A 71,119-nucleotide genomic window follows, 5' to 3' on the forward strand; every position below is an offset into this window, starting at 1 on the left:
CAAAGAAAATATCTATGATAATTGTAGGGGAAGCTCTTTGTTGTTTGAAGCCAGGACGGGAGTCTTGCGGACTAAGACATATGAAGTCAGGTACCATACGAGATAGACACGTTGTGCGTTGCGTGCGGAGAGGAGGAGGAAACGGCTGAACACTTGATACTTCGCTGTAAAGGGCTTCGCCCTACAGTGGAAAGCCGCGGTGCTGATTTATATAAGTCATTGGGGTTAAGTACAGTGAAGGGGAAGTAGATTTTAAGCGGGTAGAAGTAACCAAGCGAAGGTTATCTGATTGGCGGCTAAAATCAGGAAAAGAGTAAAATTTCATGTCATGGCTAGGTGGCTTGAGCCACCGCCCAATTTAAAGGGTTCAGCCGTATCCATCCGTCCATCCATCCATCTGCTCGAGCCTGTCGAGGAAACAGGTGCCGCGACGAAAGGTGGTCGTGGGTTTGGTTCCGCTCGATTCTGGGATAGAAGCTCGGATAGTAGCGGTCATTGACAGCAACGCTTCGGTGAAAAAGGGAGAGCCGAATGCAGTTCAGGCACATTTGCGGGGAAGATATTGGGGACCCGGCCCACTAGATAGCTGCGGCGCGTCTTCGGTGCTTCTTACCTAACTGTGGACTCCGCATATATATACCTGCGCGGAGCCGTTAATTACCGAGCTGTACTACATATCTGAGCTTGATGTGATGCTTCAGATTTCAATCTTGTGACTGGCGAAATTTTCTGACCAAATGCAGCCTAAACAAATGCAGGACGGTCACTTGAGTTTGCTTCAACTTTGAATGAACAGATGAGACCTCGTGCTTTCTTTGATCTTGAAATAAATTCTTGGGGCATGCGCTTCATTTTTTCGGTGGAATCGTACATGGCCACCCAGGCGGCGTCTTTTTCTTTTTTTAAACGTCTTTATTTCTGCATAAAATAGGCCTAGCCTTGCGGCAGAAATGAGGGGCTTCATGGAGGTGGAGGTGGGGGAGGGGGAGGAGGGCCGGTCTCCACTTCTTCGAAGTGGGGTGGTCCTGTGGTCGGCTCTGCGAAGAAATGGCGAGGCCCTTCTTCTTCCTTGAAGTATAGGAGAAAAGCCCGCCAGAGCCGGAGTGCGTCCGATGATCCGATGTGTAATGGTGAATCGACCCATTTCTGCAAGGTGCCAGGTCGGTGCCCGCCCAGGGACTGAAGTGCTTGCTCCCGCATCACGTCAAAAGCAGGGCAGCGCCACAAAAGGTGTTCAGCCGTGCCTCTGGCCGGGCATGCCTGGCATTGAGGGTTGGGTATGAGTGCGGGTTGATGAGGTTGAGCTTTGCTGGCGACAGAAGCTGGCCAGTCTGGGCGCGGCGGAGGAGTACCGCCTCTACCCTTCGGAAAGTTCTAGGCGGGCGGCGGTATAATTGCTCAGGGTTCGCCACATGCTGGAGGATGCGGCGGCGATAGCATTGTGCGCGATGCCATGTCTCGGCCCTATCCATAGGAGGTGACGACGGATGTGCAACGTCATCACGGGCCCAAGAAGCGGAAACGAGTGTGCATCCAGGCAAAGGTGCGGAAAGAGCTGCAGCGCGCGCTGCCTGGTGTGCCTTTTCGTTTCCAGTGATTCCTTCATGTGCAGGAATCCATCTAATAACAATAGTGTAGCCCTCCTCTCGCAGGCGTCGGGCTTCCGTTCGAATTGCGCTGAGAACGGCATAGTCTGCTCCCCCCGCGCGGCATGCGGTGTACGCTGCTTGTGAATCAGTGTAAAAATGGTAGGTGCATGGAGCCGGATCCTGTCGATCTACTATTCGAGTAATGGCAAGGCGTATGGCAATGAGCTCGAGATTAGTGACAGTGTGTTCCTCGGAGAGCCGTTCAACTATTGTGGTATCTGACTCAGAGTCGTGACAAGCTATTGCGGCGCCAAGTTGAAACTGAGCGGCGTCTGTATATAGTTGGATAGCCCCTTCCTGGGCTAGCTTGTATGACATCTTCTCGTGACGTTTAGCGGCAGCTTTGCGCCTTTGGGGATTAGCTGAACCCATGTTCTTTGGTAGTGGCATACCCTCTACTAAATCGATTAGTTCCCATGGTGGGGCAGGAGACGACAGCATCTCTAATTTGTCAGTGTTGTAGCCTAATGCCCGCAGGATCTGACGGCCAGCCGCCGTTGTGGAGAGACGGACACGCTGGGCTTGCAATTGCTGCTCTGCCACATCCTGTAGGGCATTGATTTTGCTGCATGCGTGTAGGTCCTCTACTGGGCAGAACTGTGGTAGGCCAGTAACAAGGCGCATCGCCTTCCGATTGATTCGCTCAAGCTGAAGGCGTTGGGTCGCGTTAAGCCGCATGTAGGAATATGCATGCAGTATTTTTGATGTTATGAGTGCAAGGGCTATCTGACGGAGTCCCACCTCTTTGATTCCCCACCCACGCGCAGAGACGCGGCGCATAAGATGTAAGGCCTGATGGCAACTAAGCACCGTGTTATGAATCCAGCTTTTGGCTCCTCCATCCTCGCCAATAAGCATTCCGAGTATACGGATTGTTTGTTTCCGGTTATTTGCCGGCGGTGTCTTTATGTCGTGGATGAAGTCAACTCGTCGCTTGAGTCAGGGTGATACTGCAAGCTCGCGCTCTGACGCGGCAACCTCGATCCCTACCAAAACAGCTCGCTAATTTTTGCACCGTGCGTTGTGTTGTCAGATGCCGGCACGAAGAAGAGACACGACACTGACAAAGCGCGGACTATCAAGTGTCAGCTACAGCAGGTACTCTCGTGTCGAATTTTCTCAACATGGCGCGCGCAGTGCAAAAGTGAAAAACTACCAAGCCCAGTTTGCTGCCTTATAAGGGGCCGTTGTGACAATCTATACTACCAATCTAGACTACCAACTTTGTGCAAAACAACGACTGCTCCAGAGTGGTAACAAGGCTTCCTAAGTGCGCTTATGTGTGTGCGTTGTGTGCAGAGTAATCTCACACAAGACACAAGGGGCGCCTTTTGTCAGATATTTACCCGGTGTGCTCACGGACCGCAGACGTTGCAGCGAGAGGCCTGATCAACGATCACTTCCTCACGATTGTGTCTGAACTAAATGCGACTTTCTTGTTTCATGAAAGCGCTCCAGTCATTGACACTATCCTAACTTTTATCACAGAATCGAGAACCAAACCCACAACTTTCGTCGCGGCGTCTGTTTTCTCGGCGGGCTCGAGCAGGGCAAACAAGCGCAGCTGCCCTCTCGAAGTGGCGTTCGTTTACGACGTAGTTACGTGCAATATTGCGCCCTGCGACTATCGGCCTAATCTCCGATGCACGCGGATGCCAAACGGCTGTCTCAATGCGACACCCGGAGAAAACGTGGTTGCGGAGCAGGCGTTCGTCAGCTACTTGCACCTGAATTATAGCGAACTAATATACTGGTCTAGTGGCGCGAACGGAGGCGCGCGGCAGCGGCTCGGCTGAAGCAAAACGCCTCTCCTCGCCGCAGGGGGCGCTGCCGCGCCTTTTACTAGCATGTTTACTAGCATCGCGCCCGTGCCGCCACCCTAGCCAGGCAGTAGGAAAGGCTCTCTGCGTTTTTGCGCTTCACTGCTGGGGTTCTAGGCCCAAGTTCTGCATCTGTTGGCAAGCTTAATTTATTTCTGTCGCACCTGAGTGCGTGAAAAAACCAGACAATTGGAATGAAACTTCACTTCACTTCACTTTATTCACCTTAAAGACCCCCTTCAGAGGGTATTACATAAGGGGTGGGTCAATATGTTGATCAACAAGTACAAGTCATTTCTTTGAAATAATTGTTTAGCGTATCTGAAAATGCAGACAGGTGTGTGATGGCAGCGATATCGGTGGGGAGGCAATTCCAGTCCACAACAGTTCGGAGAAAAAATGAACCTGAAAAAGTTGCAGTACGCGACACAGGGCGGGCGATCTGAAACGGATGGGCAGTGCGGTGAGATATGCGGTTCGGATGAGTAATGTAGGGTGGTTGATTTAGAGAACTATGGAAAAACTTGTGGAGCAAATAGAGGCTGGCAATGCGGCGGCGGTCTGCGAGGCTTTCAAGAGCGGAATTCTTCTTCAGAGCTGAAACGCTGGTAGTATATGAATATGCAGAGTGAGTCCGTTACTGGATGGTCTGAAGCAACTCACTTTCCAGAACTCTACTGACTGCGGCCAGCAATTTCTCTGGTAGCTTGACCTGCAACCGCTTTCTGGCGCCAGGGTGATGCTTGTGTTTGAGCTCAGAAGTCTCAAGAGCCTCGGTGATATTTGGGGGAATCGAGACAGCGCTGTTCACCTTAGTTATTGTCTGCGCAAAAAACAGGGAATAGAACACAACGACTGTTAACGTTTTAGAATGTGGCTGAATTCATCAATACCGTTGCTAAATCGACAATGGGATATAATAGTAACGTTGATGGCGTAGTTACTAGCAACGTTACTCGCTCTCATTCGCTCAAGTCATTCAAAACCTTGCAGTCATAAAGGCACTAAAATATGCAATCAAGAACTTCACGAGTTTTGGTCCATACGACACTTTCCCAACCAATAAACAAAAAAGAGAATACCGAGAGCTTTCGTTCGTCTAACTTTGTGCGCAAAATTGACATTCCACGAATATCGGTGCGCATTTCAGCTAGAAAAAATGAACAGCTCACCCGAACACTACAGATGCAATGTGGTACTCTCAAGCACACAGCCAGTGAGCGTAAATGGCTCATTTTTTGAAGCGCTACCATAAAAGATAGGTGAACACCGGAGCAAGCACGCACATGGCACACACCACCGCAAACAAGCGAGGTTCTTGGATTGACTTCGGATGTCTTCGGCTTCTGCGTTATGTCACCTCGACAAGTTTCGTTTCTTGTGATATCGTTTCGTGTGATATCACAATAGGGACGCACACAGGCAATGATGGTAGGGCGTCTGGATAATGGTGAAATAGAAGAAAATCTACAAGAGGCGATCGACATTGTCGAGGAATACGCGGAATGGGCAGGGTTAAAATGCTCGCCCAGCAAATCCGAACTTCTGGTGATCCGCGGGGCTAGCAAACGCGATACCAACGCAGGAGACATTCTGGTAGAGGTCAATGAGACACCGGTAGCCAGAGTGGACAAAGTCAAGGTCTTGGGACTGATAGTCCAGGACAATAGAAAGAACACAGAGACAATAAACAGACTTAACATGACAACCAGGCTGATAAGGCGAATAGCCAACGAAAGACGATGAGTCCAAGAGAAAGATCTGTGCCAAATGGTTCAGGCTTTTGTTATAAGCAGAATTACATACGCCATCCCCTATCTCAAGCTAAGGCTGGCGGAAAAGAATAAAATAGAGGGGATCATACGACAGGCATATAAAGTAGCCCTGGGACTACCACACTGCACCCCAACGGAAAGACTTCTTAAACTTGGGATCTACAACACCATTGCGGAACTGTGCGAGGCACATCTAAATCACACAATTAAGACGGCTCGCCACCACACATACAGGATGTAAGATCCTGGCCAGCCTATGACTACGTGATAGAATCCCGGAAAAAAAAACGCGCAGACAAAACTACCGACTGAAGTGAGGAACTCACTCACTATTAAACCGCTTCAAAAAAACATGCACCCTGCTTTTCACGAAGGCAGGATGCGAGCAAGAGCAAAGACCCTTGAAGCCAAGTTCGAAGGCTCGGAATACACTGCCTACGTAGACGCGGCGGAATACGAGGACGCGACTCCTTTGTGGTCGTGAGCGTGAACGACTCGGGTGAAAGATTAATGGCCGGTTCGGTTAAAACAAAGATCTCGGTGACAGCGGAGGAGGTGGCTATCGCCATGGCAATGGTTAACACTAAAGCAGTCACCATAATTAGCGACTCCAAAGTCGCTATAAACAATTTCGCGAGGGGTATGATCTCCAAGGAGACAACGAATCCTAAGGCATAAAGACTGGAACCAGAGAGGTGAAACTAATATGGGTGCCGGCACACTCGGGAAACAGGGGAAACGAGTTGGCTCATAGTATAGCTCGAGGTTATGTCAGCCGAGCAGTGAGCCAGGTTGAGTACCCCAATTTCACGAGAGATGCATTCATATCCTTTCACGACTACACTAAGCACTTTAGACTGGAAAAGAGGATATATCCACCACCAGACAAAAAGCTCGACAAAAGGCAGGAGGTAACGTGGCGTCGGCTCCAGCCTTCTTTAGCCCGTCAAAACTAGCTCACATGTACCCGACACAAAACAATCCAACTTGCAAAGAATGCGGCGAGATAGCCGGATACGATCACATTCTATGGGGCTGCAAAAAGGTGCCGCCACCGGCGGACCTACCCTCGATGCCCCATCGCGGCCGTAAGAGCGAGCAGTCACGCCTCGAGGTCTGGGTTCATTACTGCTAACTACAACAGACGACAAGCAAAGAAACCCGACGCGCGCCGCAATCACGCCGCCGACGCAGCGGCTGGGGTGCTGGGAGCGACAACCGGAAGTTGCAAAAGGAACGTCAGCGGATTACGTATTCATGGGCGGGGCCCAGTCTCAGAGCTGTTTTCTTTATTTTTGTCTGGTGCCCCGCGTGTACGAGTTGAGGGGGGAGAGGAGGAGCGTAATATTTAATCGTCTATATCTTCGGTGTTATTGATGCTAGCTTAAAAATTCTTGCGTTGGGGTGACGAGTGATGAAATGCCTATCTCTCGCCTGCTTCACGTAATCTCAAATAATTTATTGCATAGTCCCTTTAACTTCAGCTGAACCCTTTTCATTAGACTTTTCGCACTGGCATGCTTCGAGTACCGATATATACAGTCTTCCCAGATAGCAATTAAGACAATTTAATCTCCGGCTTCTGCAGCTCTTGCCGTTGATAATGTGCACTTCGTAGGTTGGTCTTGGGACGACACACACCGGCGAACCCGTATCAACGTCCATTAACAGCTCGACGCCGTTCCAGTGAAAGTGTCTAATCGGTGGCGCCAGTGATTCCTTCGCCGTTACTGACCATAGCTGGGATGCATTATCCGCGCGGTCGTTACCCGCGTGCGATGTGACGTTCACTAACCTTAGAGCCACAAAATGAAATTTAAAATTTTTATTTAGTGGCTAACTGGCGTTTCTTGGTTTTGAGCACATCAGAGCCAAATGCCCTTCTGCATCACAACTGTAACCGCGTCGATGACGCATTGAACAGGCGGCACCTTTATAACCCCTCTTTCCAGAGCATTCGCAGTGATTTTCACTTTCGTTCCGGTTCGCAGGGCAACGTCGCGGTGTCTTTAGTGATAGAAGATCCGCCAAGTTTCCTTCGCTGCTTATGTTCTGGGAATCAAGCTCTGCATTCTCAGACGCTGAGGCAAGCTTTTCTGCTTCTGCAAGATCCGTTTTTGCCAGCAACTGCTTTTGCAGGTTCTTTGAACGAACGCTACATACGATGCGGTCCCTCAACATCTTGTCTATACCAGCATTGTTCCGAAGTTGCAGTTCGTATCTCGACAATGAACGCCTGTACTCGTTCCCTTCCTGCTGTTGACTGTGAAAGAACGAAGATTTCGAAATCTCGTTCGATGTAGGGTCACAGTACTTGTTTAGCTCGTCCACAACTGACTGATAGCTCAACGGGTTTTGCTTGTTAGGAGCGACTGGTCCGCAAAAGGCGTCAATGGTTCTTGACCCAAGCCTGGCAACTAGCAATGCTCTTTTCTTGGCACCTTCGGTTATTTCGTTAGCTTCGAAATACGCTTCAACTTTTACGAGCTACGGTTGACGCTTATCTTTTCCTTCGTCGAACTCTGGCAGTGGCCCATGGCAGCGGGAGGTACGAGGCCTGGATGCTGTTGTCAGGCCTTTCTGTTCGGTGAATCCTCGTCGCCACTGTAGCAACCGGCCGGCAGCAGCGCGCCTGGCCAATCCAAACCAGGCAAGCAGTCGGCGCAAATGGCTGTAAAATCGCAAGCCACTGAACAAGCGCTGGCCAAGGAAAAGAAAGAAAATGAAAGAAAGGGGGGTTGTCTAGTGGCGCGCGTGGTCTTCGGCGCAAACGATAGCAGAGCGATAGGAGGCACACGTGACCCTGACAGCGCAGTTCGCAGCAACACGCATGGAATTAACCACTCACCCAAAAAGGAAGCGACACTTTCTTGGGTAGTCACTGCCTCCGTGAGGGCGCATAGTTGTCGCAGGGTGGAAATGGCTGCGAGGCCCATCGCGAATTCGTTCTGCCTTAGGGGCATGCCACGGAAATCGGTCGTCGGCTGCCTGAGCCTCGCGTTGTCTTGCAGCAACCGGCTCAGGTTAGCTTGGAAGCTGTCAACTCCTGCTCGAGACTCTTCAGGCTGAACCGCAGATCAGTGACGCGACACTCACGGAGGAAATCCAGCGATGCCATCTGGACTGTGCCATCGAGACTGAGCCGCCAAAGCTTGGTCCTCGCGTGGAGCTCCTTGAAGCATGCTTCCCGGAAGCGGAGCGACACTTTGCAGAATTGGCACACGTAGGCGCCACTCTTGTCACGCTCCGCCCGGACGTCCAGCTGCTCCAGGTTTGTGCATCCCCGGGCCAGGCACGAGAGGGAGTCGGCCTGGTTGACGCCGCAGGGAGCGAGCGCCAGTGCCCGGAGGTGAGGAAGCGTGGAACCTACCACTGCGGACCCATTCGTGCCGCGGTCGCAGTGAAATAACGCTAGGTTCAACTCTGTGATGTTGGAAACGCAGCTCTTTAAAAAGAGCTGCGTTCCCTCCATGTAGCGTTTGCAGGCGGTCACAGTTCTGAGCGGCTGCTCTTCAAACGGGACAAAGTGTGCAAGGCACAGTGACAGTGAAGAGGCATCCTTCCAGCGCTCGGGATCCGCGACGACTTCGGAAAGGCGGCGGCGGTCTATGTCTGCATTGGCTTTCATGACCAACACTGCTTCCTTGCTCCCTCTTAGTTCAAGGTTCAGCAGCCCTTTATCGAACACGGTCACATTACGGGAAACTACCGGCCTCAACCGAAAATTTATGTTGTTGTGAACAATGTCTACGACTTGAACGCGGCGTGGCTCCCGATGGCGGGGTCTTCGTGGTGCTTCGGGGGCGAACACCCATTCGTAAGTCAACTTTAGCTCGTTCAAGTTTTTCAGGGGACGAGCCACTTCCATACTTAAACCTAGGTCGGCGATGTATACACTTGCGCCTTCTTTCCGGATAGAGTGAATGTGCAAGTTTTGCAGCCCGCGACAATGCTTGAGGAGGATCGTTAAAAATTCAACATTCTGTTGCGAAACCACCAGCTCTAAATACATGCTCTCCAGTTGCATGTCTGGCGGCTCGACGTTGGGGGCCAACAACTGCTCGTAGAACCGGCCATCGTGCAGCGTCCATTCGAGCTTTCGCACTTGGCTTAGCTTAGTAGCTAGAAGATCGAACAGATGCCAAGGTTGAACGACGCAGTTAACACAATACAGTTCTTTCAAATAACTGCAGCTGGAGACGCAGTTTAGCAAGACTGCGGACGACAGCGAAAGGCAGTTAATGAATTCTAGCTTTTGCACACGACCCGAAATATTTGCCGCGTGAAATTGTTCCATCGTGCGCTCGTCGGCGTCGGGAGTGAATAGGAGCTTTCGAACGATACGATACGAGGCGACTTCGGCAAGTTGGCAATGTTCTGTGTGCGGTGGCTTTCATGATCACGATCGCTTGCTCGTCCCCTCTTAGCTGATCGTTTCCCAGCCCGTTATCGAAAATGACCCGATTACGCCAAGCCGGCTCCGCCTGATCTCTTTAGCTTCCACAAAGAATGCCTTCGCCTTGAACACGGCGCGGCTGCCGATAGCGGGGCTTTCATGGTGCTTCGGGGTCCATTAACAGTTCGTAGGTGTAATTTAACACGTTCCAGTTTCGTAGCAGACGAACCAAGTAATTTCCTTGTCCATGATATGCTGTATGCTTGCACGTTCTTTCCGGATTAAGTGGATGTGCAAGTTTTTCAGTCGGCGACATTGCTTCAGGAGGAGCATTAAAAAGTCAACATATGCTGTTGCGCGGAGACTAGCTTCATGTAGTACATGCTCTCCAGTTGCACACCTGGCGGCTCGATGTTGGGGACCAAGGACGAGTTGTAGAACAAGCCATCGTGCAGCGTCCATTCGAGCCTTCTCACTTTGGTCAACTTGACAGTGTTCTGCCCGACCACGCATTCCGCTGGCCTCTGTGGAAGCCAGCGCCGTGCGCCCGCCATTGCGCAACGCAAGCCCGGACTCTCGGACATGTCGCGGCTTGGAGCTGATTCATCCAGGCACGCCCGGCGGAATCCTCCCCCCTCGCAAGGGCCGGCTCGAGCCGCAACCGACGCTTCGCTGACGGCCCTTTCCCGGCTGCAAACTTCGAACGGCCGAGCTCCTCTCGTCAAATTCAAACAGTGACCAGTGCCGTGACCTGATTGCAGGGTTTCAACGGCTGGCTGCTCGAAAGGACACCAGAGATTATAAAAGTCGAGCCGCGCGCCGGACAGGAGCAGCAGACGAGCAGACGGAGACATCAAGCGAGAACTCCGGCGCATCGCCCTACCTCTGTGTGAGCCAGTTGTGTTCCCGGCCCCTGTGCCGATAATGTAACGCCCTTGCTTATACTGTACTACATAAATGTTTCGTTGACTCACCATCGCATTTCCATTTCGTCGCTCAGCTCTGCGCAACAGTGGCGGCAGGCTGAGGTGCCCCAGTCCCAACAGGGTGGGAGGCCCAGTCCTAACAACAGCTAGCAGAGCAAATGGATAAAAAGCTTGAACCACGCAGTGCACACAAAACAGTTCTTGCAAATTATTGCAGCTGGCGGCGAAGTTTAGCAGGGCTGCAGGCGAAAGCGGAGTGTTTTAGTGAAGTCTAGTTTTTCCACGTGGTTAGAAATGCTTGCTGCTTGAAAGTCCTGTATGGTGCGCTCATCGGTTTACGACGTAAATTTTAGTGCTCAAACAAGACGAGCCTGAAAGACGACACACTGAGCGTTTACATGAACCCGACCAAAGTCGGGCCGAGTGGCCTCCGGTTCTCGGGTTCAAGTATACGTTAGGGGGCCGAGCTAAATGACCGTCGAGTCGAGATGGGCTAGTCCGACTGCAGCGGGTGGGTTGACTCTTCCCGGCCCGGTCGCGTCGGCTTACCGCCTCCTCTCTGATCTGGCGCCGCTGCGCAAGCCTCGCGTTCCTCCTCTTCTAGCATCCGCGCGTGGTTTGCTTGCTCGATGTTAGGGGTAGCGGCGATCTCTGCCCGACAAAAAACGAGTTAATATAAACGCGGTCGCGTCGGATGGTAAGCCCGACAACTGGCGCAGCCCGACTCAACCCGCCGCTTTCAGGTTCGTGTATACAAGGCCACATTCATGGTTGGAAAAAGCTTCTGCGAACACTATCGGGCGTGATAATATAATCTGCCATACTTCAAGTGGCAGCATGCTGAAGTTTGCTGGAAGGAATCTTTTCTCGGGCCAGTGACACGCACAAATTCTTGAAAAACAGGACCGTAGGCTCGGCGACCAAAGTCCGGCCACAAATATTGAAAACACTCACTTGGAAGAGAACTTTGCATTCCTGACGTATCTTGAAGAACGCAGGCAAAGAACTAACGCGGAGACTTGAGAAAACAAACCACTGCTGCTCAGGATGATGATGATGATGATGATGACGTGTAGTAGTAGTTTGTTAAAAGAAAAAAAAGTAAAGGAAAAGAATGTTGTCGCCGGCCACGGCAATTGCTATGAATATCTTAAGCACCCGAGCTGCAGCCGGCGGAGGTGAAAGGGAAAGGGAGAGGAGAGCGATACCAAGAAAGGACAGGGGAGAGCTTTGTGCACTATTTACAAAATACAAAAAGTAATCAAGCCCGCGCCGCTGTGTTCCTTTTGTGAAGGCGGGTGCAAAAAAGCATGGGCCCAGCCAAAAAATAATCTAACACAACATAAGAAAAAAAATTGGCTGTGGTTTAGCTGAGGTTAACCCAAATTCAATTGCGAAAGCTTCGTTTCCTCGGCACGTCGTATACGCAGCGTCTCATTCCGACGCTCTCGAGAACTCAAACCGGTCTCTTCCGCAGTTGAAGAGTGACTCCGGGCCGTGGCACGACTTCTTTTAGCCGCATCTTCGTTACGACGCTTCTCGAGTCGTGCGGCACGCTCTTCTAGCGTCTCTTGAGCGCGTTGGCTCTTCCTCGCTTCGTTCTGTCATTGGTGCGTCTCTTTCGCGCTCTCCACAACTACAATGCACCGAGGCGAAGAAGCGTGTATATATATATATATATATATATATATATATATATATATATATATATATATATATATATATATATATATATATATATATATTAGTAGACAAGGCAAATGAAGTGAGGGGCTCGTTTAACGAGCATATTAAGGAAGCCAACAGTCACCGAAATCAAGGTGCATAGGGGAATGTTTCTTTTTTTTAATATCTAGTGCCAATGAATTAGTTTTCTTTTTTTTAAAAGGAAATTACTTATAAAGCAGCAGAAAAAACAACCATGCCGCCGGTGGGATCCGAACCCACGACCTCCGAATATCGCGTCCGGTGCTCTTACCAACTGAGCTACGGCGACGGCTGTCCAATCTGCTGCTCTCGTGGGTATTTATGTTTTGCGTGTAAGCTAAGCTTGAGAGTGTTCACCAGCGCCACCCTCGTCCATAGCGGCGGACGTAGCACGTCCTGTAATACCGCAAGTGTGACGTAGAACGTCATCTAACGGCGGGGGCGGAAACTGTGCGAGAGCCCTCTTATGCTACCTATGGCATCAAGACTGCCAGAACCGAGACCCCCGTTAAGCTATTAGTAGACAAGGCAAATGAAGTGAGGGGCTCGTTTGACAAGCATATTAAGGAAGCCAACAGTCACCGAAATCAAGGTGCATAGGGGAATGTTTCTTTTTTTTTAATATCTAGTGCCAATGAATTAGTTTTCTTTTTTTTAAAGGAAATTACTTATAAAGCAGCAGAAAAAACAACCATGCCGCCGGTGGGATCCGAACCCACGACCTCCGAATATCGCGTCCGGTGCTCTTACCAACTGAGCTACGGCGACGGCTCAGTTCCTTTAAAAAAAAGAAAACTAATTAATTGGCACTAGATATTAAAAAAAAAGAAACATTCCCCTATGCACCTTGATTTCGGTGACTGTTGGCTTCCTTAATATATATATATATATATATATATATATATATATATATATATATATATATATATATATATTATCCATTCCCCGCGAGGCGACACCTCCTCTCCCTTTACCCCAGCGGAGCACATCTGGTGTAGGCAACGGCGACTCAAGGTCGTTCGTGGGCCCGCGCATAAGGCATACGGCGCGAAGTGCCGAAATGGCTCGCTGTCTGTAGTAAGGCTTTCGCTTTAAAGGTGCCTGCATGCGCACCCATCACACTCGCCGATCCAACCCCTCGTGGGGGTCCTTACAGTGCGACTGAAAAGCTACTGTGAGAGGAGAGTGAAAGGTCCTGGAATGAAGAAGGGGCGGTCCGACAAAGTGTGCAAAGTAGCCCTGCGAGATGCCCGCACGTGGGAGCTGCCGCCTCAGGGCCGTTTCACATGCATGCGATTTTCGCCTGCGACACTGCGAATCCCGTCGGGCTGCGACTGGGGAGGGCCGTCGGTCTAGTCGCAGACGGCTTGCGATCGAGTTCCGTCCGGTTGGAATTTTTTCGCAGCGTCGGTGTGGTCGGGCTGCGACTAACCAATGGGAAGCATCGTGACGTCACGTCAAGTGTGGTCACGTGTTGGCAGAAGCGGAGGGAGCGGCAAGCACAAAGTGTGTTTTGGTTGCATCGCGCGCACGTGGGCGCACATCGAATCATCGAAAATGTCCGCTCATCACTCTTTTGAAGCCACGCGCGCGTCTTTCAATGAGCATCTGATTGATGAAGTGGCGAGGCGGCCACTCCTGTGGAACGTAAGATCCAATGATTATAGGAAGAATATCAACAAAACTGTGCTTTGGGAAGAAATCAGGGATGCCATGCGATCAATCGACCCCACAGGTGCGTACTAGTTCTTTTCGACCATTGTTATTTTAGTTACTTACTCTACTGCACTTACTTACTCTACGTGAAGTTGTTAATTATAACATCGAAGTGCTGATCACGAGTGATTGTGCCGCCCCTCGTTTGACAATAAACGACCTCGGATGGTCGGCGCGAGCAGCTAGTTCAGTGCACGCTGCATAGGTACGCAGTTGCTTATGCGGATTCTCGGCATTTTAAACAGTGGTACTGCGCATAGCTTTGTTTAATGAGAACATAAAAATGCCAGTAAATCATAGTATACTGACCGGTGCTCAGAAAAAAGGTTTCGACGACGTCTTTTCCGCTGATATTTTTTTCACGCCTTTGTTTACACACTGCGGGGGTCAACCACGTGCAAAATATGTGGGCTGTCATTTCAGTTAAATTTCTATTCCTTAAACAAGAAAATTGAAACACTAAACCTAATGATGACCGGCCTTGTTCACGAATCTGGACCACACGCCTGTACCCGGTTTAGTACGTTATATTTTGCTGCTCAGCGCGAGACAAATGCCTCCGAGTTGGTGTTGCAGTTTCCGATGGCGGCGAAATGGAAAAATAGTCGAGTGCTGTGAAATGTCGGCACGCTATAAAGGCACTCGAGTGACCAGAATTATTTTGGACCTGAAATCATTGCGGCAGCGCCGTTTCATTTCCGACCATTTATGTGCTCAAACAAAATCGTCCTAGTTTTGTCTCGCATGTGCTGTCATTGTTTGTGGTATGCATTTTCACTCACTTACGGGAAGGCACATACGGGGGAATATGACTGAATATTCATTCAAAATACGAAGGATCCCAGTAGTCACCAAAACTAAGAAGCGGATATGGGAATGTTTCTTAGCTATACTTAGTTCATGTCTGTGTTTTTCAGCGCTGGTTGTTAATACGACGGATCACCACCAGCTCGCCCAATCCTCAGTACTTGTTTAGTTCATGTTCCTTGCTTTTAATGGAGTGCAGTTCTGCCCGTTTTGTTTTACACAACCAACTAGGGAACACACTAAACAATTTCTGGCATGTGTTGAAAAGCGTTTATTCTTCATTTCAGATAATTGGCTTCATTTGTAACTAATTTTCATATACTTTCAGCCACAGTAGAATCCGTACAACGCAGATGGCGGAATTTAAAAGATACATACCGCCGAAAACTAAAGGATATAGAAATGGAGAGAAGAAGTGGCGCCGGAGTCCTACCGAAGAGTAGGTGCTGGGTGCACCTAGAAAGAATGTGGTTCTTAAAGGACCAAATGGAAGCTCGCCAGTAAGTATTACTCCAGTGCAACTTTCCCACCGCGTTCCATTTTACGTGTTTGTGAGAGTTTTAAGAAGAAACATTTAGGTACTGTTTTCGCAGCAAAAATGGATGTTGCATGTACTGCTTCTCAGGGTATATTCTTCATCCACTACACTAACTGTTCATTGTGATGCCTCAGTTTAGTTTGTAGTTTCATTGCAGCTTTGATTTCGTGAATGCCAGGTTTGCAGACATGGTTATCAGTAGAGCCACAGTTGTATTTGCAGTGCTGCTGTCAAAGCCTATCACTACATTCTCTCAGTGATTAATGTGACCATACTGCAGTGGACACAGCAGCATGGAGGTGGTGAATGAAGACGTAGACGCCCACGCACGGCCAGGATCACCAGCTGCGGCCGATGACTTCACACCAGACGCTTCTTTTGAGGACATCTTTTTGAGTCCTGACTTGCCGCAGCCCACCAACTCTCAGCCTATGGCTCTTAATGAAGAGCAAGGCTCGGCGAGCCAATCTGTGTGTGTTACTGCACAGAATGGCCCGCCGCAGCCCAAAAAGCGAAAGAGAGTCCAGGAAGAGCTCGACGCTGTAAATGCACGGCTCATATCTGTGCGAAGTGCACTACTGGCACAGAAGCCAGCAGATGCCGACGAGCATTTTTTGCTCTCCTTGAAACCCTGCATGGAAACTGTGCCAAGGAACATGCGCCGTCACCTACAGATTGAAATGCTGAATATTTTAGGCCACTACAGCGAGGGAGAGTATCCTCCACACCTTGTGGTAGCGTCACCATCACAATAAAGAGAAGTGAAAACAGATTTGGTATGTCTGGCACCACGTTTATTTCACTCTGCTGCAGTTGTGAAAACAAAAGACTGAGCAAAGAAGCCATGACAAATTATAACCTTGTAGGGCTCGTAGAACAATGGTACACAATGCCCTGTGTTCAGGGGGAACAGTTGAAACAGGCTTTATTTTTTTCTTACATACTACGCCTGTGTTGCCACCTATTTAAAGACAATGCCATCTGCACTAGAAAAGAGATAAAAACACAGTAGCGCTTGCTGTTTTCGGTACAAAAGAAGAATAAATAACACCTGTTGACCACATGTGGCATGCTGATGACAAAGGTGAGCAAAACTGAGTTGCCAGGACAGTGCAATCACAAATATCTCGTTTCAATCGTTTAAAAAGAGAAAAAACTGCCCACTGCGTTTACGTAGCCTAGCCGTGGTTTCTGAATACCCTATCAAGGGACTAACCGAGGTGTTGCTCAGGCATAACTAGGCCGTGCATTTTACGGTCTTTATTTCAGAGTAAACATGGGGGGGGGGGGGTTGAATGTTCTTCGGCATTTATTTCTTTATGGGAAAAAAAACTTTTTTTGTCTAATTGTACGGTGCAACTTCAATGTCATCTCTTTGTATTTTGCATTGGAGCGCTCGGTGAGAGTGCAGATTATTTATGAAATACTACACAATCCCTTTCATTGCTTTGGTGCTGCCGCGGTGGCTCAGTGGTTATGGGGCCCGGCTGCTGACCCGAAAGACGCGGGTATAGGTAGATGATCTACCTGTACTGCTAGGATTCAGGACATCATTGTTGGCTAGGCAGTGCTCATAAAGCCCCTTTATGGTCTGCTGCCCAAGAGTTTGGTTTTTGGTGGTCAACACGCGTGTTTTGTTAGCACATATGCATCATGCGCTCAAGCACATCATGGGGTGGGGGGGGGGTGAGAAAAACCTGCCTCATGGGTGGCTTGACAAGCTCGCATCTCCTTATAAGAGGATATAAAAGACACAACACAAATGGTACGGGAATGCTAAGGATAGGGAAGCTCTGAATCACAGCAGTTAGCCAGTAAAAATCACTGCACAGAGAATGGATACAACTCCACAAGTGTAATATGTATGTATACATATATTCACAAAGCAAACAAGTAGTCACTCACTTCACAAATATTAAACAAATAATGCAAACATGCATAAGTACACATTATATACACTATATACATACACAACCACATCTACCATACACACACACAGCCAAAAATGCCAGGCCAAGTGAACTATATGACATAACCCGGTCACTCCAAACAAACTCTGTCTGAGGTTTACAGTCACATCATGTTTCAGCATCATGGCTAGTCGCCTAGAGAATCTATGAGGGCTTATGTAAATGGAAATTGCATTTGAGCTGTAACTTCCGGCCTTTTTAAGCAACTACTGCAGAAACCACGGCAGTAGGTATGTTTACAACTACAGCTGCACCAACAACTCTGTTATTACCACTAGACTTGATCCTCTGTCACAGGCTCCTGCCTGGCTACATAATAAAAACCTCCAGCAGTAGCTCTTTGCAAAGCCTGACTCGACATTTCCTAAGGCTTTAGATTTTGTTGCTCGCATGGAAAACATTGTACAGCAGTCGCAAAGAATGAGTACTGAGCATGCAGATGTCGACAAAGCAATCAACACAGGTTCCACATGTGACCGCAAGGCTCAGACAAAAAGGCTGCCATGATCGACATGCAATGACATGAAATAAGTATACTTCACAGGAAGTGTCAGTATGCTTGTTCCATATATGTGTGTGTGTGTGCGCACGCGCCATAAAGTATACAGCAAGTCAAAAGCAGTCACCACCTAGGTGAAGCCCGGATGCTGAACTGGACATGCTCTTAACAGGGGCCTTATTATCAATCATGACCTATGGTCGCAGTCCTGCAGACGCACGTTGCCATGGTACAGCACCCCGACTGCTTACAAAATAGGTTGAAAAAATATCCCTGGCTTCAGCAGCTGCCCTGGAAAAATTGTGGCCAGCAGGAGGCTGCAGGTCGAGCATGGCTGAGCCCCCATCAGCGTCTAGGGTGGCACGCCACTGGCCCTGGGCAACATTCCCAAAGCTGTCCTCTTGATCGCCATATGTGGCATCCATGTAGAACGCATCGTCCATCAAAAAGTTGTGTAGGACACAGGCAGCCATCACCACAAAGTCGACATTTTCAGGCTTCAGGTTAATTACTCGCCTGAAGATCCGAAACCTCGAGGCCATAACGCCAAAAGCGCTTTCCACGCACCTCCTGCAAATAAATAGCGTTGAGTAATACATGTTGTGAAGGGAGTATTTTATAGCTTCGATTACCTAGCCCGGCTTAGGCGGTAGTTGAAGATCCGTTTGTGGTCTTCGTGGCACCTTCCTGAGTATGGGCGCAGGAAATCGGGACGAAGCTGAAAGGCCTCGTCGCCGATGAAAACGTGTGGCGCCACTACTGTTGATCCCGGCAGCTGTGTGGGGGCTGGCAGCCTGAGAAGACCTCCCTCCAGGCACTTACCAAACCTGGAGGCACTCAGGGTTCCCCCATCACTTTGACGACCATAGCCGCCAACATCAACTGTCACAAACTTTAGGTTGCTATCCGCCACTGCCATCAATACGATGGAGTATGTGCCCTGCAAGTGACCGCAACCATGAGCATTGATTCTGAAGCATGACAAAGCAAAATTAGTACCTTGTAGTTGTAGTACAGGCTGCCAGAATTTGATGGGGCCTGTATCTGTACATGTTTCCCGTCGACTGCACCCACACAGTGCGGGAAATTCCACCTGTGGCGGAAGCCAGCAGCCACCTCTAACCACTTTTCAGTGGTTGGCATCTGAAATAAAAATTGGTGAATGGGTAAAATTTGGGTAAACAGAGCTCAGCGTGTACTGATAGCAGTGATGACATCTCTAAATTGAAATAGTAATGATCATTCTTGGGCTATACTGCACTCAACACCTAGTCAACACGGCCAGTACTAGACCCATTTCTCACACAAGCATCACTACTAGGTACCATTTATCTGCAACACACAACTTCATCACCAACAATGCTATTTCGTAATCATCACTGATTACTGTCAGTGACCCAACTAAGCTCTTCATTTTTTCTTGATATGCAACCTGTTTTTTAATGCGAGTCGCAGTGCAATGTATAAGCTCCTCTGTTTGTGCTGGATGGATGCCAGGCACTTTGTAGAGTAGCATTAAAGAATCAAAAACAAATGCCAGCATACAGAGATGACGCACTGAGACAGGCTTTCAGCTCGAGTTTCTTTGTTGAAAGCCTTCACAAGCCCTCTGTACTTTTCGTGTCTTGCAGACAAAAATTTGTAATCTCTTGAACTATGCGATACCAACTGACTCATCACACACTCCTGAGAACCTTCTATGACTCGAACTACTCAACCACATCTACGGTCAGTGCATGCAAATTTCCATACTGAATGAGGCAACAAAGCACAGCATGGCAAGCACAGCCTTGAGTTAATACTGCCATGCAGCATAACTTTAAACAGATTGGCTGCAACACTCTCCACAGCAGCCTACAGGTGTAGTGCACTACTTCTGACACTGTGGAGATTCCCACCCTGAATCCCATGGCCACATCCTGCATATGCATTCCAGAGCACAGATATCTGAAACAAAAATTTCAGAGAAGGTTACTGTAAATTTGTCAATCCGAAATCAACAAACGGAAGCAGGCGCACAGACATCCAGCAAATTTTCACGCAGCCAAGCCACTGACCTGAGGGTGATTGCGAGCCGCATGCGAGAAGGAAGCGGCTCACGTATGGTGTGGTCCTTTGTTAGTGGTTCCTCCACTAGGGCGTGCAGCTCCTCGAATTTCTCTGGAGTCATCTTAAAGTATTTTTTAAAATACTCCTTGTCTCCTGAGATGAGAAGTGGCATCTGCAAAGCGCGAGTATGTCTTAGCAAGAAGCACATCAAGCGCACATGCAAAAAAGCGGTCAAGCGAAAAATCGAACATCTCAACTCACGGCAGTGTAAAATTCTGACTCCGACTTCCTGTTCTGCAAAATTGGCCGCACCCACCACCGCCTCGAGTTCGGTAGGCTCATGAGGAGCTTTGTTTTCTCAAGGAGAAAATACTCCTCGAGAAGCAGCAGCCGGCGATGTTCTGGCTCAAAAATGGAGACAGCAGGAGCAGTGTCCACGTCTTCAAAGACGCTGCCTCCATGACCAGCGAGGATTTTTTGTTTCTCCAACAAGCAATACTCTTCAAGGAGCAGTAGACTCACGCTGAGCGCTGAAGAGGTTTCCATGCTGGCGAAAGAGACACTCCACACAGCTACACAGGAACAGAAGATCAGCGTGCTCAGCTAGGGGTTATATCGACGGATTCGTAGCCGGCGCTATTTTCACGTCAGTAGTTACATTCAGTGGCATCACCGTATTCATGATTAATAAAAAAAAATTCATTCCAATAATGACCTGCGAATTATTCACTTCGACCTCAGGAAAATCATAATTACAGAACAATAAAACAGTTGCCAATGTGTTAATGTTGCATTCAGTAATGGGCTGCCTATGTAAATGTCAAGCAACCATGCGCGTCACTGCGACCGAATTCGGTGGCTGCGCGTTGCGTGTGAAAGCACTGGCCGAAAATCGCACTGCGGCGTCACCGACTAGACCGACTGTTTTCGTTCCAGTCGCATGCATGTGAAACGGCCCTCACCCTTTTAGAACCTGCTGTTGGGTTGGTTCAACCACACCGGGGATGGAGTGCGGCGGGCGCGCGCTTCCACATTCCGTGCGAAAGTTCCACAGACGCCGGCGCCTCACCACGGCGAATAGAGGAAACGCCACGACGGCGATCGCTGACCGCGCAGTGTGTATCCGTGCGTGCCTTTGTGTAGTATTGCTGGCTCGTTGTGTTGTTCCCTGCTTCTTTTCTTCAAATCAACAGAAAATAACAAAGCAACCGCATGCGCAGTGTGCCACAGTGCACCAGCAGGGCCATTCACAGCAAAATAATCCGGCATTCATTTCCGAAGGACCCTCGTTTGAAGGAAGAATGGACAGTGGGTGACTGTCTGCAGCGCACATTTCGCAGAAGGCGGTTTTTTCTGGAGGCGCACTTGTAAAAAAACATTCGACCCGACGTCTTTCTGCGGGTGCGAGCATTTCAGCGCGCGATATGTGATGTTTGCTCCTGTTATCCACTCAGGTTTTTGAGTGAAAGGGTACGCGGCTTTACGTCATCGTGAAACACTCGATGCGACGTACTATATTAGTGCTTGCTGACGTGGATAAATGAAGCCTCTTTTGGTCATGCAGTTTCTCTTGACAGAGCAAACAGAGTAAAAAATTCATGCTTGTGCAGCATGAATCCAGGTAGCAGCTACATATCCGAGCATCCTATTCCGCGAAGACAGGGTGCTGCTGACTTTTACTTTGATTTACAAGCCCCGTTCTGTTGTTTCGGAGCGACTGAGAGGGGACCGAGAAGGCTTGGAGCGGCTATCTGCATTGTTGCAAGCTTAGGGCCCTCAGCGTTGGAAGACACCTGCAATCTACACGTGCTAGGAAAATGCGATTTCGCCGCTTGCGACTGGCTTAGAGAGAATTTAGAAAGGAGAACGTTTCCAAGATTTCGTCCACTTAGTGTTCGTAGATAATTTCTAATACACTTCGTTGTAAGTTATCAAAGGCTCTGGACAAATTACGCGTGTGGACGTACGACTGAAGGCCTTAATACAAAGACTGTCGATGTCTTGACTTCTTCATCCAGCTAGAAGATGGACAAATAACCTTCGCCCTTACGACGGAGGCGAGAGGTGGGGGCGACACGGTGAACTACTATAGGTGATAAGGAGGCAGCCGCGGAACCCCCAGACTGCTGCGGCGAAATCTACACATTCACTACTAGTGTTAACATGGCGTCCAAAAAGGCACAACCCTTTGGATAACTACAGTGTCTTCTCAAGGTGGCTAAGACAGTAGCAAAATTTAGAGCATGCGATTGCGGGAAATGTTCAATGCAATCTATTTCTTCTGCTTTATAGTGTCGAAAGAAAAAACAACATTGAGCATGCACCTGGTAAGTAAGCATGCACCTGGCGAGGAGGATTCGGAGGTCCGCTGCTACTTCGTCCGAAGCTGTACATGTCCATCCAAACACCGGCGCTTGTCAGTCACGGTTAATTTCGGGAAGGCGCCGTTGTCTTCTTGCCCTGTCGTCTGACCACCACCGGTCGCGTCTTGCGAAGAAACAGACAAAGGGAAGGTCATCTTCCCCCTTCCTGAAGAGCGTGGGAAAGATTCCGCAGGCGGGTTCCCAGCACATCTTTTGTTCTTGGGGTCCTCGTGGGGTCATACGACCTGTCGGAATTGCCGCTACCGCATGATCATCCCTGCCGATTGAATCTTCGCTTTAATCTTCTTCGGCTGGTGTGCATCCCGTTCATAACAGGGTGTAGAAAAAGAGCAATAATGGCGTTTATACAGGTGCAATCATGAGCAGCATCAGGCATGTACAAAACGGCTCGACGATTATTACAAGCCCGAACCGGGGTTGCTTCCTTGGTCGCATGCGATAGAATTTTGGTAGCTGTGTCCTCGACGTCACCTTAAACACGGTTGCGCGGCCTCACTAGACCGATAAAAGTCGACTGGCAGCAGCCGAGGCAGGGCCCGTTGTCGAGGAACACACCGGCTCCTGAGCGCCGCCGTTTCCCGCTGCGCAGCCTAGTCGCGACGGCATGCCGCTGACGGAGCCACGTGACCGGATTCACTCTCCACTTGGTGTCCATGTAGTGCGCGTGAAGCACCTCCAGTAGCGGCAGTTCGGCCTGCATGAGCCTAAGAGGAGATAGACATACGTATTTACTAAGAAAGGCAGAGTGGTAAATTAAGACTTCCTGGCGTGCTACGCGCTCCACTGGAGAACGCAAGAGGCGTATGAAGGGAGATGACATGGGCAAACGTAACATGCGAATAAGTAAATATACACACATATAACTAACCAGTTACCTGAAGAAGGAAGCGACGCTGTCCTTGGTGGCCGCCGCCTGCGTGAGGACGCACAGATGTCGCAGGGTGGAAATGGTTGAGAGGCCCGTCGCCATTCTGTTCTGCGCTAGAGGGATGCCGCGGGTATCGATCGTCAGCTGCTGGAGCCTCGGGTTGTCTCGCAGCATCCGGGTCAGGCTAGCATGGAAATTGGCAGTGTTTATCGCCATCTTCTCGGTGCTCTCCAGGCTCAACCGCAGATCAGTGACGCGACACTCACGCAGGAAATCCAGCGATGCCATCTGGACTGTGCCATCCAGACTGAGCCGCCAAAGCTTGGTCCTCGCGTGGAGCTCCCTGAAGCATGCTTCCCTGAAGCGGAGCGACACTTTGCAGAATTGGCACACGTAGGCGCCACTCTTGTCACGCTCCGCCCGGACGTCCAGCTGCTCCAGGTTTGTGCATCCCCGGGCCAGGCACGAGAGGGAGTCGGCCTGGTTGACGCCGCAGGGAGCGAGCGCCAGTGCCCGGAGGTGAGGCAGCGTGGTACCTACCACTGCGGACCCATTCGTGCCGCGGTCGCAGTGAAATAACGCTAGGTTCAACTCTGTGATGTTGGAAACGCAGCTCTTTAAAAAGAGCTGCGTTCCCTCCATGTAGCGTTTGCAGGCGGTCACAGTTCTGAGCGGCTGCTCTTCAAACGGGACAAAGTGTGCAAGGCACAGTGACAGTGAAGAGACATCCTTCCAGCGCTCGGGATCCGCGACGACTTCGGAAAGGCGGCGGCGGTCTATGTCTGCATTGGCTTTCATGACCACCACTGCTTCCTTGCTCCCTCTTAGTTCATGGTTCAGCAGCCCTTTATCGAACACGGTCACATTACGGGAAAGTACCGGCCTCAGCCGAAAACTTATGCTGTTGTGAACAATGTCTACGACTTGAACGCGGCGTGGCTCCCGATGGCGGGGTCTTCGTGGTGCTTCGGGGGCGAACACCCATTCGGAAGTCAACTTTAGCTCGTTCAAGTTTTTCAGGGGACGAGCCACTTCCATACTTAAACCTAGGTCGGCGATGTATACACTTGCGCCTTCTTTCCGGATAGAGTGGATGTGCAAGTTTTGCAGCCCGCGACAATGCTTGAGGAGGATCGTTAAAAATTCAACATTCTGTTGCGAAACCACCAGCTCTAAATACATGCTCTCCAGTTGCATGTCTGGCGGCTCGACGTTGGGGACCAACAACTGCTCGTAGAACCGGCCATCGTGCAGCGTCCATTCGAGCTTTCGCACTTGGCTTAGCTTAGTAGCTAGAAGATCGAACAGATGCCAAGGTTGAACGACGCAGTTAACACAATACAGTTCTTTCAAATCACTGCAGCTGGAGACGCAGTTTAGCAGGACTGCGGACGACAGCGAAAGGCAGTTAATGAATTCTAGCTTTTGCACACGACCCGAAATATTTGCCGCGTGAAATTGTTCCATCGTGCGCTCGTCGGTGTCGGGAGTGAATCGGAGCTTTCGAACGATACGCTCCTGGAAGGCGATATATGCGAGGCTGGGAACAGCTTCGGCGAACGCCATCAGGGACCCTCCGTCGAGGAGTGAGAAGATGTTCTCCCATGCTAGAACTGTCAGGGAATCAATACCTTTGAAGGGGCCCGAACTCGGTGGCATGCTGAAAAGTTCCTTGGAACGGAGTTTCCCTTGTGGCCAACGAGACGGTCGAATTCTTGAAAAACAGTACCAGCTCCTCCGCAACCAAATGGTGACCGTAGAACGCCAAATAGCGACGAAGATTCTACTCACTATTCTTGGCAGATCCTCAAAAAGGCAGACAAAACGAACGCGTAGACTTCAGTGAACGAACTGCTGATGTGACCGGCAAAACGTGGTACTTGGTGATGATGGGGGAGAGGGAGGGGGGAACGCGACGCGGCAGTAATCTCTCTCTGATGACTGGCGAACAACCTCTGCTGGGGGTCCACTCTCATAGGAGGGGGAAGGGCCTGAAGAAAGGGAAGGGACGGTTTGACAGGCTGAGATATGGACTCCTCACGCGTTAGTCACCACTACCCCGTCGGGCGAGTTGGTTCATTTCCTAAGAAAAGCCTCCAAAACGGAAACCAGAAGATGTCAATGCAAGCACGTCGGCGCACAAATAACTGACAGCTTATTTCTTCTTATTTTTTTTTGCCAAGAATTCACTACCCGCTGCGCTGCAGAATCTCGAAAATCTGTACACTCATAAACAGCATACAAAAATTACATGAAGGACGCGATAGCCTAACATTTTCTCTTGTTTATTTTTTTCTTTATGGACTGGACCCGTGATGGGCCCAGTTCCTTTGCGATAGAGATACCGAAGGCAAACTGACAAAAGAAGCGCCGTGCTTTTTTTTTCTTGAAAGCCTCTAATATCTCTCGTTATTTTATCTTCAGCCTTGCTTACTAGGAACTCATTTCTTTTCGAACTTCGTGTGCATTTATCCTTGTTATGATGACCGCCAGATTATCACAAATCTGATTTGTATGTCAGTACAAGAGACCATCAGTGCAAGACATCTGATCAGAGTTCATTATAAGGGCCTCCTTTGAGGGATATATGGAGCTTCGTTCATGAGTTGTTTCTATTATCAGTAGTGATGCTTTTTGCCCGCTTTGAGGCTCTTACAAGTTTTGTGTAACTTGATGCTTTTGTTTATTTGCTCTCTTTTGAATTCCTATAAATGTTTTGTACCTTCTTCCGCCCTGCTGTAATGCTGCAAGTCGATTCAGGTGATTAGTACTCCTACCATGCACGGCGCAGCGTCCCGCATTTATTTCCATATTATTTATTTGTACACAGTGTACCCCTATCCTTTCTTACTATCGATCCCACTTTTCTTAACTCTCCCTGTCCTTGTATTCGCGCTAGTCGCAGCTCAGGTGCTTCAGGTTCCGATGACAGATGCAGCTGTTAGCAACATCTTTTCCTCCCATTGTTATTTTATTAATAAATAGCTACTAAAACAACAAATAAATAAAATCGATCGCAATCATCTGGACATCGGGGCACACGGATGTGCCCGCGACCAATATGGCAGCACATGCCGCTGCCGCTTCAAGTGGGACGATCAACTCTTCATTACCGCCACTCCACAGGGCGTACCTGTACTATCTTCTTAAACTACACAGCCTCCTAAGTGGGTGGCTACCATGCAGTGTGCCCGTGCGTCTCTACCTACTTCAAGTCGTTCCCGCATCAAAGAACTTACTCCTCCTGTCCTCTTTCCTTGCAAGACCCGCCTTACACCCTCCCAAGAGGTCTTCATTAATAAGGTTTATGCTGACTCCGCATATACCCCATATACCTTGGCAAAAGGGCGACGGCCCGACATCACTTAGTCCAGAGTTCAACGAAAACTCGTCTGGCGAGGAAATGATGCCATTATGAAAAACCGAACACTCAAGAAAAGGAAGAGGGAAAAAAGAAACGACGTTTCGGGACCATTATGGGTCCCTTGTTCACATATGAAAACGAAAAACAGAACGGCCGTGTTTATACGAGTGATGGTCGCAGTAATGACCATGCGTATGCTGCAGGCATGGGCCCACGTGTCCGATTAAGTGTGTGCGGAGTTGATTGGATATGGAATGACTTAGGAGTAGGCGGGAAGATAACGATTTCTCGGTGGAAATGATACTGGCTGCGTCCCAGGCGATAATGTGACTGGTGCACTTCTGGTAATCTGCCAAGGCGTTTTCCTCGGTGCGTCCCTTCGCAATGTCATTTTTATGCTCCCCGAGCTGTCTCCTTTAGTCCCCAGCTTCGCCGATGTAGGCTCCATCGCAATCCTGACAAGGAATCTTGTAAACAACCCCGGGGTATCTAGTGCTGTAAAGCTTGTCTGTCACCCGCACAATTAAGTTGCTGTCTGAGGTTGTTTCTAGGCACGTGGCAGATTTGAACGTCATATAGTCACTGAAGATTCTTGCCAGTGTTTCGCTCACACCAACCGCGTAAGGAATGGCGGCTCGCTTCCGCTCGGTATTCTTCGGTGCTGTGGGTGGATTTGAAGATCAGCATTGCTGCGAGTTAAGAATTTGCCTGCCTTGGGTAGCCATTTCTAGAGAGCTCTTCTTTTATACTTCTTTTTCTTCTTTCCTTCGCGCTTGCGGGGATGAACATAGGCGTTGCGCGCGTGTGCCACGGAGCGCTTGTGCCCTACCGGATGCGCAGAGGCAAAGTTCAGGTATTGGCCTGTATGTGTGGCTTTCCGGTAGGCCGACTTCACGAGGCCATTCGCTGTGCGCTGCACTAAAACATCGAGAAAGGCAATGCGGCCGGAACTCTCCTCTTCCATTGTGAACTGTGTCGCTGGTTGGATGGAGTTCAGATGGCGTAGTAGGGCAGGCGCGTTTTGCTGGTTCAACACGCAATAGCAGTAATCTACATAGCGCAGAAAAATTTTTGGGCGACGAGGAAACGAAGCAAGGGCGAGGGCCCCGATGGTTTCCAAGGCAAGGTTGGCGCAAGTGACCGAAATCGAAGCGCCCATGGCGGTTCCAAACACTTGCCTGCCTGTTGTCTGGCAACTGGGCGTTGTCTTAACGAGCGCTTGGTAGAGCATCGCCGAAATATCGATTCGGTAAGTGGCTGGGGCCATTTAGCTGCCCACATTCGTCGTCGCTTGCACAAGCCGGCATGCAAAGCGTTTTTGAAGGATACACGAGTTCTGCGCAGGTTCGGCACACAGTGAAGCCGCGAAACTTTCGAAGCCCTATGTATCTTGCATGAAGAAGATAAGTGTGTCAGTTCCCCATCTGTCGCGCTCGGAAAAATAGGAAATTGATTATTTGCAGGAAAATGGGATTGTAGGTTCAGGCAGGTAAAAAATAAAATGACAAAAGTCTGCGATGTGCTCTTGTACGCAGTTGGTTGATTTGCCTTTGTTTAGTTTAGATGCATTCGTCATTTGTGGACCGGCGTGTGTTGATAGCTTTGAACGGTAGGTGGCGATAGCGGTGCAGTCATGACATTTAATGAAGAGGGCGGCGAGCATAGAATGCAGGAGTTCGTGCTAAAGGTAGTGAATGAGTACAAGTATCTTGGGGTGTGGATAAATAACAGTGTTGAGTATCTGACAGAGCATGAAAAATATGTAATGAATAAAGCTAGTAGGAATGCAGCTGTCATGAAAAATAGGGCACTGTGGAATTACAATAGGTATGAGGTGGTAAGAGGGATCTGGAAAGGGGTGATGGTCCCTAGCCTGACCTTCGGGAATGCGGTCCTGTGTATGAGGCCAGATGTTCAAGCAAGGCTGGAAATTAGGCAACGGGGAGTAGGGAGGTTAGCTTTGGGAGCACATGGCAATACACCAAATCAGGGGGTACAGGGTGATATGGGATGGGCGTCTTTCGAGAGCAGAGAGGCTAGCAGTAAGATAGCATTTGAGGAACGATTGAGAAGGATGGAGGAAAAGCGGTGGGCTAGGAAAGTTTTCAGATACCTGTATATAAAGAATGTTGACACGAAATGGAGAAAGCGAACTAGAAAATTGACAAGCAAATATCTGTACAGCAGTAAGGGGGCAAATCAGCAATTATCGGTTAAGAAAAAGGTTAAAGGAACAGAGAGAGCTTTGTTGAAAACAGGGATGCTGACGAAATCGGCACTAGAAACATACCGGACCTTTAAACAGGAAATTGTCAAAGAAAATATCTATGATAATTGTAGGGGAAGTTCTTTGTTGTTTGAGGCCAGGACTGGAGTTTTGCGGACTAAGAAGTATAGAGTCAGGTACCAGGAGATAGACACTTTGTGCACTGCGTGCGGAGAGGAGGAGGAAACGGCTGAACACTTGATACTTTTCTGTAAAGGGCTTCACCCTACAGTGGAAGGCAGCGGGGCTGACTTACCCAGGCATTGGGGTTTAGGGATAGTGAAGGGAAAGTGGATTTTAAGAGGTTAGAAGTAACCAAGCGAAGGTTATCTGATTGGTGGCTAAAAGCAAGACAGGAGTAAAATTTCACAAGACATGGCTAGGTGGCTTGAGCCACCGCCCGATGTAAAGGGTTCAGCCGTATCCATCCATCCATCCATCGTATATAAAAGTCCTTCAAGTGTGCAATCAATTTCAGTTGAAGTCCGGTGTTCGTGTTGTCTTCTGCCTTCGTCCTTGTCTCTTCCACTGGTACCATGTTCCATAATAATGGAAACAACCAACTAGCCCAGCTGTCTACCCTTAGTAAGGCCTATCTATAGGGCGCCGTCTCTCACAGACTGTCATCATGCCCAGCAAGGTACGCACACACTGGCGGCAAAACGCGCGCGCACGCCGCCGGGGGGGAGCCGCGTGCCGCGAAACCTGCCGCGGCGGCGGGTTGATCTGCCGCGCAGAGGATGGGTTGAGGAGGCATTTTCGGCGGCTTGCCGCGTGCCGCGGGGCGGGGAGACCAATGAGGGGTGCCCGGCTTAGTCACGTGGGGAGCGTCTGTGTCGCCACCTCTTGGCTCCTAGCAAAGCTGCCTTTAAGAGGTGGTGACAGAGCCGCGCGCGCTCCTCCACAAACCACGAGCAGGAACCTCGACCGCTTTGGCATGAAAGGAGCATTGCGCGGCGGCGCCTCGCCGCCGGTGTGGCCGTCCCATTCGCGCCGCGAATAGTGCCGCCAGCGATTTGCCGCGCGTTTTTCCGCCAGTGTGTTCGTACCTGTAGACCGACAGACGCAGACTCTCCCACAAAGCGCGTCTCTCGCGTGTCCCTTCCCCAGGAGCGGTCATTCTTTCTGTCTGCAGAATGCCTTGTTGAACGCGCCTCAAGCTGTCAACTAGCGCCACAATAGACATCCCAAGCTTTGAGCAGCGTTGCCTCCGACATGGAACAAAAGTCACTCGACGCGGATTATGATGGTTCCTCGTCGCTGCACGCGTGCGCCCCCCTGGCGGCAAGAATGTGCACGATGGCATGAGAGCCACGACTGGTCTCAGAGCGGAGGGGGGGGGGGGGGGGGCGAGCGAAAAAAGCGCGCGCTCCCCTAGAGACCAGACAGGGGGTAATGGACCAGCCGCGTGCGAGCCGACCTAACGTGTACGCTCCTGGAGGGGTTTGACCTTTCCGGTATTCTCGAAATCCCTTGCTGTCCGGCTCCCATTATCGGGCTGGGTAAGGAATGTGACTGACCCCTTCTCTGCCGCTGTGCAGTGGCCATAAAAAAAATAAAAAGAAAATGGGCATTCCTTTTTCGCAAACCGAAACGGGAAACACTGAACAGCGCCGCGAACTTTACTGTGATTATATATTTTCTTAGCCTTTTCGAAAACATTCGACTCGGGAGCAGGACGAATTTTTCTTTAACTCCTAAATTTCTGGGAAACCTGTATACCTTTCGTTTGCAGGGGTATGGCTGCGTTCGGCTGGATGAAATGAGTAATTGCACCCCTTATTACAACTCCAGTTTTACACAGGTGTCTTCAGGAGTTCGGAAAGGTTCAGTAAGAATCTTGGACGCTTACTGTTTTCATTTGCATTAATGATATCCCCTTTCTTGTGAACTCTCATAATAACCTTTTCCCTGATGTTTGCGTCAATTTTAAAGAAATAAATAACGCTAAAGAGATTGCTTTACTTCAATCTGACCTTACCACTGTAAAACTGGTGCAAGGAATAGTCAATGCAGCGGAATAATAACAAATGCAAAGCCATGCATGTATCCAGAGAAGCTTCCACCCCAACAGCATAACGAGCCCATATAAGCACTATTCGGGTGCTAGGATACTTACACCAAAACTTTTGTGATGTTCCTTCTGATTTGAAACTGTTGCTATATAAAACATTAATACGATCTAAACCTGAGTATGCTACACCGGTATGGGACCATAATCCAAAATAACTGAGTACGCTTTATTCTTGCTAACTGCTACCACACAGCGAGCATATTTACTGCCTCCCATCACAGAAATCGCGTATGAAAGAGTTCCGTATTGCCCTTTTCCACAAGTTGCACTATCATCCCGCTCTATACGTGATTTCCTCATCCTTCAGCCAATCTATGTTAGCTCATCGCAATGGTCAGCTTCACAAAGTCGGCATTGTGTCACACCGCACTAAATGCTTCTCCCAATCATTCCTGCCGCGAACCTCACGCGGCTGGAACCACTTTGCGGCAGAAATTGTTGGCACTAATAATTATGAGCTGTTCCGCGAATCATTAGCTAACGTTATATGATCAGGCACTAATCCGGAGCTTCAGAGCTTATAGCAGAATCGACTATTGCCAATGAAGGTCCGCACAGAGAATAAAAGAGGCAGAAAAAACGCATCAAGTTTCACGACTGGGAGTCGAATCCTCGGCGGCGCGAACAAATTAGCTTCAAAAGCCGCTGCACGAGACCACTATAGGCTATCGCCGCTTTTTTTTAAACATGATATTTATTACAGTGAAGCAATGTTCCATGTACATGAACTGTGTACAAACCGCGAAGAAAGCAATAGCAAATCAACACAATGCATATTACGACACACCTAAAAAATCAAGAACCAGAAAAGACGCGACGCAGGGCACAGCACTGTTACATCGTAATACGACAGACCTAAGCAACAACGTACTAGAAACAAGGTAATGAACAACACAACACTAGGAGTGGTTGCCACTCTGATTCAAATTCAGTCCGGGCACACAATTCCTTTAGCTGAAAAATCATTCTGCTCAAGTAGGTTTCTTGTAGCCTTTATAGCGAGACATTGCCCTTGAGAACATGGTTAGAAAAAAGGCCATTTTGGTTACCATGGTTAATTGCCACCTTTGTGATACTCCAGAAACGACTGACCTTTGTTTCATCGATTGCAACGATGCTGTTCACTTCTGAGATATCTTGCAACGGATATTGAAAAAAAAAGAAACGTAATTTCACAGCGCACTTTGTGCGGTATCCCACTGCACTGCCATTTGTTGGTGAACCTTTAAACATGTTCTTTCTGACTGGGCTACACAGCCGCTGGAAAACGAGCATGATGGAACGACATTGTGAACTAGGCTCTCGCCCCAGCCGAACACGCCTAGTGGTAAGCTGCACCATACTCTCATGCTGTGCATTGCAGAGTGTCTTCATGTTCCATCTGCTCCGTCCGTCGTCATTGCCCGCTCAATGTCGTCTTCTAGTTAGCATAAATCCAAGCTTTCGCACTGATTCGGACCCGCTGCGGTGGCTCAGTGGTGGCTCATGAGCGAATTTTAATGTGTTTACGTAACCCCAAGTGCGGGTGACGTAGTTTTAGCATCTGTGTTGTGTTGTTCGCGTGGATTGGTTTGTAAATGACGTGCTGAAGTCGGCAATAAAGAAAAAAAGCGGTATCTCAGTGGTTATGGCGCTCGGCTACTGATCCGGATTCCCGGGTTTGTACCCGACCACGGCGGCTGCATTTTTATGGAGGCAAAACGCTAAGGAGCCCTTTGTGCTGTGCGATGTCAGTGCACGTTAAAGATCCCCACGTGGTCGAAATTATTCCGGAGCCCTCCACATCAACACCTCTTTCTTCCTTTCTTCTTTCACTCCCTCCTTAATCCCTTCCCTTACGAAGCGGTTCAGGTGTCCAACGATATATGAGACAGATACTGCGCGATTTCCTTTCCCCCAAAACCAATTATAATTATTACCACTGATTCGAGTGTAGTGAACAGTCTCTGTAGCGTTTCTCTGTTTCAATTTGTGGGGGTGATTAATTAGAGAATAATAGTGTAATTATTTTCTCGTCTAAAAATAATTGATAAGAAAGCAGAATAAAAAATGATGGTCGGTTTGCGGAGCTATAGGCAAAATGCGAATTATGTGCGATAGCAGTTTGGTTTGCACTTCGGTTCCAGTTTTGAGATCCAGTGCGCACAGATAGTAGGATAGCAATTTCGAGTTAATGTCCACGTATACACCATTCCCTCCACTACAATCATAGATCCCTGGCAGCCCTCCAGCCACTCCTGGCGCAGTGTTGCAGTGGTCATGCGATGCGCAGCTGCCGCTCTATGGCAGGTGCTACCATCGACGAGACTTGGGTTGCTACCCAGGTTGCTCTCTGCGAGCAGCCTCTCGCGATTAATTGAGCGGCCTGCTGGGGATGGCTTGCTTCAGTGCCGTAACGTTCGATGGAGCTAGTTCCTTACGCCCGCAGAGAAAAAAAAAGTCTGCGTGCCCTAATGGATAAGATCACAAGATTGCAGGTTCGAGTCGTGTCACGAACGAGCAGTTTTACTTTTTTTTTTCAACAGTGAAAGCTGGAATAGCTTTGTACAAACCATTTAGAAGAAGCAATTTAGAGGGTATAACGGCGGCTGTCTAACGCGTAACGCGTTTTCACAGGCGCGATAACTGTCTTAGCTTTACATCAGCCATTTGGGTTACAACGGCAGCAGTGGGTGCGTTCCAGTACTCCCAAGTAAATGTTTACTTAGATGGCTTGACGGATAGCCGCCATTGTGAGACGCGTTCCAACTCTCACGAAGACGTCCAAGAACACTGCTTCGCCGAAGTCAACATCGATGCAGGCTAACTTGCACTCTAAAGATGGTGGAGCAGCTGGTTTGGTTTATTTTATGGGGGTTTAACGTCGCAAAGAGACTCAGGCTATGAGAGACGCCGTAGTGAAGGGCTCCGGAAATTTCGACCACCTGGGGTTCTTTAACGTGCACTGATATCGCACAGTACACGAGCCTCTAGAATTTCGCCTTCATTGAAGTTCGACCGCCGCGGCCGGGATGGAACCCGCGCCTTTTGTACCAGCAGCCGAGCGCCATAACCATGGAGTCACCGCGGCGGGTGCCGCGGAGCAGCAGGACCAGTCGCGTGTGGAGCGGAGCGAGCCGTGTTCTTCGCGGGCACCGGAGCACGGAGACGCATCATCTTTTAAGTGTGAGGTTTTCCGTTATGCTAATTTTTATAAGAACTAGCAGCCAATAAAGCAGTCTTTGTGGACCTACGATTGCCATAGCCGCGCACGTGTGTGAACCGCGCGGGAGGAAATCGTGACGGTGAGATCTCTGCTCAAGCGGTAGCAATGAACGCTGTTGGTGCGTTTATAATCTGACGATCCAAGCTGTTTTGCACGTTTTGTTCCGCACTAGATCAAAAAGTTGGTTTCTGTGGTTTGGACCTCCCTATCCCTCGGGGGTTCACAACGGACGCCTTTAAGGGCACGCATCCGTGTTTTTCCTGCTACTGCATGGTAGCCTTATCGAACTCTTTTTGGTTGCAGTCTCAGAAGAACGAAGCGGCTCATCGCGAAGCGGTTTGAATTGGAGACCCAGTTCACGGGGAAGCGGAATTCTAAACAAGCCTGGCTGTAAGTGGTGTGACAAAAAGCAAGCGTGTGTGCGTCGCATGACTGCAGTCCTGTTAGTAGGTAAAACTACTTTGCTCCGAGCATTGAATCTGATGTATGCATGTTCAATCTTTGTTCATCGCATCTTCGTCTCGGGCGTTTTCTGTTGTTCAGGTAGTGTTTCTTGCCTTTTCGTTTGCTGCAAAGCCCCCGCCTGCGTGCGCCAAAGCTCCGACTCGCAGTGTGTAGTAAATAAATACACGCCTTCCTCCAGCAGCACAGCGCATAAACTCTACCGCTCACTTGCGATAGTGTATACATACGAGTTTACCTTGTGAGGGTGATGTGGCCACATATGATAGGTACTTGACAGAGGAATATCCTAGCTGTTCCATTATTCATTTAAGAAAGACACAGGAACGAAAAAAAAACGAACACACTCGTAGTGAAGGAACGGAATAGCACTCGTCATCCTCCCTCACTTCGTCCGTCTTCGCATTTTTACGCTCATTTGTCTTTACTGAATATGCACCAACACACCTAGCAACAAGTACTTGTCATTATTTAGTTCATGGGCCAGCAAAGCCTGAGCCTCAACTGTTGTCGGAATTGCCATGTTTTGTGTTAGTAACATCTACCTTTTAGATCTACTTTTACTGTTTCTTAGTCGAATCCTTCAGGAGCTGGAGCTTTGGGGAGCCACACCAGAGCAGTGCAGCAAAAAGTGGCTCATTTTGCTGAGAAAATACAAGGCAAGTTGGACCACGACCTGGTGTATCACGTGATATGCTTATGCAAACTGTGCTAGTACCTTTCTCATGGCGCGATAATCCAGATGTGGAGGACTATTGTCGTCATTAATAAGCTTAATGTTCGAGGCTTTTTTGCTTCCAGGAGCTCAAGAATCCCCCAACTGGGGCGGGCAGTGAGGATGGGGAGATCGACTGGCCATACTTCCAGCTGCTTGACGACGGCATGAACGGCCGGCCGATTACAAGTCCACCGCGCCTCATTGCATCGGCCCAAGGCGGCAGAGCTGCTGGTGGCAGTGCTGCTGAATGACCGGCTGGAGTGGAGATTTGCAGCTAACAGCAGTATTTGCATGGCCAAGCTTTCCTCTTTTCTTTTCTCCATTGCACTGCATTCTTACTTAGCCTACCTCTTCAAACCTTGAGAATTTCTGCACGCCACATCAAAGCCTGCAACCTGAGAATGTCTCCAGTGCTCATCCAAGCTCTGGTGGAACGCTTGCACTGGCCATCATCAGTCTGGCTGCTTCTTCTGAACTTTCTTAAAGTTTGTGGCTTCTTTTCTTGTGTTATGCCAAGGATCCTGAGCCACCACGTGAGGAGCGACGAAAAAAAAGGCGCCGTCAATCTGCTGATGTTGCAGAACGTCTGCTGAAAAACATGGAGCGGCAGACGGATATGTCAAAAATGTTCGACTTTTTTATGTCGAAACATTCTTGATACGTTTATATAATGTAATACTCTGTCGCATGGAGAAGGACTTTGCACTTGTGAAAGTGCAAGTCTTTTCTGTTGCACAAGTGCAAAGTCCTTTTACGTGAACAAATGTCAAATTACGCGAGAAATTTTTGAAGCTTTGGAGATAGCTAGAGCTGGCGATGACTGCGTAAGTGCTCCGTCAATTCTGTTGTCACAAAAAGAGATGTCCTATCTTACATCGTTCAAGTGTGTCACTCGATGACTGTTATCTTTCAACATTCTAGGATAATGCCTTGCAGACATTATCGAGAGTATAAAATTCCGCTTCTGGAATGAAATAAAATCAGTTGGAAGTAAGCGCTCGTGTTGTCTGTCTCATTCTGTGTCCTTGTTTTTTGCGCTTTTTCGTTCAGCATGGAAAACCAACTCACCCAAACGCGGTCATTATCCTTAATCTCATTTACTCACCTAACTTTTTGCCGCCCCCTGCTATGCTTGCCTTCTCTTAAAATCCACTCCGTTACCCCCAAGGACCAGTGGTTATCTTGCCTTCGAATTATATGCCCTGCCGAAGCCCATCTCTTTCCGTTGATTTCGACTAGGATGTCATTAACCCACGTTTTTTCTCTCATCCACTACACCCGCTACCGGTCTGTTAACGTTGCACCTATCATTTTTTTTCCATACTTCGTTGTGTTGTCCTTAGCCTCCACGTTTTTGCCCTGTAGATGAGCACCAGTAAGATACAGTTGTATACTTTTCTCTTGAGAGATTCTGGTAAACTGTCATTCATGATCGGATAGAACCTGCCATATGCACTTCACCCCATCCTTATTCTTCCAGTTATTTCCCTCTCATGATCATGAGCGGCCACTGCCTGCCAAAAGTAGACGTGTTCCTTTACCACTTCAAGCACCTCACTACCAATTGTGAACTGCTGTTCCCTTGCTACACTGGTGAACATTACTTTGGTTATCTCCATGTTAGTTTTAAGAGGTACCATTCTGCTGTAATTGAACAAACCATTTTATTTATTTTCAATGCCTTCAAGTGCCGAGGCATTACAGAGGGGAGTGGGGGAACAACAACAAAAATGTTCAAAAGCGGCTAAACTAAGTAGGTAAAATAAATGTAAGATAATACAACATTCCAAGAAAGCAAAGAAGCACAGAAACAACAGCAAAAAAGTACACATTACAAGAAAGCAAAGAAATAAAGCTCAGAAACAACAGCAAAAAAGTAACGCATAAAACTGAAAGACAACAGCACAGGAAAAAAATGCGAAGAAATGATGAAGCAAAAATAACTAGGGGTGTCACGCATCAGCCTCATCAGAGACTGAAGATAAACAACATAGTCATTTATGCCAGCCACAGCTGCGGGAAGGTGGTTCCACTCTTTTGATGAGCGGGTTAGTATGAACAACCTGGTTTAAATCACAACGTGATAGTCGTGATCACCAGCTGCTGTTGGACAGGAAAGCCTGGCAGCTAGGTCATTCCTGAATTATGAGGCTTCCTGTTCATTGGACGTTTCGTCTACGTCATCATCTGGGGCGTCTGGCTCCGTATCGTCGTCTGAGAGCTCCTCTGGAGCTTCATCATGCATTCTCATGCACAGATTGGGCATTGCAGCGCTGGCAGCCACAACGTCTGGCGCCTTTCGCACCGAGACTTACAGAGCCTTGGTGAATACTGATGTCCAGCGACCCTTCGATTAAACCAAAAGCTCGCTGAACAATGCAGCGCGCTTTTGCATGAGCCTTGTTGAAGCGGATCTCAACAGGGCTCCGTGTGTCTTTGAAGGGTGTTGTGATGGTCATGGGCACTGTCATGGTACCCAGTTAAAATATCTAATATGCCACGATGGTGACACACTGCCTGTAGTTGTATAGAATAAAACAGTTTCCGGCGGAAATAATCTTGGTGCAATGACTCGGGTGCTTCAATCCTCACGTGACAACCATCAATTGCTCCTACAAAGCCGTCATTATTGGAGAGAGCTTTAAATCCTGCCACAATTTGTGGGAGTTCGTTTTGTTTTGGGAGGTAGGCCATTCTATCCAGCTGCCTCATCATTAGGTTGAGTGCAGAGGTGACCATTCGGAAAGTGGTGGTCCTTGGTACGTTAAAACAAGCCCCCAACACACGGTACGAAGTTCCGCACGCGAATCAGAACAAGAAGACCAGGAGATGCACCTCTCTACTCCATCCGTGGGTCCTTGTAGGTTGGTCGGCCCAAAGCAGATTCATCAGTTCTCGGAAGAACTCTCTAGTGATTATAAAGTGATGCTTAAAATCAAGCTCCTGATTGTGGAGGTACTCAAGGAGTATTGAACGCTGTGTTAGGCAGCAGTATGGACCTCTGGCCTGCAAAATAAAGAAAGCTGTCAAAATGCTGAATTGCAAAGACAATTTTCACAAAAACATTGTCAAGCAAACTTTCAAACCAAGTGTACAATTGCATTTTAGTAATTCAGTGAGATCGGTTGCTCCTGATTATCATTCTCACCAGTATACTGGACAAACCTTTAAATCCTGAGTCTTTTTTTAGACAAAAAACGTGCGCTTCATTCAAGCCGTCCTCTGCATAATTATGAAACAGCGATCTCTATGGCAGGAAACACTGGTACCAGTCTCTCCATGTCGACTACCGCTGCGCAAGCAGTACTTGCACAACAAGTCGCGATCCCTCGTAATATCTGTAGAGCAATACATCCATATGTGCCCCTGCACCGGAAGTCAAATTCCTTTTTTCCCCGCCAGTATTGCATCTAACTTCCCCAATGGCGCCGGGAAGAGCAAACTGGAGCGCGGAAAAGCGCGCGCATGTCGAACGAATACCACCAGCCACTTAACGCAGGAAAAGAAGTACTTCAGTTGCTTCGTGATAGGATCATCTGGAGAAGCATGTTCGAGGAGCATGATACATTTAGCATCAATAATAAAAGCAGAATCGCGTCGTCTTCCGATAGCGGGGACATTGCGCGTGCGAAATGGTGTGCAGCGTCTACAGAAGCGCTGCCACCTATCATGTGATTTGCACAACTGAAATAAAAAGCACACATTTAATGCAGTAAAAATTACCAAACTGTCAAAAACGCGCTTTTAACTTGTTCTATTGACTAATTTCAAACATATAGCAGTGAAACTATTCGTAAGTTTTAGTTTAATTTTAACACAGCAAGGCGGCGCATGAAGTAGCCATGTTCCAATGCGTAGACATGTAGACGGCTTCCTAGACGTCACACTAGACGTCTTGTTAGACGTCTAGAGTATTGGAACGCAGCCAGTAACGCGTTACGACGCGTGACGCTTTTCAGGTTGAAGTATCCACCGTAAAGCTGCACCGTTTGTACCCTAAAAAACACACAAAAAACTGGCGGCTCTCATACCCGCCGTTCACTCCATCCCGTCGACGGGAAGGAGTAGAAGCACACGGGCGTTTTCCGCCTGCATCGAAACGCGGCCGCCGCGGCCATGTTCGGACCCGGGCACTCCAGCTCAATAGCCGAGCGGCCAAACCACTGAGCCACCGCGGCGAGCGGAGCCCAATAGCCAGGTTGGGAAAAAATTATTTACATATGTACACATTCCAGGTTTAACGGATACACTGACATTCCCAGGTATAGACATGACGCTGTGTAAGGCGAGTCAATTAAAGAGATATCATAATCATATTTGGACAAATAACAGGAACTGTTCATTTGAACCTACGGGATAGCACACAGAAGTGAAGCGCCACACAGAAAAAGAAAGACCTTAGCGCCAGTTCGGCCGAAAAACAAGAACGAGGGGATCGTTGTTAACTGAAATGAACGCGCATGACCACTGTCGGGGACACTCCTCTTCCCCCAAGAAAAAGAGCTCCTCGGACAACTCGTCAGCCGTGGGATGAAAAAAGCATAAAGAAGCGCCCAAAAAGTTCCGCGTCAGTGTTCGCGCCGGATATGCATGTGTCTCCCAGCAGTGTACGCAAAATACTCTTCAAAGGAACGGACAAATTTGTGAAGGCAATGCCTGCCCTGTTCCGCGGTCGTCCAAGAGCAGCCCGAGCCACAATCTCGGCTCTGCCTGACAAAAAAAAAATAAACTGTAGTCTGCACGGGCCTTATGACACGCAGGGAAGGCTTAACAATGTGACAAAAGTATACCAGAAGACACCAAGCCTGACGGACTGAACACGGTATAGCTTCTCAAGCAGAGGCAGGTCAAATGTCTGCGCTCTTCATACAGGAGCTGTAATGCCCTCCACGACCGAAGACTGCACACCATCCAATATTCCAGCACAGTCGTAGGTCACACGTAAAATGCACATCTGCGCACACCCCTGTAAAGATATCGCAGATGTGACACGAGTCTGGGGACACCACACAAAAATGTAATGACTGAGTAATTAAGAGCAGCCCCAGACAAGGAGGCGTACTCACGAAAAACATTTAAAGCCTCAAGGAGGCTGCAGTGTTCAGCCACGTAGAGAGTAGTGTCATGCGCATAAGCGGCAACGCGCACCGCCTGGCTGCCTGGCTGGCAAAGGAAGACCTCTAATGAGGGAGTGGCGATCGATTGCCAAGAGAAAAGGCTCTTATGCTGGAACAAACAAAAGCGGGAAGAGGGGACACCCTTGACAGACGCCGCGGCTATCATCAAACGCGGTACTTTCCCGGCCGTCGAGGATCAGAGCGCTGGAAAAAATACCCCTATGCCATGATAAGCGCACTGTCCAACTCTCCCGAGATCACGGCATATACAAAACGAATTCTGCACTTATGCAAAGTTGGCCTCGCCTCTCAACATTCCGATAGTCAGATGATATTGCCATCCGCTTTGACTCGGGGGGAGGGGGTGTTTAGGGGTGGCGACAGAAAAAATAAATTCACTGAATATGAGGGGAGAGGTCTGTGTTCTGAACATGTTCTGTGGCGCCAGTCCAGCTTTATCACATGCTGTCGCTCCTTTTTCTATCCTACCATTTTGCCTGCAAAGGGCTGTGGGGGTGGCTACCTTGATGGCAGTCTACACGGCCTCATGATCTTCTCTCCTCATCTTCTTGCAGCCACTATTACAACTATTTGAATTAATCGCAAAAAGGTAGACATAGCTTTGGAAGCTGTGTTCTCGACGTCACTTCAAACACGGTTGCGCGGTCTGACCATACATGGAAAGTCGTCCGGTAGCAGCCGAGGCAGGGCCGGTTGTAGAGAAAAACGCCTGCTCCCAGGCGCTGCTGTCTCCCGTCGCCCAGCCGAGTCGTGACGGGATACCGCTGGCGAAGCCACGTGACCGGCTTCACACACTGCCTGGTGTGTATGTAATGCGCATGATGCACCTCTAACAACGGCACTTTTACGTGCATGAGCCTCAGAGAATACGGCTTTAACGTAGTTATACGGAGTACAGCCGCCCCCAGACTTAACACGAATGACGGCAATCGTGGCCTAGCCTGCCGCCAGCGCCACGAAGCGATCGGTGCGAGATGACACCTTCGGTAGGTTTACGGTGGCGGACGATAGCTGGTGCGCAGCTCGCTTTGACTGCAATTTGTGATTCCTGCGATACGAGAACTGAAAAGAGCGTTGCCGGGGGCCTTGGAGGCCGCATCGGCGAGCAGAAAGCACAGAAACGCCCCTCTGACGAGAGCGCTGTCCGGCTGTCCACGCGGCAAACAGGCACACGCGAAAAAGCACTCAAGGCTAGCTGTGCACCAGCTATCGCCAGCCACCGTAAACTTGCCGAGAGCATTGTCTCGCACCCATGACTATCGCTTCGTGGTGCCGAAGGCAGTCCCGGCCACGCGTTCCGTCATTCGTGTTAAGTCTGTGGGCGGCTGTAAGTACATGTGCGAAAGCATGTGTTTAGCCTGTTTGGCTCATCCATGGTTTTGCTTTGCTAAGACGTGGCCACGTCTGACGAAGGTATTAAGGCGAGAGCCTTTATAGGATCGTGACTCGTCAGCGGGTTTGTTCGCACAAAATCGTCACACCACAGCTGTCAATCAAACTAGTGACGTCATCGAATAATCCCTAAAGAGAAGCAAAAAAACATTAAAAATGATTAATAATCAGAAATAGAATAAATTCAAAGAAAATAGATATAAAAATTAAACAAAAACCAATAAGGCAGATTTTGATCGAGCTGATTTCGACTGTGTCGAATAAAGAAATGTGAAGTTTTACAAACAATTCTGAATTCTTTAATCAACATCTTCAGAACGACTCAGCGACACAAACAACAACACCGCGCTGAAAGTATTTCGCCTCACCGCACTTAAGGCCGCGAGAGGGCAGCGGCGCTTGTTTGCTGTCAGTGGGCTAGGAAAGTTTTCGTATACCTGTATATAAGTAATGTTGACACGAAATGGAGAAAGCGAACTAGAAAATTGACAAGCAAATATCTGGACAGCAGTAGGGGGGCAAATCAGCAATTATCAGTTAACAAAAAGGTTAAGGAAACAGAGAGAGCTCTGTGGAAAACGGATGCTGGCGAAATAAGCACTGGGAACATGCAGGATTTTAAAACAGGAAATTGCCAAAGAAAATATCTATGATAATTGTAGGGGAAGCTCTTTGTTGTTTGAAGCCAGGACGGGAGTCTTGCGGACTAAGACATATGAAGTCAGGTACCATACGAGATAGACACGTTGTGCGTTGCGTGCGGAGAGGAGGAGGAAACGGCTGAACACTTGATACTTCGCTGTAAAGGGCTTCGCCCTACAGTGGAAAGCCGCGGTGCTGATTTATAAAAGTCATTGGGGTTAAGTACAGTGAAGGGGAAGTAGATTTTAAGCGGGTAGAAGTAACCAAGCGAAGGTTATCTGATTGGCGGCTAAAATCAGGAAAAGAGTAAAATTTCATGTCATATCTAGGTGGCTTGAGCCACCGCCCGATTTAAAGGGTTCAGCCGTATCCATCCGTCCATCCATCCATCTGCTCGAGCCTGTCGAGGAAACAGGTGCCGCGACGAAAGGTGGTCGTGGGTTTGGTTCCGCTCGATTCTGGGATAGAAGCTCGGATAGTAGCGGTCATTGACAGCAACGCTTCGGTGAAAAAGGGAGAGCCGAATGCAGTTCAGGCACATTTGCGGGGAAGATATTGGGGACCCGGCCCACTAGATAGCTGCGGCGCGTCTGCGGTGCTTCTTACCTAACTGTGGACTCCGCATATATATACCTGCGCGGAGCCGTTAATTACCGAGCTGTACTACATATCTGAGCTTGATGTGATGCTTCAGATTTCAATCTTGTGACCGGCGAAATTTTCTGACCAAATGCAGCCTAAACAAATGCAGGACGGTCACTTGAGTTTGCTTCAACTTTGAATGAACAGATGAGACCTCATGCTTTCTTTGATCTTGAAATAAATTCTTGGGGCATGCGCTTCATTTTTTCGGTGGAATCGTACACGGCCACCCAGGCGGCGTCTTTTTCTTTTTTTAAACGTCTTTATTTCTGCATAAAATAGGCCTAGCCTTGCGGCAGAAATGAGGGGCTTCATGGAGGTGGAGGTGGGGGAGGGGGAGGAGGGCCGGTCTCCACTTCTTCGAAGTGGGGTGGTCCTGTGGTCGGCTCTGCGAAGAAATGGCGAGGCCCTTCTTCTTCCTTGAAGTATAGGAGAAAAGCCCGCCAGAGCCGGAGTGCGTCCGATGATCCGATGTGTAATGGTGAATCGACCCATTTCTGCAAGGTGCCAGGTCGGTGCCCGCCCAGGGACTGAAGTGCTTGCTCCCGCATCACGTCAAAAGCAGGGCAGCGCCACAAAAGGTGTTCAGGCGTGCCTCTGGCCGGGCATGCCTGGCATTGAGGGGTTGGGTATGAGTGCGGGTTGATGAGGTTGAGCTTTGCTGGCGACAGAAGCTGGCCAGTCTGGGCGCGGCGGAGGAGTACCGCCTCTACCCTTCGGAAAGTTCTAGGCGGGCGGCGGTATAATTGCTCAGGGTTCGCCACATGCTGGAGGATGCGGCGGCGATAGCATTGTGCGCGATGCCATGTCTCGGCCCTATCCATAGGAGGTGACGACGGATGTGCAACGTCATCACGGGCCCAAGAAGCGGAAACGAGTGTGCATCCAGGCAAAGGTGCGGAAAGAGCTGCAGCGCGCGCTGCCTGGTGTGCCTTTTCGTTTCCAGTGATTCCTTCATGTGCAGGAATCCATCTAATAACAATAGTGTAGCCCTCCTCTCGCAGGCGTCGGGCTTCCGTTCGAATTGCGCTGAGAACGGCATAGTCTGCTCCCCCCGCGCGGCATGCGGTGTACGCTGCTTGTGAATCAGTGTAAAAATGGTAGGTGCATGGAGCCGGATCCTGTCGATCTACTATTCGAGTAATGGCAAGGCGTATGGCAATGAGCTCGAGATTAGTGACAGTGTGTTCCTCGGAGAGCCGTTCAACTATTGTGGTATCTGACTCAGAGTCGTGACAAGCTATTGCGGCGCCAAGTTGAAACTGAGCGGCGTCTGTATATAGTTGGATAGCCCCTTCCTGGGCTAGCTTGTATGACATCTTCTCGTGACGTTTAGCGGCAGCTTTGCGCCTTTGGGGATTAGCTGAACCCATGTTCTTTGGTAGTGGCATACCCTCTACTAAATCGATTAGTTCCCATGGTGGGGCAGGAGACGACAGCAGCTCCAATTTGTCAGTGTTGTAGCCTAATGCCCGCAGGATCTGACGGCCAGCCGCCGTTGTGGAGAGACGGACACGCTGGGCTTGCAAGTGCTGCTCTGCCACATCCTGTAGGGCATTGATTTTGCTGCATGCGTGTAGGTCCTCTACTGGGCAGAACTGTGGTAGGCCAGTAACAAGGCGCATCGCCTTCCGATTGATTCGCTCAAGCTGAAGGCTTTGGGTCGCGTTAAGCCGCATGTAGGAATATGCATGCAGTATTTTTGATGTTATGAGTGCAAGGGCTATCTGACGGAGTCCCACCTCTTTGATTCCCCACCCACGCGCAGAGACGCGGCGCATAAGATGTAAGGCCTGATGGCAACTAAGCACCGTGTTATGAATCCAGCTTTTGGCTCCTCCATCCTCGCCAATAAGCATTCCGAGTATACGGATTGTTTGTTTCCGGTTATTTGCCGGCGGCGTCTTTATGTCGTGGATGAAGTGAACTCGTCGCTTGAGTCAGGGTGATACTGCAAGCTCGCGCTCTGACGCGGCAACCTCGATCCCTACCAAAACAGCTCGCTAATTTTTGCACCGTGCGTTGTGTTGTCAGATGCCGGCACGAAGAAGAGACACGACACTGACAAAGCGCGGACTATCAAGTGTCAGCTACAGCAGGTACTCTCGTGTCGAATTTTCTCAACATGGCGCGCGCAGTGCAAAAGTGAAAAACTACCAAGCCCAGTTTGCTGCCTTATAAGGGGCCGTTGTGACAATCTATACTACCAATCTAGACTACCAACTTTGTGCAAAACAACGACTGCTCCAGAGTGGTAACAAGGCTTCCTAAGTGCGCTTATGTGTGTGCGTTGTGTGCAGAGGAATCTCACACAAGACACAAGGGGCGCCTTTTGTCAGATATTTACCCGGTGTGCTCACGGACCGCAGACGTTGCAGCGAGAGGCCGGATCAACGATCACTTCCTCACGATTGTGTCTGAACTAAATGAGACTTTCTTGTTTCATGAAAGCGCTCCAGTCATTGACACTATCCTAACTTTTATCACAGAATCGAGAACCAAACCCACAACTTTCGTCGCGGCGTCTGTTTTCTCGGCGGGCTCGAGCAGGGCAAACAAGCGCAGCTGCCCTCTCGAAGTGGCGTTCGTTTACGACGTAGTTACGTGCAATATTGCGCCCTGCGACTATCGGCCTAATCTCCGATGCACGCGGATGCCAAACGGCTGTCTCAATGCGACACGCGGAGAAAACATGGTTGCGGAGCAGGCGTTCGTCAGCTACTTGCACCTGAATTATAGCGAACTAATATACTGGTCTAGTGGCGCGAACGGAGGCGCGCGGCAGCGGCTCGGCTGAAGCAAAACGCCTCTCCTCGCCGCAGGGGGCGCTGCCGCGCCTTTTACTAGCATGTTTACTAGCATCGCGCCCGTGCCGCCACCCTAGCCAGGCAGTAGGAAAAGCTCTCTGCGTTTTTGCGCTTCACTGCTGGGGTTCTAGGCCCAAGTTCTGCATCTGTTGGCAAGCTTAATTTATTTCTGTCGCACCTGAGTGCGTGAAAAAACCAGACAATTGGAATGAAACTTCACTTCACTTCACTTTATTCACCTTAAAGACCCCCTGCAGAGGGTATTACATAAGGGGTGGGTCAATATGTTGATCAACAAGTACAAGTCATTTCTTTGAAATAATTGTTTAGCGTATCTGAAAATGCAGACAGGTGTGTGATGGCAGCGATATCGGTGGGGAGGCAATTCCAGTCCACAACAGTTCGGAGAAAGAATGAACCTGAAAAAGTTGCAGTACGCGACACAGGGCGGGCGATCTGAAACGGATGGGCAGTGCGGTGAGATATGCGGTTCGGATGAGTAATGTAGGGTGGTTGATTTAGAGAACTATGGAAAAACTTGTGGAGCAAATAGAGGCTGGCAATGCGGCGGCGGTCTGCGAGGCTTTCAAGAGCGGAATTCTTCTTCAGAGCTGAAACGCTGGTGGTATATGAATATGCAGAGTGAGTCCGTTACTGGATGGTCTGAAGCAACTCACTTTCCAGAACTCTACTGACTGCGGCCAGCAATTTCTCTGGTAGCTTGACCTGCACCCGCTTTCTGGCGCCAGGGTGATGCTTGTGTTTGAGCTCAGAAGTCTCAAGAGCCTCGGTGATATTTGGGGGAATCGAGACAGCGCTGTTCACCTTAGTTATTGTCTGCGCAAAAAACAGGGAATAGAACACAACGACTGTTAACGTTTTAGAATGTGGCTGAATTCATCAATACCGTTGCTAAATCGACAATGGGATATAATAGTAACGTTGATGGCGTAGTTACTAGCAACGTTACTCGCTCTCATTCGCTCAAGTCATTCAAAACCTTGCAGTCATAAAGGCACTAAAATATGCAATCAAGAACTTCACAACTTTTGGTCCATACAACACTTTCCCAACCAATAAACAAAAAAGAGAATACCGAGAGCTTTCGTTCGTCTAACTTTGTGCGCAAAATTGACATTCCACGAATATCGGTGCGCATTTCAGCTAGAAAAAATGAACAGCTCACCCGAACACTACAGATGCAATGTGGTACTCTCAAGCACACAGCCAGTGAGCGTAAATGGCTCATTTTTTGAAGCGCTACCATAAAAGATAGGTGAACACCGGAGCAAGCACGCACATGGCACACACCACCGCAAACAAGCGAGGTTCTTGGATTGACTTCGGATGTCTTCGGCTTCTGCGTTATGTCACCTCGACAAGTTTCGTTTCTTGTGATATCGTTTCGTGTGATATCACAATAGGGACGCACACAGGCAATGATGGTAGGGCGTCTGGATAATGGTGAAATAGAAGAAAATCTACAAGAGGCGATCGACATTGTCGAGGAATACGCGGAATGGGCAGGGTTAAAATGCTCGCCCAGCAAATCCGAACTTCTGGTGATCCGGGGGGCTAGCAAACGCGATACCAACGCAGGAGACATTCTGGTAGAAGTCAATGAGACACCGGTAGCCAGAGTGGACAAAGTCAAGGTCTTGGGACTGATAGTCCAGGACAATAGAAAGAACACAGAGACAATAAACAGACTTAACATGACAACCAGGCTGATAAGGCGAATAGCCAACGAAAGACGATGAGTCCAAGAGAAAGATCTGTGCCAAATGGTTCAGGCTTTTGTTATAAGCAGAATTGCATACGCCATCCCCTATCTCAAGCTAAGGCTGGCGGAAAAGAATAAAATAGAGGGGATCATACGACAGGCATATAAAGTAGCCCTGGGACTACCACACTGCACCCCAACGGAAAGACTTCTTAAACTTGGGATCTACAACACCATTGCGGAACTGTGCGAGGCACATCTAAATCACACAATTAAGACGGCTCGCCACCACACATACAGGATGTAAGATCCTGGCCCGCCTATGACTACGTGATAGAATCCCGAAAAAAAAAACGCGCAGACAAAACTACCGACTGAAGTGAGGAACTCACTCACTATTAAACCGCTTCAAAAAAACATGCACCCTGCTTTTCACGAAGGCAGGATGCGAGCAAGAGCAAAGGCCCTTGAAGCCAAGTTCGAAGGCTCGGAATACACTGCCTACGTAGACGCGGCGGAATACGAGGACGCGACTCCTTTGTGGTCGTGAGCGTGAACGACTCGGGTGAAAGATTAATGGCCGGTTCGGTTAAAACAAAGATCTCGGTGACAGCGGAGGAGGTGGCTATCGCCATGGCAATGGTTAACACTAAAGCAGTCACCATAATTAGCGACTCCAAAGTCGCTATAAACAATTTCGCGAGGGGTATGATCTCCAAGGAGACAACGAATCCTAAGGCATAAAGACTGGAACCAGAGAGGTGAAACTAATATGGGTGCCGGCACACTCGGGAAACAGGGGAAACGAGTTGGCTCATAGTATAGCTCGAGGTTATGTCAGCCGAGCAGTGAGCCAGGTTGAGTACCCCAATTTCACGAGAGATGCATTCATATCCTTTCACGACTACACTAAGCACTTTAGACTCGAAAAGAGGATATATCCGCCACCAGACAAGAAGCTCGACAAAAGGCAGGAGGTAACGTGGCGTCGGCTCCAGCCTTCTTTAGCCCGTCAAAACTAGCTCACATGTACCCGACACAAAACAACCCAACTTGCAAAGAATGCGGCGAGATAGCCGGATACGATCACATTCTATGGGGCTGCAAAAAGGTGCCGCCACCGGCGGACCTACCCTCGATGCCCCATCGCGGCCGTAAGAGCGAGCAGTCGCGCCTCGAGGTCTGGGTTCATTACTGCTAACTACAACAGACGACAAGCAAAGAAACCCGACACGCGCCGCAATCACGCCGCCGACGCTGCGGCTGGGGTGCTGGGAGCGACAACCGGAAGTTGCAAAAGGAACGTCAGCGGATTACGTATTCATGGGCGGGGCCCAGTCCCAGAGCTGTTTTCTTTATTTTTGTCTGGTGCCCCGCGTGTACGAGTTGAGGGGGGAGAGGAGGAGCGTAATTTTTAATCGTCTATATCTTCGGTGTTATTGATGCTAGCTTAAAAATTCTTGCGTTGGGGTGACGAGTGATGAAATGCCTATCTCTCGCCTGCTTCACGTAATCTCAATTAATTTATTGCATAGTCCCTTTAACTTCAGCTGAACCCTTTTCATTAGACTTTTCGCACTGGCATGCTTCGAGTACCGATATATACAGTCTTCCCAGATAGCAATTAAGACAATTTAATCTCCGGCTTCTGCAGCTCTTGCCGTTGATAATGTGCACTTCGTAGGTTGGTCTTGGGACAACACACACCGGCGAACCCGTATCAACGTCCATTAACAGCTCGACGCCGTTCCAGTGAAAGTGTCTAATCGGTGGCGCCAGTGATTCCTTCGCCGTTACTGACCATAGCTGGGATGCATTATCCGCGCGGTCGTTACCCGCGTGCGATGTGACGTTCACTAACCTTAGAGCCACAAAATGAAATTTAAAATTTTTATTTAGTGGCTAACTGGCGTTTCTTGGTTTTGAGCACATCAGAGCCAAATGCCCTTCTGCATCACAACTGTAACCGCGTCGATGACGCATTGAACAGGCGGCACCTTTATAACCCCTCTTTCCAGAGCATTCGCAGTGATTTTCACTTTCGTTCCGGTTCGCAGGGCAACGTCGCGGTGTCTTTAGTGATAGAAGATCCGCCAAGTTTCCTTCGCTGTTTATGTTCTGGGAATCAAGCTCTGCATTCTCAGACGCTGAGGCAAGCTTTTCTGCTTCTGCAAGATCCGTTTTTGCCAGCAACTGCTTTTGCAGGTTCTTTGAACGAACGCCACATACGATGCGGTCCCTCAACATCTTGTCTATACCAGCATTGTTCCGAAGTTGCAGTTCGTATCTCGACAATGAACGCCTGTACTCGTTCCCTTCCTGCTGTTGACTGTGAAAGAACGAAGATTTCGAAATCTCGTTCGATGTAGGGTCACAGTACTTGTTTAGCTCGTCCACAACTGACTGATAGCTCAACGGGTTTTGCTTGTTAGGAGCGACTGGTCCGCAAAAGGCGTCAATGGTTCTTGACCCAAGCCTGGCAACTAGCAATGCTCTTTTCTTGGCACCTTCGGTTATTTCGTTAGCTTCGAAATACGCTTCAACTTTTACGAGCTACGGTTGACGCTTATCTTTTCCTTCGTCGAACTCTGGCAGTGGCCCATGGCTGCGGGAGGTACGAGGCCTGGATGCTGTTGTCAGGCCTTTCTGTTCGGTGAATCCTCGTCGCCACTGTAGCAACCGGCCGGCAGCAGCGCGCCTGGCCAATCCAAACCAGGCAAGCAGTCGGCGCAAATGGCTGTAAAATCGCAAGCCACTGAACAAGCGCTGGCCAAGGAAAAGAAGGAAAATGAAAGAAAGGGGGGTTGTCTAGTGGCGCGCTTGGTCTTCGGCGCAAACGATAGCAGAGCGATAGGAGGCACACGTGACCCTGACAGCGCAGTTCGCAGCAACACGCATGGAATTAACCACTCACCCGAAAAAGGAAGCGACACTTTCTTGGGTAGTCACTGCCTCCGTGAGGGCGCATAGTTGTCGCAGGGTGGAAATGGCTGCGAGGCCCATCGCGAATTCGTTCTGCCTTAGGGGCATGCCACGGAAATCGGTTGTCGACTGCCTGAGCCTCGCGTTGTCTTGCAGCAACCGGCTCAGGCTAGCTTGGAAGCTGTCAACTCCTGCTCGAGACTCTTCAGGCTGAACCGCAGATCAGTGACGCGACACTCACGGAGGAAATCCAGCGATGCCATCTGGACTGTGCCATCGAGACTGAGCCGCCAAAGCTTGGTCCTCGCGTGGAGCTCCTTGAAGCATGCTTCCCGGAAGCGGAGCGACACTTTGCAGAATTGGCACACGTAGGCGCCACTCTTGTCACGCTCCGCCCGGACGTCCAGCTGCTCCAGGTTTGTGCATCCCCCGGGCCAGGCACGAGAGGGAGTCGGCCTGGTTGACGCCGCAGGGAGCGAGCGCCAGTGCCCGGAGGTGAGGAAGCGTGGAACCTACCACTGCGGACCCATTCGTGCCGCGGTCGCAGTGAAATAACGCTAGGTTCAACTCTGTGATGTTGGAAACGCAGCTCTTTAAAAAGAGCTGCGTTCCCTCCATGTAGCGTTTGCAGGCGGTCACAGTTCTGAGCGGCTGCTCTTCAAACGGGACAAAGTGTGCAAGGCACAGTGACAGTGAAGAGACATCCTTCCAGCGCTCGGGATCCGCGACGACTTCAGAAAGGCGGCGGCGGTCTATGTCTGCAATGGCTTTCATGACCAGCACTGCTTCCTTGCTCCCTCTTAGTTCATGGTTCAGCAGCCCTTTATCGAACACGGTCACATTACGGGAAAGTACCGGCCTCAGCCGAAAACTTATGTTGTTGTGAACAATGTCTACGACTTGAACGCGGCGTGGCTCCCGATGGCGGGGTCTTCGTGGTGCTTCGGGGGCGAACACCCATTCGGAAGTCAACTTTAGCTCGTTCAAGTTTTTCAGGGGACGAGCCACTTCCATACTTAAACCTAGGTCGGCGATGTATACACTTGCGCCTTCTTTCCGGATAGAGTGGATGTGCAAGTTTTGCAGCCCGCGACAATGCTTGAGGAGGATCGTTAAAAATTCAACATTCTGTTGCGAAACCACCAGCTCTAAATACATGCTCTCCAGTTGCATGTCTGGCGGCTCGACGTTGGGGGCCAACAACTGCTCGTAGAACCGGCCATCGTGCAGCGTCCATTCGAGCTTTCGCACTTGGCTTAGCTTAGTAGCTAGAAGATCGAACAGATGCCAAGGTTGAACGACGCAGTTAACACAATACAGTTCTTTCAAATAACTGCAGCTGGAGACGCAGTTTAGCAAGACTGCGGACGACAGCGAAAGGCAGTTAATGAATTCTAGCTTTTGCACACGACCCGAAATATTTGCCGCGTGAAATTGTTCCATCGTGCGCTCGTCGGCGTCGGGAGTGAATAGGAGCTTTCGAACGATACGAGGCGACTTCGGCAAGTTGGCGATGTTCTGTGTGCGGTGGCTTTCATGATCACGATCCCTTGCTCGTCCCCTCTTAGCTGATCGTTTCCCAGCCCGTTATCGAAAATGACCCGATTACGCCAAGCCGGCTCCGCCTGATCTCTTTAGCTTCCACAAAGAATGCCTTCGCCTTGAACACGGCGCGGCTGCCGATAGCGGGGCTTTCATGGTGCTTCGGGGTCCATTAACAGTTCGTAGGTGTAATTTAACACGTTCCAGTTTCGTAGCAGACGAACCAAGTAATTTCCTTGTCCATGATATGCTGTATGCTTGCACGTTCTTTCCGGATTATGTGGATGTGCAAGTTTTTCAGTCGGCGACATTGCTTCAGGAGGAGCATTAAAAAGTCAACATATGCTGTTGCGCGGAGACTAGCTTCATGTAGTACATGCTCTCCAGTTGCACACCTGGCGGCTCGATGTTGGGGACCAAGGACGAGTTGTAGAACAAGCCATCGTGCAGCGTCCATTCGAGCCTTCTCACTTTGGTCAACTTGACAGTGTTCTGCCCGACCACGCATTCCGCTGGCCTCTGTGGAAGCCAGCGCCGTGCGCCCGCCATTGCGCAACGCAAGCCCGGACTCTCGGACATGTCGCGGCTTGCAGCTGATTCATCCAGGCACGCCCGGCGGAATCCTCCCCCCTCGCAAGGGCCGGCTCGAGCCGCAACCGACGCTTCTCTGACGGCCCTTTCCCGGCTGCAAACATCGAACGGCCGAGCTCCTCTCGTCAAATTCAAACAGTGACCAGTGCCGTGACCTGATTGCAGGGTTTCAACGGCTGGCTGCTCGAAAGGACACCAGAGATTATAAAAGTCGAGCCGCGCGCCGGACAGGAGCAGCAGACGAGCAGACGGAGACATCAAGCGAGAACTCCGGCGCATCGCCCTACCTCTGTGTGAGCCAGTTGTGTTCCGGCCCCTGTGCCGATAATGTAACGCCCTTGCTTATACTGTACTACATAAATGTTTCGTTGACTCACCATCGCATTTCCATTTCGTCGCTCAGCTCTGCGCAACAGTGGCGGCAGGCTGAGGTGCCCCAGTCCCAACAGGGTGGGAGGCCCAGTCCTAACAACAGCTAGCAGAGCAAATGAATAAAAAGCTTGAACACGCAGTGCACACAAAACAGTTCTTGCCAAATTATCTGCAGCTGGCAGCGAAGTTTAGCAGGGCTGCAGGCGAAAGCGGAGTGTTTTAGTGAAGTCTAGTTTTTCCACGTGGTTAGAAATGCTTGCTGCTTGAAAGTCCTGCATGGTGCGCTCATCGGTGTACGACGTAAATTTTAGTGCTCAAACAAGACGAGCCTGAAACACGACCCACTGAGCGTTTACATGAACCCGACCAAAGTCCGGGCCGAGTGGCCTCCGGTTCTCGGGTTCAAGTATACGTTAGGGGGTCGAGCTAATGACCGTCGAGATGGGCTAGTCCGACTGCAGCGGGTGGGTTGACTCGGCCCGGCCCGGTCGCGTCGGCTTACCGCCTCCTCTCTGATCTGGCGCCGCTGCGCAAGCCTCGCGTACCCCTCCTCTTCTAGCATCCGCGCGTGGTTTGCTTGCTCGATGTTAGGGGTAGCGGCGATCTCTGCCCGACAAAAAAACGAGTTAATATAAACGCGGTCGCGTCGGATGGTAAGCCCGACAACTGGCGCAGCCCGACTCAACCCGCCGCTTTCAGGTTCGTGTATACAAGGCCACATTCATGGTTGGAAAAAGCTTCTGCGAACACTATCGGGCGTGATAATAGCCATACTTCAAGTGGCAGCATGCTGAAGTTTGCTGGAAGGAATCTTTTCTCGGGGCCAGTGACACGCACAAATTCTTGAAAAACAGGACTGTAGGCTCGGCGACCAAAGTCCGGCCACAAATATTGAAAACACTCACTTGGAAGAGAACTTTGCATTCCTGACGTATCTTGAAGAACGCAGGCAAAGAACTAACGCGGAGACTTGAGAAAACAAACCACTGCTGCTCAGGATGATGATGATGATGATGACGTGTAGTAGTAGTTTGTTAAAGAAAAAAAAGTTAAGGAAAAGAATGTTGTCGCCGGCCACGGCAATTGCTATGAATATCTTAAGCAGCAGCGGCGGAGGTGAAAGGGAAAGGGAGAGGAGAGCGATACCAAGAAAGGACAGGGGAGAGCTTTGTGCACTATTTACAAAATACAAAAAGTAATCAAGCCCGCGCCGCTGTGTTCCTTTTGTGAAGGCGGGTGCAAAAAAGCATGGGCCCAGCCAAAAAATAATCTAACACAACATAAGTAAAAAAATTGGCTGTGGTTTAGCTGAGGTTAACCCAAATTCAATTGCGAAAGCTTCGTTTCCTCGGCACGTCGTATACGCAGCGTTCATTCCGACGCTCTCGAGAACTCAAACCGGTCTCTTCCGCAGTTGAAGAGTGACTCCGGGCCGTGGCACGACTTCTTTTAGCCGCATCTTCGTTACGACGCTTCTCGAGTCGTGCGGCACGCTCTTCTAGCGTCTCTTGAGCGCGTTGGCTCTTCCTCGCTTCGTTCTGTCATTGGTGCGTCTCTTTCGCGCTCTCCACAACTACAATGCACCGAGGCGAAGAAGCGTATATATATATATATATATATATATATATATATATATATATATATATATATATATATATATATATATATATATATATATATATATATATATATATATATATATTAGTAGACAAGGCAAATGAAGTGAGGGGCTCGTTTAACGAGCATATTAAGGAAGCCAACAGTCACCGAAATCAAGGTGCATAGTAGGGGAATGTTTCTTTTTTTTTAATATCTAGTGCCAATGAATTAGTTTTCTTTTTTTTTAAAGGAAATTACTTATAAAGCAGCAGAAAAAATAACCATGCCGCCGGTGGGATCCGAACCCACGACCTCCGAATATCGCGTCCGGTGCTCTTACCAACTGAGCTACGGCGACGGCTGTCCAATCTGCAGCTTTCGTGGGTATTTATGTTTTGCGTGTAAGCTAAGCTTGAGAGTGTTCACCAGCGCCACCCTCGTCCATAGCGGCGGACGTAGCACGTCCTGTAATACCGCAAGTGTGACGTAGAACGTCATCTAACGGCGGGGGCGGAAACTGTGCGAGAGCCCTCTTATGCTACCTATGGCATCAAGACTGCCAGAACCGAGACCCCCGTTAAGCTATTAGTAGACAAGGCAAATGAAGTGAGGGGCTCGTTTGACAAGCATATTAAGGAAGCCAACAGTCACCGAAATCAAGGTGCATAGGGGAATGTTTCTTTTTTTTTTAATATCTAGTGCCAATGAATTAGTTTTCTTTTTTTTTAAAGGAAATTACTTATAAAGCAGCAGAAAAAACAACCATGCCGCCGGTGGGATCCGAAACCACAACCTCCGAATATCGCGTCCGGTGCTCTTACCAACTGAGCTACGGCGACGGCTCAGTTCCTTTAAAAAAAAGAAAACTAATTAATTGGCACTAGATATTAAAAAAAAAGAAACATTCCCCTATGCACCTTGAATTCGGTGACTGTTGGCTTCCTTAATATATATATATATATATATATATATATATATATATATATATATATATATATATATATATATATATATATATATTATCCATTCCCCGCGAGGCGACACCTCCTCTCCCTTTACCCCAGCGGAGCACATCTGGTGTAGGCAACGGCGACTCAAGGTCGTTCGTGGGCCCGCGCAAAAGGCATACGGCGCGAAGTGCCGAAATCAATATCAATCAATAATTTTATTTCTTCCTCACAAAAAGATTAGCGGAGAACGAGGAGGGCTCGAAGAAAAAGTGGAAGTTTCCACTTGACGAGCTTCGGGCCCCCTATTTATGAGGCATATACAGTGGAACATTAAGAAACATACATCTTTATACATTAGAAAGTTTAAAAGTCAGTATGTGTAATATGCAATACAAAAATAATATACTCATTTTAGAGCCACAAATAAAGGTCAGTATGTACAAGGAATGCAGCCACGGTAGCACACCAATTCTACAAGAGAATTTCTAAAATACAACAACAATTTCATACACGCTCACTGTCGCGTTACAAAGGACTTAAGCATATTGTTGGTAATGGTGCTTATGTTAATTCCTTGACAATGAAGGTGGTTTAATAGGGTCGGTAGGGCATGACGGAGCATTTGTTCAGATAGTCTTAAGCGTGAGTAAGGAATTTTCCAAATTAGATTAGTGCGTGTATTGTAGTGTCGTGTTTGAGGGGTCAAGTTAGCAAGTGTACGGAGAATTTCAAGCGAGTCATGCTTATATCGCTTTGCGAGGTAGAATGAGTACATATGATGGATGGAAAGAATGTCAAATTTAGTGAAAAGTTCGGATGTATGTTCACGATAATGAACATTTGCTATGCTGCGGATCGCTCTTTTCTGTAGGACATGTATGCGATTTAAATTACCAAGTGTTGTTTTACCCCACACTAAGAGACAGTAGTTAACATGTGAAAGGAAAAGTGAATTGTAAATGTGTAATTTAACGGCCGTCGGTAAGAACGATTTATATTTAGTTATGACCCCAGCAGCTTTTGCTATCTGTGTGGTAACGTGGTCAATGTGCGTGTCCCAGGACATATTTTTGTGAAAGTGGACACCAAGACATTTTACAGAATCTACGATTTCTACATCTGCGTCGCCTAAAGTGAACGTCATCTCTGGAGCGCTGGCTGCTTGTCTGGTAGTGAAAATAATGGCCTTTGTTTTATTAGCATTAATCTGTAAAGAGTTTATTTCGCTCCAGGTGGTCAGTTTTTCCAGAGTGCTGTTTATTTCGGATTGAAGAGAATGATAGGAACGACTGCGAAAAAATATTGTCGTGTCGTCTGCATATGTTACGTATTCTGCGTTGCTACTAATGCACGTAATATTATTTGTGTACAAGTTAAATAATAGGGGACCAAGTATGCTGCCTTGGGGGACACCTGCTTTTATTGGCTGGCAAGAGGATAGAATTTCCTGTATGGAAACGCACTGCATTCTGTTTTCGAGGTAAGACTTTAAGAGGTCGAGAGGTATTCCACGTATTCCATATACTTCCAGTTTTTTTAACAAAGTAACATGGTTTATGCTATCGAATGCCTTCGAAAAGTCTATATATACACCTGCAATTACATATTTTTCTTCGATTGCTTTCAAAATTATTTCTTTTTGAGCCAAAAGAGCATATTCTGTGGACATTCCTTTTCTAAAGCCAAACTGAGTGGGATTAATTAAATTATGTTTAGTGGCAAACTTGGTAATTCGTATGTGGATGAGTTTTTCTAGACCTTTTGAGAAGACTGGCAGGATGGAAATTGGCCGATAGTTTGTCAGATTATTTTTGTCCCCTTTTTTAAATATAGGGACTACCTTAGCGATTTGCATCTTCCTGGGGAAAGTGCCTGTTGAGAGGCAAATATTGTACAAGTATGTGAGCGGCGACAAAATGAGGTCTAGTGCATATTTTACTGGTTTGATCTGGATATTATCAATATCACAAGCAAAGCTGTTTTTCAGTGAATGGTACACAGCACAGACCTCAGTCTCGCTTGTAGGGTCAATGTAAAAACTTTGTGGGTTTCTAATCATTCCATTTATTGCCTCCGAGGAATGTGTGCTGGTGACCAAGTTTAGAAAAAAGGTATTAAATTCCTCTGCTAGCATCGCTCCCTTAATGACTTTATTGTTTAATATGATTTCATTAATATTTTCCTTTACGGGAACTCTATTTAGCAGCACATTAATTTTTTTCCACATATGTTCAGCTTTTGGGGCACCACCAACTTCAAAGTAGTTACATAAATAAACCTGTTTTGCCTTTCGCAGCTTAGCATTAGTTTTGTTTCTATGCCTTTTAAAAATTTCCCAGTCTTTCAGATTGCGAGTGTTTAAGAACCTAGTAAATAGCTTTTCTTTTTTTCTTATTAATTTCAAACAATCGTTATTGATCCAAGGTTTTCGAATTTTTCTTCTTTTTTTGCATGTTTTCATTGGAAATGAACTTGAGTATGCATCAATAAACAATCTCAAAAAAAGTTCATAAGCACCATCGGCGCTCGAGGAGCTATACACTGGTTCCCAGTTTACCGCAGTGCCGAAATGGCTCGCTGGCTGTAGTAAGGCTTTCGCTTTAAAGGTGCCTGCATGCGCACCCACCACACTCGCCGATCCAACCCCTCGTGGGGGTCCTTACAGTGCGACTGAAAAGCTACTGTGAGAGGAGAGTGAAAGGTCCTGGAATGAGGAAGGGGTGGTCCGACAAAGTGTGCAAAGTAGCCCTGCGAGATGCCCGCACGTGGGAGCTGCCGCCTCACCCTTTTAGAACCTGCTGTTGGGTTGGTTCAACCACACCGGGGATGGAGTGCGGCGGGCGCGCGCTTCCACATTCCGTGCGAAAGTTCCACAGACGCCGGCACCTCACCACGGCGAATAGAGGAAACGCCACGACGGCGATCGCTGACCGCGCAGTGTGTATCCGTGCGTGCCTTTGTGTAGTATTGCTTGCTCGTTGTGTTGTTCCCTGCTTCTTTTCTTCAAATCAACAGAAAATAACAAAGCAACCGCATGCGCAGTGTGCCACAGTGCACCAGCAGGGCCATTCACAGCAAAATAATCCGGCATTCATTTCCGAAGGACCCTCGTTTGAAGGAAGAATGGACAGTGGGTGACTGTCTGCAGCGCACATTTCGCAGAAGACGGTTTTTTCTGGAGGCGCACTTGTAAAAAAACATTCGCCCCGACGTCTTTCTGCGGGTGCGAGCATTTCAGCGCGCGATATGCGATGTTTGCTCCTGTTATCCACTCAGGTTTTTGAGTGAAAGGGTACGCGGCTTTACGTCATCGTGAAACACTCGATGCGACGTACTATATTAGTGCTTGCTGACGTGGATAAATGAAGCCTCTTTTGGTCATGCAGTTTCTCTTGACAGAGCAAACAGAGTAATGAATTCATGCTTGTGCAGCATGAATCCAGGTAGCAGCTACATATCCGAGCATCCTATTCCGCGAAGACAGGGTGCTGCTGACTTTTACTTTGATTTACAAGCCCCGTTCCGTGGTTTCGGAGCGATTGAGAGGGGACCGAGAAGGCTTGGAGGGGCTATCTGCATTGTTGCAAGCTTAGGGCCCTCAGCGTTGGAAGACACCTGCAATCTACACGTGCTAGGAAAATGCGATTTCGCCGCTTGCGACTGGCTTAGAGAGAATTTAGAAACGAGAACGCTTCCAAGATTTCGTCCACTTAGTGTTCGTAGATAATTTCTAATACACTTCGTTGTAAGTTATCAAAGGCTCTGGACAAATTACGCGTGTGGACGTACGACTGAAGGTCTTAATACAAAGACTGTCGATGTCTTGACTCCTTCATCCAGCTAGAAGATGGACAACTAACCTTCGCCCTTACGACGGAGGCGAGAGGTGGGGGCGACACGGTGAACTACTATAGGTGATAAGGAGGCAGCCGCGGAACCCCCAGACTGCTGCGGCGAAATCTACACATTCACTACTAGTGTTAACATGGCGTCCAAAAAGGCACAACCCTTTGGATAACTACAGTGTCTTCTCAAGGTGGCTAAGACAGTAGCAAAATTTAGAGCATGCGATTGCGGGAAATGTTCAATGCAATCTATTTCTTCTGCTTTATAGTGTCGAAAGAAAAAACAACAACATTGAGCATGCACCTGGTAAGTATCCTGCACTCAATACAATATTCAGTGCACACGGCAAGAAGTTGTCGTGACGCAGGGGTTCACTCGAACCCGGGTTCTTTCGGGTAGCGTGTCCGAGCCTTCGAGCTGAGGGTAGGTGGAAATTGAACGTTGGGAAAACGAAAAACAAGCAGGTTTACTGGCACTTTGAGAAAACTTATTTACATAATTTAAAAAAGAGCAAACAGTCACAAATTAAAAGTTCATAGCGTCGAGTGACTGGATGAGCCTTGTGGCCAAGGCCCAGAGCGATCGTTCTCACTCAGGCCGCCTGCTCCGCCCTCTCACCACATGAGGCACAGATCGGAAGAGTGACACCGCACATAGCACGCGGAGCACCGTGGGAATGGGCGAGGAGGATTCGGAGGTCCGCTGCTACTTCGTCCGAAGCTGTACATGTCCATCCAAACACCGGCGCTTGTCAGTCACGGTTAATTTCGGGAAGGCGCCGTTGTCTTCTTGCCCTGTCGTCTGACCACCACCGGTCGCGTCTTGCGAAGAAACAGACAAAGGGAAGGTCATCTTCCCCCTTCCTGAAGAGCGTGGGAAAGATTCCGCAGGCGGGTTCCCAGCACATCTTTTGTTCTTGGGGTCCTCGTGGGGTCATACGACCTGTCGGAATTGCCGCTACCGCATGATCATCCCTGCCGATTGAATCTTCGCTTTAATCTTCTTCGGCTGGTGTGCATCCCGTTCATAACAGAGTGTAGAAAAAGAGCAATAATGGCGTTTATACAGGTGCAATCATGAGCAGCATCAGGCATGTACAAAACGGCTCGACGATTATTACAAGCCCGAACCGGGGTTGCTTCCTTGGTCGCAGGCGATAGAATTTTGGTAGCTGTGTCCTCGACGTCACCTTAAACACGGTTGCGCGGCCTCACTAGACCGATAAAAGTCGACTGGCAGCAGCCGAGGCAGGGCCCGTTGTCGAGGAACACACCGGCTCCTGAGCGCCGCCGTTTCCCGCTGCGCAGCCTAGTCGCGACGGCATGCCGCTGACGGAGCCACGTGACCGGATTCACTCTCCACTTGGTGTCCATGTAGTGCGCGTGAAGCACCTCCAGTAGCGGCAGTTCGGCCTGCATGAGCCTAAGAGGAGATAGACATACGTATTTACTAAGAAAGGCAGAGTGGTAAATTAAGACTTCCTGGCGTGCTACGCGCTCCACTGGAGAACGCAAGAGGCGTATGAAGGGAGATGACATGGGCAAACGTAACATGCGAATAAGTAAATATACACACATATAACTAACCAGTTACCTGAAGAAGGAAGCGACGCTGTCCTTGGTGGCCGCCGCCTGCGTGAGGACGCACAGATGTCGCAGGGTGGAAATGGTTGAGAGGCCCGTCGCCATTCTGTTCTGCGCTAGAGGGATGCCGCGGGTATCGATCGTCAGCTGCTGGAGCCTCGGGTTGTCTCGCAGCATCCGGGTCAGGCTAGCATGGAAATTGGCAGTGTTTATCGCCATCTTCTCGGTGCTCTCCAGGCTCAACCACAGATCAGTGACGCGACACTCACGCAGGAAATCCAGCGATGCCATCTGGACTGTGCCATCCAGACTGAGCCGCCAAAGCTTGGTCCTCGCGTGGAGCTCCCTGAAGCATGCTTCCCTGAAGCGGAGCGACACTTTGCAGAATTGGCACACGTACGGGCCACTCTTGTCACGCTCCGCCCGGACGTCCAGCTGCTCCAGGTTTGTGCATCCCCGGGCCAGGCACGAGAGGGAGTCGGCCTGGTTGACGCCGCAGGGAGCGAGCGCCAGTGCCCGGAGGTGAGGAAGCGTGGAACCTACCACTGCGGACCCATTCGTGCCGCGGTCGCAGTGAAATAACGCTAGGTTCAACTCTGTGATGTTGGAAACGCAGCTCTTTAAAAAGAGCTGCGTTCCCTCCATGTAGCGTTTGCAGGCGGTCACAGTTCTGAGCGGCTGCTCTTCAAACGGGACAAAGTGTGCAAGGCACAGTGACAGTGAAGAGACATCCTTCCAGCGCTCGGGATCCGCGACGACTTCAGAAAGGCGGCGGCGGTCTATGTCTGCATTGGCTTTCATGACCAACACTGCTTCCTTGCTCCCTCTTAGTTCATGGTTCAGCAGCCCTTTATCGAACACGGTCACATTACGGGAAAGTACCGGCCTCAGCCGAAAACTTATGTTGTTGTGAACAATGTCTACGACTTGAACGCGGCGTGGCTCCCGATGGCGGGGTCTTCGTGGTGCTTCGGGGGCGAACACCCATTCGGAAGTCAACTTTAGCTCGTTCAAGTTTTTCAGGGGACGAGCCACTTCCATACTTAAACCTAGGTCGGCGATGTATACACTTGCGCCTTCTTTCCGGATAGAGTGGATGTGCAAGTTTTGCAGCCCGCGACAATGCTTGAGGAGGATCGTTAAAAATTCAACATTCTGTTGCGAAACCACCAGCTCTAAATACATGCTCTCCAGTTGCATGTCTGGTGGCTCGACGTTGGGGACCAACAGCTGCTCGTAGAACCGGCCATCGTGCAGCGTCCATTCGAGCTTTCGCACTTGGCTTAGCTTAGTAGCTAGAAGATCGAACAGATGCCAAGGTTGAACGACGCAGTTAACACAATACAGTTCTTTCAAATCACTGCAGCTGGAGACGCAGTTTAGCAGGACTGCGGACGACAGCGAAAGGCAGTTAATGAATTCTAGCTTTTGCACACGACCCGAAATATTTGCCGCGTGAAATTGTTCCATCGTGCGCTCGTCGGTGTCGGGAGTGAATCGGAGCTTTCGAACGATACGCTCCTGGAAGGCGATATATGCGAGGCTTGGAACAGCTTCGGCGAACGCCATCAGGGACCCTCCGTCGAGGAGTGAGAAGATGTTCTCCCATGCTAGAACTGTCAGGGAATCAATACCTTTGAAGGGGCCCGAACTCGGTGGCATGCTGAAAAGTTCCTTGGAACGGAGTTTCCCTTGTGGCCAACGAGACGGTCGAATTCTTGAAAAACAGTACCAGCTCCTCCGCAACCAAATGGTGACCGTAGAACGCCAAATAGCGACGAAGATTCTACTCACTATTCTTGGCAGATCCTCAAAAAGGCAGACACAAAACGAACGCGTAGACTTCAGTGAACGAACTGCTGATGTGACCGGCAAAACGTGGTACTTGGTGATGATGGGAGAGAGGGAGGGGGGAACGCGACGCGGCAGTAATCTCTCTCTGATGACTGGCGAACAACCTCTGCTGGGGGTCCACTCTCAGAGGAGGGGGAAGGGCCTGCAGAAAGGGAAGGGACGGTTTGACAGGCTGAGATATGGACTCCTCACGCGTTAGTCACCACTACCCCGTCGGGCGAGTTGGTTCATTTCCTAAGAAAAGCCTCCAAAACGGAAACCAGAAGATACTGTCAATGCAAGCACGTCGGCGCACAAATAACTGACCGCCTATTTCTTCTTATTTTTTTTTGCCAAGAATTCACTACCCGCTGCGCTGCAGAATCTCGAAAATCTGTACACTCATAAACAGCATACAAAAATTACAAGAAGGACGCGATAGCCTAACATTTTCTCTTGTTTATTTTTTTCTTTATGGACTGGACCCGTGATGGGCCCAGTTCCTTTGCGATAGAGATACCGAAGGCAAACTGACAAAAGAAGCGCCGTGCTTTTTTTTTTTCTTGAAAGCCTCTAATATCTCTCGTTATTTTATCTTCAGCCTTGCTTACTAGGAACTCATTTCTTTTCGAACTTCGTGTGCATTTATCCTTGTTATGATGACCGCCAGATTATCACAAATCTGATTTGTATGTCAGTACAAGAGACCATCAGTGCAAGACATCTGATCAGAGTTCATTATAAGGGCCTCCTTTGAGGGATATATGGAGCTTCGTTCATGAGTTGTTTCTATTATCAGTAGTGATGCTTTTTGCCCGCTTTGAGGCTCTTACAAGTTTTGTGTAACTTGATGCTTTTGTTTATTTGCTCTCTTTTGAATTCCTATAAATGTTTTGTACCTTCTTCCGCCCTGCTGTAATGCTGCAAGTCGATTCAGGTGATTAGTACTCCTACCATGCACGGCGCAGCGTCCCGCATTTATTTCCATATTATTTATTTGTACACAGTGTACCCCTATCCTTTCTTACTATCGATCCCACTTTTCTTAACTCTCCCTGTCCTTGTATTCGCGCTAGTCGCAGCTCAGGTGCTTCAGGTTCCGATGACAGATGCCGCTGTTAGCAACATCTTTTCCTCCCATTGTTATTTTATTAATAAATAGCTACTAAAACAACAAATGAATAAAATCGATCGCAATCATCTGGACATCGGGGCACACGGATGTGCCCGCGACCAATATGGCAGCACATGCCGCTGCCGCTTCAAGTGGGACGATCAACTCTTCATTACCGCCACTCCACAGGGCGTACCTGTACTATCTTCTTAAACTACACAGCCTCCTCAGTGGGTGGCTACCATACAGTGTGCCCGTGCGTCTCTACCTACTTCAAGTCGTTCCCGCATCAAAGAACTTACTCCTCCTGTCCTCTTTCCTTGCAAGACCCGCCTTACACCCTCCCAAGAGGTCTTCATTAATAAGGTTTATGCTGACTCCGCATATACCCCATATACCCTGGCAAAAGGGCGACGGCCCGACATCACTTAGTCCAGAGTTCAACGAAAACTCGTCTGGCGAGGAAATGATGCCATTATGAAAAACCTAACACTCAAGAAAAGGAAGAGGGAAAAAAGAAACGACGTTTCGGGACCATTATGGGTCCCTTGCTCACATATGAAAACGAAAAACAGAACGGCCGTGTTTATACGAGTGATGGTCGCAGTAATGACCATGCGTATGCTGCAGGCATGGGCCCACGTGTCCGATTAAGTGTGTGCGGAGTTGATTGGATATGGAATGACTTAGGAGTAGGCGGGAAGATAACGATTTCTCGGTGGAAATGATACTGGCTGCGTCCCAGGCGATAATGTGACTGGTGCACTTCTGGTAATCTGCCAAGGCGTTTTCCTCGGTGCGTCCCTTGGCAATGTCATTTTTATGCTCCCCGAGCTGTCTCCTTTAGTCCCCAGCTTCGCCGATGTAGGCTCCATCGCAATCCTGACAAGGAATCTTGTAAACAACCCCGGGGTATCTAGTGCTGTAAAGCTTGTCTGTCACCCGCACAATTAAGTTGCTGTCTGAGGTTGTTTCTAGGCACGTGGCAGATTTGAACGTCATATAGTCACTGAAGATTCTTGCCAGTGTTTCGCTCACACCAACCGCGTAAGGAATGGCGGCTCGCTTCCGCTCGGTATTCTTCGGTGCTGTGGGTGGATTTGAAGATCAGCATTGCTACGAGTTAAGAATTTGCCTTGGGTAGCCATTTCTAGAGAGCTCTTCTTTTATACTTCTTTTTCTTCTTTCCTTCGCGCTTGCGGGGATGAACATAGGCGTTGCGCGCGTGTGCCACGGAGCGCTTGTGCCCTACCGGATGCGCAGAGGCAAATTTCAGGTATTGGCCTGTATGTGTGGCTTTCCTGTAGGCCGACTTCACGAGGCCATTCGCTGTGCGCTGCACTAAAACATCGAGAAAGGCAATGCGGCCGGAACTCTCCTCTTCCATTGTGAACTGTGTCGTTGGTTGGATGGAGTTCAGATGGCGTAGTAGGGCAGGCGCGTCTTGCTGGTTCAACACGCAATAGTAGTCATCTACATAGCGCAGAAAAATTTTTGGGCGACGAGGAAACGAAGCAAGGGCGAGGGCCCCGATGGTTTCCAAGGCAAGGTTGGCGCAAGTGACCGAAATCGAAGCGCCCATGGCGGTTCCAAACACTTGCCTGCCTGTTGTCTGGCAACTGGGCGTTGTCTTAACGAGCGCTTGGTAGAGCATCGCCGAAATATCGATTCGGTAAGCGGCTGGGGCCATTTAGCTGCCCACATTCGTCGTCGCTTGCACAAGCCGGCATGCAAAGCGTTTTTGAAGGATACACGAGTTCTGCGCAGGTTCGGCACACAGTGAAGCCGCGAAACTTTCGAAGCCCTATGTATCTTGCATGAAGAAGATAAGTGTGTCAGTTCCCCATCTGTCGCGCTCGGAAAAATAGGAAATTGATTATTTGCAGGAAAATGGGATTGTAGGTTCAGGCAGGTAAAAAATAAAATGAAAAAAGTCTGCGATGTGCTCTTATACGCAGTTGGTTGATTTGCCTTTGTTTAGTTTAGATGCATTCGTCATTTGTGGACCAGCGTATGTTGATAGCTTTGAACGGTAGGTGGCGATAGCGGTGCTTCTCCGTATATAAAAGTCCTTCAAGTGTGCAATCAATTTCAGTTGAAGTCCGGTGTTCGTGATGTCTTCTGCCTTCGTCCTTGTCTCTTCCACTGGTACCATGTTCCATAATAATGGAAACAACCAACTAGCCCAGCTGTCTACCCTTAGTAAGGCCTATCTATGGACCTCCTTCACCCCGCGACGTCACGAAGATGCGGTGGCGCTGATGTTAGCAGCGACTTTCGCATGGTAGGCAAAACAGGTTCCGCTTGCCCGTGCCTACCGCAGCTGCCGCAGCTACCGGCGGCTGCTTCAAGCCTGTGCACTGCAGAAGCAGCATATATTGACCAGCTGCGTCACTGCTGGATCCGCGTAGTAGCATAAAAAATATTAAATTAGCCTCGATAGGTTTCTCGCGCATAAATGCCGCATTCGGAAACTGGCTAACAGGCATAGGGCCACGGTAGTAAAGCGCGAAGTCTGGGAGTCGATATGCACTGCCACTCAATGCACTTAATAGCATGCAAGTTACTGCGTTCATTCACCTGAACTTCAGGATAGTAGGCTGATAATTGCTCAAGGAAAAAAAAGACATATGTAGCTGCACACGTATTTATCACCTTGAGCCGGAGTGCACGGGGCGCCGACAGGTTCACTCGCCCCCAAGGAATGCGTTTTTTTGTTAATAGCACACCATGTTTAAATGGCGCGTTTTGTGACATTTAATAGTTACTTGAAACTGTTTCTTGATATGACGACGTAATTATTTCATTCGAGTAGAAAGAAGTCTGGTAAGTTGTGCCAATCTTGCGCGGTCGCGTTGGTGTGCTTAGAATAGCGTACCTTAGGTGTGCTAAACGCCATATGCTTTTTCATTGCATCATGCATGTGTCATGTTTCACGAGGTAATACATGATCGCGAAGCTTGTTTGGAAAGAAGCAGCCGCAGGCGTGCTACTAAAAGACACGTGGCGAGATTGAGAGGGGACGCGGCATGAAAATTGTTTTCGTTCTTCATGCATGCGATATGTAACTAAACTTGGTGAAAATATGAAATTCCTACGCTAGTTTCAGTCATTCCTTTTATTTATAGCTATACCTGGTGCAGTTCTGGGCAATTATAATTAACACCGTCGTCAAGTCCCCCCAAGCTAGGTCTCAAATAATTGAGTAGATAGTGCGCAGATTTTTTATGCCAGCATGTGCATAAAGCCCTGTTCTGTATGATGACGCGATTAGTTCTTTTTCTATATGATCAGTACTTATGCATGCATAGTTACATGAAAACGTTTCATACAAAAAATAACTAACACAATACTGTACGTGTAGGGAAAAAAATCGAGAGATTTATTACGCTCCTCAACGTCTCAGGAATAGTTTGCGACAAATGGAATCATTTGATTTCCATGCGAATTACGAAGGTGAGTGATCCAGTCGCGGAAAATGTGAGAGGTCAGAAAACGAACCTTAAAGTTTGTTCCCTCGTTTATGGCATCTTCGCTTTCGCTTTGGTCAAAGAAATGCGGCACTGAAATCAAAGAAATTACCTCACAATTTTTGACGACCACACTTCTAAAAAGCGTTATTTATAAATTTGTACTCAATATTTTGCTATAATTTTTCGTCACGAAACTAGACTTCAGGGCTAGGAAAGAAAATAATTCTAGAAATCAAAAATTTTCACCAAATCGACCAGCTTAACAAGAGGACAAGTCGGCCTGGCTGGTGCGTGGTCATGCGGCTAAAAACAGCGCTAAGCGAGACAGGAGATCGGGGACACGACGCTGTGCCCACATTTCGCGCAGCGGGACACGTACGTATGTCAGCTAGCAGACGATGAGCGCATGTCTGCTCCGACGAAACACCGCCAGCACTTCCCCTCACTGCTGTCCCGAAGTAAAATCATTCCGGCTAGTGCAGAGTGTCAAAACTTGTTTTATTCAATGCCTAGCGCATAAATAAACGGCAGGAACGCTTTCTACATGTTTACTACTAACCATATATACAATACACAGTGGCAAACTATTTCTCTTTATAGGCCGCACGTGGACAACGCGAGCTCGTGTACTTCGACAAATTACTAAGTTGGAAGCATCGACCATTGCTATGATTCGCAGAAACTGGAAACGCGCCTACAAGCCTTGAAAACCCGCGCACTACACCTATCCGCGACGCCACTCCCCGACCTTTTGCCTACCACGAGCTCGCTAGCGACTGCAGCGCCACCTCGTTTGTTTACAAACATGCAGGAAGTCCATAGGGCGCCGTCTCTCACAGACTGTCATCATGCCCAGCAAGGTACGCACACACCGGCGGCAAAACGCGCGCGGCACGCCGCCGGGGGGGAGCCGCGTGCCGCGAAACCTGCCGCGGCGGCGGGTTGATCTGCCGCGCAGAGGATGGGTTGAGGAGGCATTTTCGGCGGCTTGCCGCGTGCCGCGGGGCGGGAGACCAATGAGGGGTGCCCGGCTTAGTCACGTGGGGAGCGTCTGTGTCGCCACCTCTTGGCTCCTAGCAAAGCTACCTTTAAGAGGTGGTGACAGAGCCGCGCGCGCTCTTCCACAAACCACGAGCAGGAACCTCGACCGCTTTGGCATGAAAGGAGCCTTGCGCGGCGGCGCCTCGCCGCCGGTGTGGCCGTCCCATTCGCGCCGCGAATAGTGCCGCCAGCGATTTGCCGCGCGTTTTTCCGCCAGTGTGTTCGTACCTGTAGACCACGGTGCAAGAATACTATGGTATTCTTACACCGTGGTATTAAAGTATGGTATTCTTACACCGTGCTGTAGACCGACAGACGCAGACTCTCCCACAAAGCGCGTCTCTCGCGTGTCCCTTCCCCAGGAGCGGTCATTCTTTGTCTGCAGAATGCCTTGTTGAACGCGCCTCAAACTGTCAACGAGCGCCACAATAGACATCCCAAGCTTTGAGCAGCGTTGCCTCCGACATGGAACAAAAGTCACTCGACGCGGATTATGATGGTTCCTCGTCGCTGCACACGTGCGCCCCCCTGGCGGCAAGAATGTGCACGATGGCATGAGAGCCACCACTGGTCTCAGAAGGGAGGGGGGGGGGGGGGGCGAGCGAAAAAAGCGCGCGCTCCCCTAGAGACCAGACAGGGGGTAATGGACCAGCCGCGTGCGAGCCGACCTAACGTGTACGCTCCTGGAGGGGTTTGACCTTTCCGGTATTCTCGAAATCCCTTGCTGTCCGGCTCCCATTATCGGGCTGGGTAAGGAATGTGACTGACCCCTTCTCTGCCGCTGTGCAGTGGCCAGAAAAAAAATAAAAAGAAAATGGGCATTCCTTTTTCGCAAACCGAAACGGGAAACATTGAACAGCGCCGCGAACTTTACTGTGATTATATATTTTCTTAGCCTTTTCGAAAACATTCGACTCGGGAGCAGGACGAATTTTTCTTTAACTCCTAAATTTCTGGGAAACCTGTATACCTTTCGTTTGCAGGGGTATGGCTGCGTTCGGCTGGATGAAATGAGTAATTGCACCCCTTATTACAACTCTAGTTTTACACAGGTGTCTTCAGGAGTTCGGAAAGGTTCAGTAAGAATCTTGGACGCTTACTGTTTTCATTTGCATTAATGATATCCCCTTTCTTGTGAACTCTCATAATAACCTTTTCCCTGATGTTTGCGTCAATTTTAAAGAAATAAATAAAGCTAAAGAGATTGCTTTACTTCAATCTGACCTTACCACTGTAAAACTGGTGCAAGGAATAGTCAATGCAGCGGAATAATAACAAATGCAAAGCCATGCATGTATCCAGAGAAGCTTCCACCCCAACAGCATAACGAGCCCATATAAGCACTATTCGGGTGCTAGGATACTTACACCAAAACTTTTGTGATGTTCCTTCTGATTTGAAACTGTTGCTATATAAAACATTAATACGATCTAAACCTGAGTATGCTACACCGGTATGGGACCATAATCCAAAATAACTGAGTACGCTTTATTCTTGCTAACTGCTACCACACAGCGAGCATATTTACTGCCTCCCATCACAGAAATCGCGTATGAAAGAGTTCCGTATTGCCCTTTTCCACAAGTTGCACTATCATCCCGCTCTATACGTGATTTCCTCATCCTTCAGCCAATCTATGTTAGCTCATCGCAATGGTCAGCTTCACAAAGTCGGCATTGTGTCACACCGCACTAAATGCTTCTCCCAATCATTCCTGCCGCGAACCCCACGCGGCTGGAACCACTTTGCGGCAGAAATTGTTGGCACTAATAATTATGAGCTGTTCCGCGAATCATTAGCTAACGTTATATGATCAGGCACTAATCCGGAGCTTCAGAGCTTATAGCAGAATCGACTATTGCCAATGAAGGTCCGCACAGAGAATAAAAGAGGCAGAAAAAACGCATCAAGTTTCACGACTGGGAGTCGAATCCTCGGCGGCGCGAACAAATTAGCTTCAAAAGCCGCTGCACGAGACCACTATAGGCTATCGCCGCTTTTTTTTTTTAAACATGATATTTATTACAGTGAAGCAATGTTCCATGTACATGAACTGTGTACAAACCGCGAAGAAAGCAATAGCAAATCAACACAATGCATATTACGACACACCTAAAAAATCAAGAACCAGAAAAGACGCGACGCAGGGCACAGCACTGTTACATCGTAATACGACAGACCTAAGCAACAACGTACTAGAAACAAGGTAATGAACAACACAACACTAGGAGTGGTTGCCACTCTGATTCAAATTCAGTCCGGGCATACAATTCCTTTAGCTGAAAAATCATTCTGCTCAAGTAGGTTTCTTGTAGCCTTTATAGCGAGACATTGCCCTTTAGAACATGGTTAGAAAAAAGGCCATTTTGGTTACCATGGTTAATTGCCACCTTTGTGATACTCCAGAAACGACTGACCTTTGTTTCATCGATTGCAACGATGCTGTTCACTTCTGAGATATCTTGCAACGGATATTGAAAAAAAAAAGAAACGTAATTTCACAGCGCACTTTGTGCGGTATCCCACTGCACTGCCATTTGTTGGTGAACCTTTAAACATGTTCTTTCTGACTGGGCTACACAGCCGCTGGAAAACGAGCATGATGGAACGACATTGTGAACTAGGCTCTCGCCCCAGCCGAACACGCCTAGTGGTAAGCTGCACCATACTCTCATGCTGTGCATTGCAGAGTGTCTTCATGTTCCATCTGCTCCGT

At 48.9% G+C, this 71,119-nt stretch overlaps 4 protein-coding genes across 4 annotated transcripts in view; 3 read left to right on the top strand and 1 right to left on the bottom strand.

Moving 5' to 3' along the window:
* Window positions 1-13,617: 13,617 nt before the first annotated feature.
* Window positions 13,618-16,090, top strand: LOC144121597 (uncharacterized). Its single transcript, XM_077654894.1, has 3 exons — window positions 13,618-14,008; window positions 15,125-15,296; window positions 15,615-16,090. The coding sequence occupies exons 1-3, from the start codon at window positions 13,708-13,710 to the stop codon at window positions 16,087-16,089; spliced, it is 948 nt and encodes a 315-aa protein (XP_077511020.1). The 5' UTR covers window positions 13,618-13,707; the 3' UTR covers window position 16,090.
* Window positions 16,091-19,512: 3,422 nt separating this feature from the next.
* On the bottom strand, window positions 19,513-20,802 carry LOC144119877 (uncharacterized). Its single transcript, XM_077652395.1, has 3 exons — window positions 20,114-20,802; window positions 19,861-20,024; window positions 19,513-19,750 (listed from the first exon to the last, which is right to left on the bottom strand). Exons 1-3 carry the CDS (start codon window positions 20,396-20,398, stop codon window positions 19,513-19,515), a joined length of 687 nt encoding a protein of 228 aa, XP_077508521.1. The 5' UTR covers window positions 20,399-20,802.
* A 6,775-nt stretch (window positions 20,803-27,577) lies between these two features.
* LOC144119878 (uncharacterized) lies at window positions 27,578-35,444 on the top strand. The gene is made up of 3 exons (XM_077652396.1): window positions 27,578-27,594; window positions 35,050-35,134; window positions 35,277-35,444. The coding sequence occupies exons 1-3, from the start codon at window positions 27,578-27,580 to the stop codon at window positions 35,442-35,444; spliced, it is 270 nt and encodes an 89-aa protein (XP_077508522.1).
* Window positions 35,445-68,868: 33,424 nt separating this feature from the next.
* Window positions 68,869-71,119, top strand: part of LOC144119879 (uncharacterized) — a 5,523-nt gene continuing 3,272 nt past the window's right edge. The window contains exon 1 of the mRNA XM_077652397.1: window positions 68,869-68,921. Within this exon, the coding sequence (XP_077508523.1) occupies window positions 68,869-68,921 (53 nt within the window). The remainder of the gene's footprint in view (window positions 68,922-71,119) is intronic.

This window comes from Amblyomma americanum, chromosome 2, assembly GCF_052857255.1.
Source record: "Amblyomma americanum isolate KBUSLIRL-KWMA chromosome 2, ASM5285725v1, whole genome shotgun sequence".
Lineage (NCBI taxonomy): Eukaryota > Metazoa > Arthropoda > Arachnida > Ixodida > Ixodidae > Amblyomma > Amblyomma americanum.

Coding starts and splice junctions, on each gene's coding strand:
- LOC144121597 (XM_077654894.1), top strand. CDS start 13,708: ATGGGAAGCATCGTGACGTCACGTCAAGTGTGGTCACGTGTTGGCAGA. Junction 14,009..15,124: donor GCGATCAATCGACCCCACAG/GTGCGTACTAGT, acceptor ATATACTTTCAG/CCACAGTAGAATCCGTACAA. Junction 15,297..15,614: donor GACCAAATGGAAGCTCGCCA/GTAAGTATTACT, acceptor ACCATACTGCAG/TGGACACAGCAGCATGGAGG.
- LOC144119877 (XM_077652395.1), bottom strand. CDS start 20,398: ATGGAAACCTCTTCAGCGCTCAGCGTGAGTCTACTGCTCCTTGAAGAG. Junction 20,025..20,113: donor AGTCAGAATTTTACACTGCC/GTGAGTTGAGAT, acceptor CGCGCTTTGCAG/ATGCCACTTCTCATCTCAGG. Junction 19,751..19,860: donor CGGCTCGCAATCACCCTCAG/GTCAGTGGCTTG, acceptor TTTTTGTTTCAG/ATATCTGTGCTCTGGAATGC.
- LOC144119878 (XM_077652396.1), top strand. Junction 35,135..35,276: donor TTTTGCTGAGAAAATACAAG/GCAAGTTGGACC, acceptor TTTTGCTTCCAG/GAGCTCAAGAATCCCCCAAC.